We start from the raw sequence: 72,089 nt of genomic DNA, 5'->3' as shown, positions 1-72,089 counted from the left end.
TGCCCTAAAATCTGTCCCTTCTTTTTTAGGGGTAGTGATAGTGAGGGAGGGCTAGTGATAGAAAGTAGGGCTAGTGAAAGAAAGTAAGGGGTGTATTGGGATTGGGCCTTAAGGCTGAATTATACTTCTGCGTCAAAACGACGCCGTGTCTACGGCGTGTGGTTTTTGGACACGCAGAGGACACGCCGTCACATGCGCCGTCAGTGACGTGCACCTCCCGAAAATTGTAACTACGCGTCGAGGAGACGCCGTCCACACGCAGACCGAGAGGGCTGTGATTGGTTCGTTTGAAAGCGAAGCATTTCCGGTTTCCGGTTTGAATCAGTAGTGAACTTCCAGGGCTTTTTTCTTCGTTTATATGTGATTTTTTTTGTTTTTGTTTTTTGCACAATAGTTGTCCTTATTTCTTTGATTTACTGTGACCGGAAAAAGTCGGATAAACCATTCAGAAAAAGATCGCTAACTAGTGGCCGCGGGGGGTACTGCACCGCGACCAAACGGAGAGACGGAGAACTCTGAACGATTCGTGACGGCACCACGGGTGCGCCGTGTGCTCTGCGTGTGTGTGACGCAGAAGTATACTCAGCCCTTAAGTCTCTTGTATGTTTCCCCTGTCTGTCTGTTGGTGTGAAGGAGTATGTGTAGGCAGGACACCAGGCTGAGTGGCAGCACAAATGTTAAGGTTTCACAATCAGCTCTGCACATTCATGCCTCTCGATTCACCACTCCTTGCAAGTCCGTTGCTATTTCTTCTGTGTTGAAGAAACTCCCGGAGTGTTTTGACCAAGGAAACTGTTTTTTTTTTTTTTCAATTTACAGACATTACTAATCTCAAATCTTTCCCCCGTGTTTCCAGATCCTGCTGTTGGCCTGCTGTCCCTGTTTTATACTTCCCGTAGCTGAGGCTACAAAAAAGTTTTGGAACAATTACAGAGACCCCGCTCTTTTTCAAGCCACTCTTAGGTGGCCTCAACTTTACAGCTGGCTCAATTTAAAGCATTTTTGGGGTAAAGGACCAAACCCAATCAACTGGGTCAAGGCCATAAATCAACCTTGCTGTGTTGAAACATATTTGAGCCAGCATTTGAACCCTAATTGAGTTATTTTATGACCCGGCAGCTTTTAGAATGAACATGCCACTTTCCCAGTCATGTAATTCATCTTTCTTCTCCATTATGATGCTCGGCTTGAATTACAGCAGGTCATCCTTTCTTATAAACATAAATGTATTGAGCTTTGAGTCAATATATCTGTCAATAGGTAACTAAACAGATGTAACTAATGGTGGCCATCAAGCATATAATAAATATTCATGCATGTAAAACTGAAGACCTTGGTGTGAGTCAAAATGTACAGAATGTGTAAATAATTACCACTATTGTCCCGTTGCGCACCACTGTAGATTCAATAACTGGAAATGAATAATTCTGAATTACTACAATAATGATGCAGCATGCAAAGTTTGAGCCTAATTATTTTTCCCTGAATACCCACTGAGAACTACACTGGAATGAAAATGTAGCTGGTAAATAAATAAAAGACTTTCCTCCAGGACAGTCTTTCAACAATCCTCACTTGTACTTTTTCCCTCTTTCTCCGACGCCGTTTCCCCTCTGCTTCTCAAATGGCTGTTTGACTTGCAGGCTGTGGCTCCGGCTGTAGCAGAGCATGCACACCGCCACCAGAATGTTAATAAAGCATACTGAATAATATCATAAAATCATTTCTCATATTTTCATAACCACATTTCACTGTTGCAGCAGATATTAAGAAATCAGCCCCAAGGCAGGCATATTGCCTGAGCTGCAGAGGAGGGGCATGAGTCCTAATACAAATTTGCTCTCCTGGTATCACCTGCTGTTTGGACAAATAATCTGTTTCCTAAAGGATGCGTCCTCAGAGGAATCATCTCCGATGGCTTGAGATGTTGACAAAGGATGGAAAATGCCATGCATTACAAATATTGGCTCAGCAGACGTGTGATCAATAAGCCATGATTACAGAGGGAAAAAGGAAGGTGAAGCACATGAAGGCTTGTCCACTAGTTCAATGTGAATGTGAGTTAAGACATACTGAGCTCTTTTACCACTACATGCAAATAAGTTAGGAACGCTTAGACATAAACGTTGGCGTGCGTTGGTGGTGACCCTGAAAGATGTGACTACTGAGTTACAAAAACAGAGCTCTCCCGTGCACAGATGTAAAACCGAAGCCATGAAGTACACATCATTTTACACGCATACCACAGTCAGAGCCACGCGCGAGATAAGGATCGGCATATAAACACGGCAGTAGGCCTGCAGATCTGCTCTATCCTTCACAATGGCAAGGTGACCTTTTAAAACACATTCCACAAAGACAGTGGTAAATGATCAGGGGCTGTGCGGGATGAAGAGGGATTACACGCTCAGCCCTGCTAATCAAATGAAAAGGCAGAAAAATTGTATTAGGTGAGAAAATAATTGAGTTAGAGCTATTGAAGGACACTTGCAGCTCCAGCTGTTCCGGCACAATGTTGAATACAGTATCACGCAAACATCTTCCTCTTTATTTCAATACATAAATACTAAAAACAAAAACTCTCAAATGATTCACAAGCAGCCAAAAAGAGTTTTCACAGGCTTGTTTTGAGCATTTAAAGCAAGCTCTATTTTAGAAAGTATTATTCCCTGCTGAGAAATGTAAATATTGCTGGGTGCTTTTTTGTAGTGGTTGTTGTTTCACTTTAATGACATGAAACTGATATAATTCTTCAGAGTTTAATTAATCTTAAAATGTAAAAAAAAAATGTTGACCGAATGAGATGATGGATAAAATAGGTACTTTTCCACTAATGGAACCATTATGCCTCAAATGTGTTATATATATTCTGATGCTCCTTTTTGCATAATTTACCAGCTTCAGAAATATGCTAACCTCAGAAAAATGCTAACCAATCACTAGACAGCTTTGCAGAAACTTTTGGAAGATTTTTAAAAGCCAGTTTCACAATATTGAAATAACGTATGTGATGAAGTGTCATAGTAACAGTAAACTGAATGGTAAATGTAACCAGAGCTTTCACTGAGGACTAAAAGCTGTCAAACTAGGCTCGATGTAAGATACAAAGTTTCTTAAGCGTGCACTCTGCAAGAACCATTTGTGTAATGCTACCTAATTTGTTCTGTGAGAAACACATTTTTCTTTCTTTTTGGTTTCTAGCAGCTTGTTTTCGACGCATGTGGTGTCTAAAAACTATTATGGGACTATTATGGTTAATGTAGAAAAGTGAAAACATCCCTCCCACTTTTGCGCTGAGGAAAAGTTGGCCGCTGGTGAGGAAGTAGGAAAATCTATGCAACACATATTGGAAGGCACATATAAGGACTTCTGAAGAGTTCAGCACTCCAGTACGAAATGTCCTGACCAGAATGAGCTTTGTTCTTGTTCTTGTTCTCGTCTCGTCGGGAAAACAAACACATGTCTCTGTTCTTGCAGATTATGTACAGGCCTTAACTGCTATGCATGTTATCCATCTCATCATCGCTCCTCCGCTGGATTAAAGGTCTCCATGTGAAGCTAAATGCCGAATCATTCATTTATTTTGTCCACCAAAAATATAATATTATTAGACCATATGTAGTGGATATTAAATTTGTCAACATCAAGATGAAAAGACAGAGGTGTCAAAAGTATTCACATTCATTACTCAGGTAGAAGTATAGATACTAGAGTTTAAAAATACTCCTGTAGAAGAATCAACTCAAGTTTTTTACTCAAGTAAAAGTATAAAAGTACTGGTTTCAAAACTACTTAAAGTATAAAAGTAAAAGTAATGTAAGGGGGAAAAAAGCCATTAAGGACAAAAGCCATTGGAAATGAATGCATCTTAGTATAATGCAAATATATTAAAGAACCATATATGTGTACTATTGAGCATTTACATGTGTTTCAGAGAGCAGAAGATATGATGACTAGTTGCCTATTATATTATTATATATTATACTATTATATATTATTATAAGTATTGTAATGGTGCAAAAAGTCAAACGTCAGAGGCATGTTATCATTTATCCTAACCTTTATTGGAATGTACATCCAAGTTTAGTTGCAGTTTTTTTTTAAGGCCGAAATGAAATAGAGTAACGAGGCTGTTTTTAAAATGTAAGGAGTAAAAAGTACAGATAATTGCGTGAAAATGTAAGGAGTAAAAGTAAAAAGTCGTCTAAAAAATAATTACTCCAGTGAAGTATAGATAACCAAAATTTCTACTTAAGTAAGGTAACGAATTATTTGTACTTCGTTACTTGACACCTCCGAAAGACCGGTTGCTACTTTACACCGAACAACTGTGGACCACAACTCACACAAGACTCTTCATGACTTTCTTCCAACTGTGGATTTGTCTGCATCCCTGAAATATTGTAAACTTGATGAATGAAGACTTCCTCTGACAAAAAGATTCACATGGGCATGAGTTAGATTTACCAGCAGGCTCCTTTAGTAGTGCCTTGTGGATCTCATCCTGGATGATGTCAGTTCTCATGACGGTAGATGCTGACAGACGTACCCCATCTTAGCACCTGCCAAGTATTTTTGAAACGCCTGCCATCATCCAAACTTTGTCCACTAAAGTAACAATGCGTGCAAACTAGTTACAGCAGGCAGTTTACGCTCACTTGAACTCCTCCACATAGTTAATTACACACATTAAATTAAATGGTCTACATAAAAGAGCAGCTCTGTGGCCACCTCTTAACAACTGATGCCAAGCTTCCTGTTGCCGTGGAAACCCCTTCACCACTCCAGCCTCCACCGGTGTGGGGGCTCTGATTAAACAGTTGTCCATCACCATTACACGAGTTGACTGACAAGTAGTTTAAACCAAAAAAAAAACACCAAAACAATGGCTAGATAAAGAAAGAAATTTGTGAATAGGTTTTGATGGAATTTTAACATCTGGGAAAATAACATTCTAACATGTTAAACTGTGCACATACAGGACTGTCTAAGAAAATTTGAATATTGTTATAAAGTCCTTTATTTTCTGTAATGCAAAAATGTCATACATTCTGGATTCATTACAAATTGACTGAAATATTTCAAGCCTTTTATTATTTTAATATTGCTGATCATGGCTTACAGCTTAAGAAAACTCAAATATCCTATCTCAAAAAATTAGAATATTCTGGGAATCTTAATCTTAAACTGTAAACCATAATCAGCAATATTAAAATAATAAAAGGCTTGCAATTAGGGCTGTGCGATTAATCGATTTTAAATCTAAATCGGATTTATTAATCAAAATCGATGTTAAAAAAGGAAAATCAGAAAATCAATGTTCCTTTTTTGCAGCTGGCTGCATTAAAGACAGAGCTCGTCTAGTCATCTTTGTTTGGTCAAGAAAATTGTAAATGTTGTCACTTTACTAAACTCAAGGAGGATTTACAGTATCTTTCAATTGCACTTCATTCCCAATAGGGAAATTTGTTTGCTATTTTTCTTTAAAAATAAAGATAAAATATTTTAAACAATTTATTCCATTGTCTTTTGTAGTTTTACCAAAGAAATCGAAATCGAAATCGAAAATCGGGTTTTCAGAGAAAAAAAATCTGGATTTTATTTTTGTCCAAAATCGCCCAGCCCTACTTACAATATTTCAGTTGATTTGTAATGAATCCAGAATGTATGACATTTTTGTTTTTTTTAATTGCATTACAGAAAATAAAGAACTTTATCACAATATTCTAATTTTCTGAGACAGTCCTGTATGTGTAGCCACAGGAAAAAAAGTCTTCTTCTTTCACAATTGAGCAACTAAAATAGGTTTTATTATACAGATCTTTTTTTCTCTGTTTGCCTTCATTAGTTTATCCCTTTGTAGTCGTGGTAGCAGCATCCCTCCTTCCTGCTCCTGTCACCCCCTGTCCCTGCTCGTGCTCCTCCTCTCCGCCTGTCCTCTTCACTGTCCCGTCCCTTTAATCTCTCTCCTGGTCTCTGCGGTGCTTTCTTTCAGCTGTCCTCTCCGGGATTGTAATGGCTTCTGTCATCCAAGAGGACACGATGAGGGACCGGGGCAGGGAGGCGACATTCCCTGAGGCACCGAGTCCACCATGATCCTCATTTTTTAGTGTCAGACAGGATGAGTTGATGTCTTACAAGATCAATAAGTTCTTATTTTAAACTGTTGGCAAGAGCCCCGGGATAACAAACAAAGAAAATCATGAAAAGAATTATGAGGATACATTAAATACATAAAATGATCGAGAAACCGCACATATAAACCCACTTTATTGAATAAGTACACAGATTGGTTCATGTTTTAGGCTACAGATGTACGTGTAATTAAAGATTATTTCTTTATTGTTTGGATCATCAGTATTACTGAGCTGAGTCGCTTCATTTTGGTGGTGTATTACTTCAAGACATTTCCACTGAAGCTGAAAATACCTTTGGTGTCTTGAGGCCCTTTTAAAATGTCACTCTCTATTGAGGAAATATATATGATGTCCCTTAGTGTCACTTATGACAGTTGAAATTGCACCATTTTGCCATCCTCTAAAAGATGAGACTCCTGCTTTGTATCTACTTTTTCAAATGTTTCAAAAAGTTGAAGTATATAATTATCTTTCATTGTTCATAGACTCTATAGAGACGCGAGCATTCATCTCTACTGAAATCTAAAAGACACTATGACCTTTCGTCAAAACTTCAAACAATTCCTCGAGACATTAATGAAACATCTCTGACAAATTTTTTTCTTATTTTTTGTTTTAAATATGCCAGAGATAAGGTGAAAAAAAAGAAGCTCCCTTCTCAACCATGTCTGCACAGCTCTAGACATAGCAGCAAGGTTTTTAGGGTTTCCGCTACACTGTTGCAAATATTGTGCTTGATCTACTTAAAAAAATGAAGGCAGCTTTTTGCATGAGTTTATTATGTAGATCAAGAAAGACTAGTCTTTATATGAACTACTTAATTTTTTGTATGTAAATAATACATTTTGCAAGTACAGTCAACTTAATTGTGTTAAGTTTACTTTATTAATCAAAATTAAGTTGACTTTACTTGCAAATGAATTTTGTACATACTAAAAATAAAGTAGTTTATACAAAGACTAGTCGTTCTTGATCTACATAAAAATCTCATGCGAAAAAGTTGCCTTAATTTTTTTAAAGTAGATCAAGCAAGATATTTTTTACTGTGGTGTTCTACATAAACAAATAAAGCATGTTTCATCTAAACGTTGGTCAATCTGCCCAATAGATTAAAATTGTTAGAGGAAAAGTAAATACAACAAGATCATTGCTTGTTGTTTGTGTGTAAATGAAAAGATTTCCTGGGATTACAGAAATACTGCTTGTTAAGGAAAAAATGCACAATGTCTTGTTTTTTTTACAAATGCAGATTAAGTTCAAAACTAGATGGATTCACGTAAAGCAACAAACTTCATTTTTAATTGTTAATATCACAGATTTAAATATGTTATATATACATGCGCTTAGATTTATTTTTTTCAGTGTATCCACGTCAGACGTACAATAAATGCAGAATGATGAACACAAGATGGGGAGGGTGGATAACTCTATCCTGACCCAGATCTGTGATGTCACAGAACCCTGTAAGTGTTCAACTAAATTAGATATTATTTCAGACCTAGAAAAACCTAAAGGCCTAAACTGTGTGTTAGATTTTGAGGTGGTGGTGACTTCAAACACCCAAAGAATTGGTCCTAATGACAAGTTTCAAATAATGATGAAAGAATAAAAATAACTCCTTTTTGTCTTTGTGTTAGCTTCTCCAGAGACACAGCTCTTCATTTTATTTCTTGTGTAATAAACTGTCTTTGATGTTTTTTTTCTCACTTTCTGATTACTGCAGCTGACTCTCATTTTCACCCAAGATTAAGGCACCAGGGATGTTTGTCCAGATATCCAATATCCAAATATTGACTCTCTAATGTCCAAATATCCTAAACATGGCAGTGTCACAATGTAAATTGCATCATGGCAGTGTATTACTCAGCTGGGGAGCATCAATGGAAGCATAGATAACCTCATCAGGGGTCGGATCTGCCTCGTGCCTGATGATGACTATAGATCCTCATCGGCTTTGAACAGGATACATTAGGGATTTACACTGAACTGATTAGTGTATAAACAATGTGGAAGATTTGTCTTTCTGTTTTGAAGTCCCTACTGAAAAGAGAACAAAACTGTTTCAAAGATAAATTATTTTGCTAATGCATTGTAGTGTTATTGATGGTGATAAGTGAAATGTTTTGGTTTTGGACAATTGTTGATATCCTGGAATTGGAAACAGTGTTTTTAATTAAAGACACTGACTTGATAACATGGAAGGCATGTCCTCCTCCTTCCTTTTACCTTTTACATAAACATATATGACAAATTGAAGGCTATAAAACACTTGGGCAAGAAGACAGGTGAAGAGATTCCAAACGCTGAACAATTTATGATGTAAAATGAAAGTCTTTCAATGTAGTCAGTTCAAAAACCTCTGTAATGTGTGACGGATTACAGTGTTGCACATAAAATTAGTGGGTTTATATGGGTTTATTTTTATGTGAACCGTGAAACATTTCACTATTGATAAATGAAAAGAAATATGTTATTTACCACCATAAAACCCCTACTGTCCACTCCATTATTCATACATGTACAGTATATCAAATATAACTGACCTACTGCCAAGCTGTATGTGTATGTGTGTATATATATATACACACACACACACACACATACATACATATATATATATATATATATATATATATATATATATATATATATATATATATATATATATGTATGTTACTCTTTTATCTGTTCTTTTATAAAGAACATCTGGTCCTACTATGGTTTCATTTCAGCAATCACATAGTGGAGGTCAGAGGAGTAGAGAAGGTCGAGGTTGGAGGAGAGGGGATGCAACCGCAGCAGGAGGATAAAGAGACAGAAGTCAGAGAGGATGCTGACCCTGAGGACCAAAGGAGGCTGCAGAAACTGCAAAGAGAGATCTGCTGAAATCCAGGTTTGTTTATTTTTTGTAAATATCATATCAACACTTTCTTGAGCAAATAATGTGGCCTAAAAGTACATTTGACATTTTAAACAAACCCGAGAGCTCTTCAGAAGGATTGACTGCTGCAGCAGGTCCAGATAACACAACCAGGCCCGATGTTTCATGTTCTGACGTTGAACGTGGTCCTCCTGGACCAGACTGACACAAGTGGACTTATACTTCACACGCTTCACAAACAGAATTTTCAGTTTTACAAATAGCTTTTTGTTTTATAAATGTAACATACATGATACATTAACAAATACACATATATTTGCAAAACCCAACATACAGGGTACAATGAATTGTTTATGAATTGTTTATTTCGGTTACATTACATTATTTGCAATTCAAACTGTGTGTGTGTAAATGACAAAACACTTTCATACAAGTTTACACTCATCAGTTTCACACAAAAAATAATAATAAACTCTGTAACCGAAAAAGGAATAGGCTGAAGCCAAAGCTTATATTTGCCTACCCTGTACTTTCCAACAGAAAACCCAGATTATCTGCAATATGAAAAGAAACAAAAAGAGAAATTTCCCTTTAAATTGTTCTGCCTAACCAAATTATACTCCAATCATTTAGCATTGTAATCCTTAATTATTTTACTTTTCAATATTTTTCTAAAATTCAACAGAGATTTACACAGTTTCACTTCATCACTAAGTTGATTCCATAATTTGACTCCCAAAAATGAAACACATCTATACTTAACATTAGTCCTCACACGACATCTTTCAAAGACCCACAGCCTTCTTAAATTATAATTTGTTTCTCTCAATTTAAAGAAATGCTGAAAACAAGCAGGAAGGCTATTATTCTTAACTCGAAACAAAATTTCCAATGTTTTTAAATATACAATATCTATGAATTTCAATATGCATGACTCTACAAATAATTTATTAGTAGTGTCACGATAAGAAACTTTATTTATTATTCTTACAGCTCTTTTCTGGAGTTTAACTATAGGGTCTATATAAGTTCTATACGTATTCCCCCAAACCTCCACACAATATGACATGTATGGCATGATAAGAGAGAAATACAGTATGTGCAGACATTTTTTATCCAACAGATCCCTTGTTTTGTAAATTATACCAATAGATTTAGACAATTTCTGCTTAATATAATGTATATGTGGCTTCCAACAAAGTTTATGATCTATAATTACTCCCAAAAATTTAGTTTCATATACTCTTTCAATTTCAACTCCACTTAGATTCAATTTAATTTCACAATTAGTTCTAGCACCACCGAACACCATAAATTCCGTTTTACTTTCATTTAATGATAATTTATTGGTATCAAACCATTCTTTTAACATGATCAAATCCTTCTCTGCTGTTTTCAACAATTCTTTAATGTCTGGTCCTGAACAAAATAAGTTTGTATCGTCTGCATATGTAATAAATTTCAACTTATTCAATGCTGTATAAATATCATTTAAATACAATATAAATAGCTTTGGTCCCAAAACAGAACCTTGTGGAACACCACAGGATACTTTTCTGAAATGTGACAAAGTATTGTTTATTTTTACATACTGAAATCTATTATTTAAATAGCTTCTTATCCAGTTTAGTGTAACACCTCTTATGCCATAACGCTCCAATTTCTGCAGAAGTAAGGAATGGTTAATTGTGTCGAACGCTTTACTTAAATCAACAAAAACACCTACTGCATATTGTTTCTTATCTATAGCTGTTGCTATATTTTCTACAAATTCCATTACTGCTAAAGAAGTTGACCGATTACTCCGAAATCCATATTGATGGTCATTCAATAACTGATATTTCTCAATAAAATCATCAAGCCTATTTACAAACAGTTTTTCAAGTATTTTTGAAAACTGGGGTAGCAATGACACAGGTCTATAATTTGATATAATATGTTTGTCACCATTTTTATAGATTGGAACCACCTTAGCCATTTTCATTTTATCAGGAAAAATACCTGTTTGAAAGGATTTATTACATATATAAGTAAATGGTTTGAGAACACAGTCCATTACGTCTTTTATAAGTGTCATATCAATAGTATTATCATCGGTGGATTTCTTATTCTTAAATTTGCGGACCACTTCTAGTACATCACTCTCACATACACCACCGAGGAACATTGAATTGTTGCTGTTAAATGCAAAATCATAATCATTGTCAACATCTCTAACTTTCTTTGCTAAATTTGGGCCTACATTAATAAAAAAATCATTAAACTCATTAGCAATTTCCTCTGTATTTTCAATAATTGAATTGTCATTTTTTGCAAAATATGTTGGAAAATCATTTTTCTTACGGTTTTTAATGATATCATTAAGCACACTCCAGGTAGCTTTTATGTTATTTCTGTGTTTTTGCATCAATTGATCATAATAATCTTTTTTTGACAATCTCATAATGGATGTCAATCTGTTTTTATATTTTTTGTACTTTTTTTGTTTTTTTGTTTTTTCAAATAAAAGATATTTTTATTTGTGGATAGCACACGTGTGCAACTGATAACAACTGACAACCGGATATTTATTACAAGAGTAAAGGCAGATCCTCAGACTTTTTAAAAATATGGCAATCTCATATAGAATTTGACTTTAAGAATCTCGTACAGTAGGTCAGTGTAAGGCATAGTGACAATGATAAGACCTGAGTGCAATGGTTTGTTTTGTTTTGTTGTCTTGTTTGTTTTAAGTGGGGTTTTCCCACCGTTTATGTCTGTTTGTTTTTTTAGTTTTTTGGTTTGTTTCCGTTTTGTTTTGAGGGTATGTTTGGATATCGTTTTGGTTTTTTAACGGACCAGCCCCAACTTAGGATAGGAAAACAGTGTTTCCTACTTTTTTTTGATAAGTCCCCTTCATCATGAAGTATGGTAGGAAGACTATTTAACTATTTCATTATTATTTCAGAGTCATTGATATGGTAGTACTATCTGGTATTTTCAATTAGTGCAATGAGTAGAATTTTTGGTTAGAATATTTGGCGTGATTATAGCACTATGAAATATGTCTTGGTGTGTATGGACTTTGACTGACTTAATTTTTTATTGGAAGTTGAGATGTGGGGGTTTTTGCGTTCTATGTTTGTACAGTATACCCCTCTTGTTGTGATTGAAAATATAAAAATACAATAAAAAAACAAAAAAAAACACGTGTGCAACTCAATATATATTAGTAGATCACTCTCTGTGCATTTACAGTTTTTTAATGAGACAAATCTAATTCCATACCTTTGACACTACTAGTACAATCAAAGGTGCTGCTTGCCAATTGGCACAATAGTATACGGCTGCAGACCCGGAGGCAGCAGATCTGAGCAGCAGATCTGAACCGCAGTTCTAGACGTCACAGAGCCCCCTACTGGATGACTGTAGAACTGCAACTAGTAGAACTGCACTGCAACTAAATCAGCGTTCAACCTTAATAAATATATGAAGATTTAATTGATAATGAGGCATGGAGCTTAAATATGAAGATTTAATTGATAATGAGGCTCAATATGAAGATTTAATTGATAATGAGGATGGAGCTTATAATTAAAGAACTTACTTCCAGGGTAAACGGCAGGGATTCGTAGCTCATTCAGCACTATTTCAGATGTAATTTGTAGAGCATAGGTCTTTGCTGGTAGGCTCTTTTTTTTGTGGCAAGAGATTTAGATCATAGGCAGCACCAGTAGGTGCAGTTAAGACTGTTATCAAATTAAGGTGAAATTTTAAATTATTTCTTTAAATCATGAATGAGGCAATATAAAAAAAATTAGTCTTTACTTGTTTTTAGCCTAATGACAATAAATATATATTTAAACACTGAGCAACCATAAACATCATAGATAATGTCGTGATTGAGGCTTGGTATTTTACCATGTCTCTGCAGGACTGTTATATGCACAGAATTATAAAGGTGTTGCAATTGCGTGAATATGAAAAGAGACTGGGACAGAGAAGATGACAACTGTCTTGCCACTGACAGAGAGGACTAAGATGTGGCGTTTAGTGGGATATATTACCCCCAAAACTTGAACAGCATTGATCAAACCCACTACAACATAGTGTATTTGGGTGTCAAGTCCTCACTTTTGTTGTAGTAATTGTTAAAAAAAGAAATAAAGAAATAAAAACACTTTGATATACTGAAATGGTAAGTATGGTAGTATTAAGTCCAAAGTTCCCAAACAGAACAATATAACATTTATTTAACAATATAACTTGGGGTAAACAATTAGAAATAAAAACACTTTGATATACTGAAATGGTAAGTAGGAGTAATTCATGTTATATCAGCTATAGAGAACAAGGTAGTGCCGAAAAACAATATATATCCCCCCTCACAAAAATAAGAAAAATACAGAATCATATTCTCTCATTAACAAAGCATATTTTACATCTTTACACATTACATTACATTTTATGTTATTGTCATTTTATTGTCTGAAAAATGGTTCAAATATGTTATTTTGTTATTTGAATTTTTTTTTTATTCGTTTTGTTGATAAAAAAATATGTCTCTATTTTTGTGAGGGGGGATATATATATTTTTTCGGCACTACCTTGTTCTCTATAGCTGATATAACATGAATTACTCCTGTGTGGGATAAATAAAGTTCTTATTTTTGCCGTCTGAGAAAATTAAATATATTATATTTGGTGCCTAACTGTTCCCCAAGTATACTAGTGCGCGTGTGAATGAATAAATGAGACGTAAAACGTAAATTTATTTGTAGAAAGATGCTTTATGAAAATAAGTCCATTTACTTGTATTACTTTGCAGCCCAGTCTTGCCACATCCAATATTGCGGCGACGTCAGTAGGCGATGCAATGATCTGATTGGCTATCCAGAAACCCTTTGAAACCCGTGCCAAAGATCGCTGATTGGCTGTTAGTTTTGGCACGTTAAAACAGTGCCATAACTCGTAGTTGTAAAAAAAGTTTGTAGCTTTTGAAAAAAAGTTTGTAGCTTTCGTAAAAAAAGTTTGTAGCTTTGTAAAAAAAGTTTGTAGCTTTGTAAAAGGTTTGTAGCTTTGTAAAAGGTTTGTAGCTTTGTATCTAGAAGTACAAATATGTTTTGCAAGTACAAATACTTTTTGCATATGCACAAAATATTTTTACAAGTACAAATATTTTTTGCAAGTGCAAATACTTTTTGCACATGCACAAAATATTTTTACAAGTACAAATATGTTTTGCAAGTACAAATATTTTTTGCACACGCACAAAATATTTCTACAAGTACAAAGTTTATTTACAGATACAAAATACTTATGGCATTAATTTGAGCCCATAACGCTGCCGGAAAAAAACGAGAAGTCTCGATCTGAACTGTTGATTTAGTTGCAGTTATAAAGTAATCCAGTAGGGGGCTCTGTGACGTCTAGAACTGCGGTTCAGATCTGCTGCTCAGATCTGCTGCCTCCGGGTCTGCAGCCATACCCTTCTCAATTGGCATAGCAGGCAAATGTTTGGGGCACCGAGCCAGAGGGGGGCCCCCGAGGGCCAACCAACTTTGAATCGCAACAATTTGCCAATCGAAGGAGACTTTGCAACGACAGCGGTCGGCCGATGGAAAATCCCCAAAAGGGGGGGCAGCTCTACCTGTCGCTCTGGCTGCGTCTAACGTGAACAAACCTGATGAGAGGGTCTATCAAAATGAAGAGAAGCTATCCATCTGGTAGTAAGAAACGAAAGGCAAAAAGACTACAAAAAAACAACAACATGAAGAGCAAAAAAAGAAAGTGGTAAGTAGTGCAAAAAATACATGAGCCAATTGGGCGTAGAGCAGCTGAGTCTGTCCTGCTAGTGTTGAGTGTCACAGTAAAGACATGTGCAATAAACTTGTTTAATCAGCTAGAAAGCTGAAAATAAAATAGTTATCTTGGACAAAAACTAATTTTTCAGCTATCAAATTAAACCTGTGTCCAGTTAAAATTAACTGTAGAACTAAGAATGTTAAGTTTGAACTAATTTGGAAGAAATTTAGAAAATGTGCTACTAAAGGCTGATTTATGGTTATGCGTTACACCAACGCAGAGATCTGTGCGTTGCGGCGTACCCTACGGCGTAGGCTCTGCGTCGTTTTAACGCAGAACCATAATTCAGGCTTCAGGTGTAGGCTATGCATGGAAATAATTGTTTGTTGTGGCGTTTCTATTTTATTTTGAAACAATACAAATGTGTACTATTTTAAAATATGCATGTCTTCCCCTTTTTTTGTCAGTGTCAGATTATTTACTATATAAGTGTGACATTTTGCCGAGGGCCCCAAGAGACAATATAATCACCTCCGAGCATAATGGACAGGTCTTTGACGGGGCTTGTTTGCACAGTGAGGAAATTTTTGAAAGCTGTTTTTTTTTTTTACTTTTTATTTTTAGTTTTATAATACAGAATGTGTGTGCTGTAAAAGAAACATGACATAAATCAAACAGCAGCAGTGATCTGGGCCATGTCACATCAATCAGTATTCCTCAAGTTGTAAGTCAACATACAGGTCACCGAAGGGGTTATGTTAGGGTGTATTAAAAAACAAAACAAAAAACAGATATTACTCTCTAGGTAATAAAGGGTTACTATAGTTCCTGGGTGTGAGTCCCTCCAATGTAAGTCCATCCAATATGTAGAGGGAAGGTGTCTTGTCAGATAAATCCATAAGGTACAAACCAGTCAGGGGAACAAAGTTGTTAAAACATTTGTGAGTAATGACATCAACAAGGACATTTCCACTGCCAATGTGATTTTCAATCAGTCCAAGATATTAAGTGACAATAAACATCCATCATAGTATAGAAATTATCTCTCACTTATATACTTTAGCCATTTCCCCCAATATTTCTGAGCCTTATCACCACACGGAAGAAGGTCAGCAATTCCATTTCACATATTTATTTCACAGTAGCTTTCCACCCTCTCACCGTCGGTGGTTCCCTCTTAAGCCACGTCCTTGTTATTGACTTTTTGCTGGCTATAAGCAATATTTTCAAAAGGTATACATCCTGGGGATTGGGTTCAGTTGGTAGATTACACAAATATACAGATTTCAAGCTATACTCAATTTCAAAGCCAAGAATTGATTTTTATCTCTGTAGCAACGTCTAGCCAGTAAGGTTGGATCCCTGGGCAACACCAAAGGATATGACAGTGGTCAGCCATTGTATTATTACATTGTCTCCAACAGTATCCAGATTCAATTCGGCCACCTTGTAGATATGTCCTTCTCGGCATTATGAAATACCCAGTACTGGAGTTGAGGGGGGATGAGGGGGGATGGCATCCCCCCTGAAATAAAAACGGTCCAAATCATCCCCCCTGTAAAACTGCCATCCCCCCTTTCCATCCCTTATGCAATTTCATCAATGAATGTGGTTTTACTGCTATTTCAACATTTAGACTCATCACCAGAAAAATAACACCAGAAAAATAACTTATTTGACAATTTTCACCTGTTTCAAGTAAATTTTCACTTCAAATAAGTAGGAAAATCTGCCAGTGGATCAAGATTTATCTTCTCATTACAAGCAAAAAAATCTTGTTCCACTGGCTGATTTTTCTACTTATTTTAAGTGAAAATCTACTTGAAACAGATGAAAAATTGTTGTTTTTTCCAGTGATGAGTCTTGTTTTAAGTGTAATGAGATTTATTTTACTAAAATTAGACATTTTAACTAGAAATAAGACAAATATTCTTATTAAGATTTTGAGTTTTTGCAGTGATCCATGTTACTTATCCTGTGAAGGACAGAGTCATATTGATAAGTTCAGAAAAGTGTTTTTTATTGTTGTGTTTTGATGTATTTGATGTAAGCCCAGTGGATATTTAAAGCTTACAGAAGGCTGCATTTAACTGCTGCTATGTCATTCCTGCAGTATTTCTGCAGCTGTTTTGGTCAGTGCTATTATTTGTAATATATTATATTATTGTAATCAGCACAAATTATCTGTCCACATATGATAAAATCCACCATCCCCCCTGATTTTTTTTTTTTTACAACTCGAGTACTGGAAATACCTGATTATGTTCTTCCATGCAAATTCCCTCCACTGCCGTGAATTGAAAGATGTTTTGATAGTAATGTTGAATACTGTTACACATTAAGAAAAAAAAAAACCCAACAAAAAAACATGTTACACTGATAAATAAAAATAGTTACACACACACACACACACTCACAAACTGCTCATGAAGTGGAGATGTTAGCAGGTGACCAACTCCATGATGAAGCTGCCTAACTTTTACGTTTTCAACAACTTCATAGCAGTCAACAATTAAGTTTTTGAGGACGGAAAAGATCATTTTGGTCAAACTTACACTGAATCGACTGACTTGAAGAGACAATGAGCTTCGTTGAGCTGCAGGATGAACGCAGACTATTTAGTCTTACTTTCTACTTTCTCGAGCCTGGTTGATTTAAACTGTGTAACAGTAGTTAATTGATGACTGGTTTTCAGTTTCATGTTTGTGCTGGTTTCAGTAGTTGGCATGCTCGTTGCTAATTTTATCACAAGCTGCAGTGGTTTCACCTCCCACTTCTAAACTACGTCTGGCTGTCAATTACTTGGGATAAATTCAGATAATATGATGTCACTGTTTTTATATAATCTCTGAGTCAGTAGTTATGACACAGTTGACTGAGTTTCCTTCATACAGCTGTTACAGAAATGCAATTCTGTTGAAGTTTCTCATCTTATTATCAATATCCCACTTTGAGGCAGGAAACTATACACATTGAGTTTTTTTCTTCTTTTAACTCTAATCAGACTCAACCTTCATCTTCATCCTTATCCCCCTCTAGGTGTGTTTGAAGCCAGGTAAGCCAAGTGATACTGACTGATTTACTGAGGAGGAAGCCATTTTCTTCTGTTTCTCTCACTATTTCTTTTCTGCTGTGGTTGCAGCTAAACTCCCTGAGTATTTCTGAGGAAGAGTATCACTGCAGATGAAGTTATTATTTGAGGATTAGTACGTAAATCCTGATGATGTTTTTCCCCCTTTTCATTTTATTATTCATGTCTCTTTTCAACTTCTGTGACTCCGTGTTTATGTTCAGTGTCAGTATGGATGAGGTGGATGAAGCTGTGAAGATGAAGACTGGCTTTTCTTCAGCTATGGTAAGTTCCAGATATCAGCTGCATTTGAATTAGAAATGTATATGAAATATGTTGAATGGTAGATGGAGCAACAAATACAGAAATACAGGTGGTCAGTATTAGGGGTGTAACAATATATCGTGCCACGAAATTACGCGATACAAAAATGTCACGAAACGTGTCGTGGAGGTGACGAACTGTATTGCAATATTGGGTTATTAATATGAATCTATTGTGTTGACTAGTAACGCGCATCCGACCTCGCCTCGACCCGCGGACCAAAATCTTACTCCGCTCAGAAGAAACTAGTCCCGTTTTGAGCTCTGAACCTTTACTTATATAAGTCTGGTGTAGAGTTAAGCCTTAGCTTATTAAATTAAACCTTTTTCAGGTTGTGAGTAGGATAAACACTGGGACAACTTCTGCTGAGTTCCAGTGTACTTTAATGTCCCTCAACAGTGTAGGATTTCAGAACATTAACACAGCACCTAGTGCCGTACTGTGGCGTATCACTCCGCCCAATCTAAAACAGACTAATCACTACAGATAAACTGACTAATGTCATTATAGTCCCTGATTTACATCAGAATATAAAGAATATATTTATAAAATAATGAACCCTGAATTACCAAAATAACCTTAACAAAAATAAATCTCTTACACTTATAAGGTGAGCATGAATCAATCTGTTTTATGATGTAAAATTGTATGTATTTATTTACTTGTATTTATTTATTTAATTTTAGTTCTTAAATTCCTGGAAAAGAAAAAAGTTAAATCATACATGAGAGAAACTATTCAGTTTGTGGCAAAATATTTTTATTTGTATGAAACTGAAGATGCATAATGCAAACCTGACATTTACTTTTAGTTCAGTTTGTGGAAAATGGTTGGCCTGGCTTTCTCTTTAAAACTTAAACAGTTATAAAGCATTACAAACTGAAACAATAGGGCAAACGCACAGTATTGTTTTGTATTTTGTGTCTTTCAAATAAAAGACAATTTTATTCAAGGTTGTTAAAAAAAAATACTGCTATAATATCGTATCGTATCGTTATCGTGACCTCAATATTGTGTATCGTACCGTATCGTGAGATTAGTGTATCGTTACACCCCTAGTCAGTATACATTTTCACCTGTCAGCACAAGGAAAGCAAATATAACACCAATGTATTGATTGTTGTTTGGTTTGTAGTAATATTGTTGTATTTCTTCCACTACAGTCACATGCTCTTCTGCACCAGGAGTCCTACCAACACATCTGGACAACTGATGAACCACTGGCTGACAGCACAAAGCCGTATATAAACCAAGGTAATTGTGATCTAATCCATGGGTTGTCCGACTAAACATGGGCTGAATATAGACATGTTTTAGTTACAAGCCAGCTTTGGTTTGAACCTGACTAAAATCAGGTGTTTTAGCAGGCCCTTCTAGCTGTATGGAATTTATATATTTATATTAAAAAAAAGAAAGAAAGTACAAACATGAAAAAAATGCCACTTTAGTTGCCTCAAATGTATTAAATTACCTCTCCCGTGGAACAGGAGACCCTACAGTAAAGGTGTCTACACTGGTGATATAAATTATTATGGTGTTTGTTCTACCGTCATAACTTCAAATGAAGAAGAGATATTTAGCGGGCTGAGAGGGTTTAGTAATTAAATGTCAGTCATGTTGAGAGTACATAGCACAAACAACAGCAAAATGGTTTTCTTTCGTGACCCATTTTCAAACAACTTGCATTTCGTGTGTGGTTACATTTTCCGCATATGTTTTGTTGACAAAAAGAGTTTGGAAAGTTGGCTGACGGAGTTGCTGTCAGGACACAGAGTGGTCCCACTCAGGCTGTAAGTTGGATAAACCACAAGCAATGAGGGCAAACTTACTGCTTCGCCACCAGTACCCTCTCCCATCAAAGACAGATGTTTAAATCTAAAAGGAGGAGTAGGAAATTCAATTCAATTGTATTTATATAGCGTCTATTACAACAGAAGTTGTCTCTAGGCGCTTCCCAGAGACCCAGAACATAAACACTGGCAGGTAAAAACTCCCCTAGTGGGAGAAAAACCTTAAAGGGGACCTATTATGAAAAACAGTTTTTTTCTTGCTTTAACATATATAAAGTGGTCTCCCCTCAGCCTGCCAACTCAGAGAAGGAGGAAAGCAACCAAATTCTGCAGTGTCTGTACAGTCGCCCGGATGAGCCGTCCAGTGTGATGTGGCTTCTACGAGCTGTTAAGATTCTGCTCCTGTCGTTACGTAACGAAAATGCGATTTATATAGTTGGCCTCCTATGCGTGAAATCACGCCCACAACTAACTCCGCCGGCCGGAGCTTCCGCCATTTTTTCGTAACGGTGTATCGCGTCATTCAGGCAGCCAATCAGCACAGAGCCTCATTATCATAGCCCCGCCCACTCAGAATCCCACATAGATAATGAGGTTAGAAAATGAGATGATAAAGACATGGCTCAGAGGCTGAATTTCTCATTTATTTAGCAAAAAAAAAAATCAAAGCTTGTTTTTAAGACATTCAAGGCCTGTTTAAAATAAGTATTACATGCCATAATAGGTCCCCTTTAAGCCAAACAGTGGCAAGGAAAAAACTCCTCTTTTAGGGAAAAAAGGAAAGGAGGTTCAACACGAGTGTTTCTTATTCCTCATGGAGATAACGCTTAGAAAATAAAGGAATTAACTAAAATGCAGAACTGCCACGGTGTCTCCCAGATTGGTTAATAGACATGATTATTGTTGCTAATGTATATTAAATGTTAAAGTTGCAATGCAAGTTGTTGTGCAGCAACATCACTGTATTAGTTGCTGTTGTGAATATGGAGTATCACTGGTGGAGTGGCATGGTGGGATTTCCATACACTTGGTCGTCGTAGACAGGATCTGACCTTTGAACTTTCTTGTGATACGCTGCCCCCAATCGGCTTACAGTATAATTGGTACTTAGAATACCTTTAAAACACGCACACATACACATAAAGGTGAAGTTAAGAGTAGACAAGCTGTGTGCAACACGAGAAGCAAAGGAAACAAATATGAGCAGGTCAAATGTTACGTTCTCAACAAACTGAAATGCATGCTAGAAAAAGCCTCTTTTGTATGTCAACAAGGTTACACTTCCACTAGAGCTAAGTGGAGAGTATTAAATAGAAAAAAAAAACCTTTCATCGCCTGTTTTATTGTTGCCACTTTCAGGAGTTGATGTCAAGAGTTTTCTATTTTGGTGCCACTATTCACAACTAACAATGATAACTAGACACACAAATGGGAAGTTCATGTAGAGAGATTATCGGCATGCAGCTTAATTCTCTTTCAAAGTTTCATATCAGAATAGACGCTCTGAAGATTATGATGCTCCCATGAATTGTTCCTGTTTTAAACCCTTGAAGAAAAAGATCTTCAAGGGCTCTCGTCGCGTACAACAGTCAAAGGTCCTTATCTTCTTTGGAGTCTTTCATAGAAAGAATGCAAGAACTCTTATTTTGGTGATGTGTCTCAAAGACAGAGAAAAGAAACTTCAGGCTTAGAGTTTTAATACTGCAGTAGCCTTCCTTTATAGGAGATATTGAAATCTTTAAAAAAAATTAACACAATATTATTTGAGGGGATGAAAGTGGTTTCCTAAGAGACTCTTCCAGTGATCAAAGAGACCTGCAATAATGTTGAGCGTAATTCTGAGGGAAAGGTAATGTATTTTGGCACCGTGGCTTCTCTTTTGTGAAACAAATTGGGAGGGTGGGGTCAGTGGATAAGCAACGTAGTCTAAAAAGTGCCTGAGTGATGATGCAAACTAGCATGTTGTCACTAACATGGCTTTATGTTCATGTAAAGTGCCATTAATGCTCTCTCTGGAAAATGTATTAAAATTGCAAAAAAGTCAGAGATTATTTTCTGAAAAACATTTCATTTTCATTTACGGTATCACATCATCTTTCACCATCACATGATTTTGACGGTTGTTTAGTTTAGGCACTGCAGTCCACTTGTGTATGACGAGCAGTGATTGCTGTACTGTATAATGCCCCATATTTACCAGCTGCCAAATTTAAATGCAGTAATCCCTCGCTATAACGCGGTTCACCTTTCACGGTCTCGCTGCTTCACGGATGTGCATTGTGTTCTGCATTCTGATTGGCTAAACAGTCTCCCCGCCACAGTTCTCAAAATATAAGTGATGGTGACATGTCGGTTTAGAAGAATCTTTTTGCCCAGAGGAAAAAAGAGCGACAACAACGACCCATAACTATGTTCTTCTCTCGAAAAAACACACCTGCACCACAGTCTTTAGAAGAAAAAGACGCTACAGAGCGGAGTAAAGTCAGGATGCAGCGGCTCAGAAGAGCAGTGAAATATGCACAAGTCACAATTTGTCCTACTGTACTTTTTCATAATAATTTTTCATTTTCTCTCGTTCAAAATCCAATTACTCGGGTTGCGGTGTGCTGATCTCTGCAATTTGAAGCATTGTAAAAAAAAATAAAGGTTACTACACAGATTTCACCTATCAAGGGTTCTTTTGGGAACGTAACCCCCGCGAAAAACAAGGGATTACATATTCAAATGTAATCAATATATTGATTACATTTAATATTTTTAGGAGACTTGAAAAAGATGTTGCTCAAGACTCCAGGAGCAGCTAATTACTAGGATTTCACTTTTGAAATGTTGTCCATCAAATAAACCCAAGCAGTCCGTTGTTTGATAAAGCCAGAAAGCTCATTGACAAGGAGAGTAGCTTTATGCCTGTTTCCTGTGTGGAGCTGAAGCATGCCCACGCTATGGGTTTGGTACTCAGAACAGCCCTGACAAACTGCTGGCTGGGGTGGAGTGTTGACTTGGTGCTAATTGAATATGCTGTGGACAGGAGAAGCCAATGTCCTCTTGGAGTGGGAGCCCTTTGTTTTGATCAGGGCTGAGGAGGTTCAACTTGTAGTTGTCACAGTTCCAGCCTGTAATGCTTTATGGTGAACTCCATCTAATGGAAATGCTACACGGTCGTTAGTGAGGGTTGGTATGGTTGCTTCCCGGTCAGAAGGTCCCCAGTTTGATTTCTAGCTGTATGAGGCTGGATAAAATCTAAAGAAAAAACATAGAATCACCCACAGATAGGGCCGGGGATCGATTCAAATGACAAGAATCGATTCGATTCCGATTCTTAAGATTCAGAATCGATTATCAAGATTTGATTTTATCCGATTTGATTTGATTCCGATATTGATTTGGGTTAGTGTTATTAAAACTCTTTTTTGAGCTGTTGCATGAATTATATGACTGTAGTTATGCAAAATATTACTACTAGTATTATATTGAGATTAAACAGCAAGTATTGGCAGCTAATGATGCTGTAAGGACCAATCAGCTCCCAGAATGCTGATAGAACTGCTTTCAGAAACATCATGTGGGTCAGAATTATCAAACAGATCCAGGGAGGAAACAGAGACGGATGAAATCGGTTTAATTTTTTCCCACATTCCATTTTTATTTGTTCCATTTTCGGTCTATTTTGGTTTTTAATTTTTGAGCATTTGGTTTTTAGCCTTTTTTGCAAATGTAACCCCAAGACAGTATATAAAGTAATGAAATATAGACAATTTATGCAATTATAACCTAACACTTTAATGTTTTCATACCTTTAAACATATTTAAAGGCAAAAACATGGCACCAGTTATTCTCGTGTCCAACAAAACATTCCTTTTTTGGGGAAAAACAAAAAAATAACCAAAAGTTGTAATGTAATGATGAAAAAAAAAAATACATAAATAAAAAAAATAAATAAATTTAAAAAAAAATCGATCCTTAGACATATGAATCGATTTTTAGGAATTAATATAAGAATCGATTTAGAATTGGGAAATCGACTTTTTCAACACAGGCCTACCCACAGAGGCAAAAATTATTCTAAAAACCCAATTCAATCATAGCATGTGGTGCATTTTTCTACTGGATTGTCCGTCAGTGAACAGGCATGAGGTGTTTGTGTGCTTTGGGGGTGCGACATTGCAAGCAGCCCTGAAAGGAAGGGGGTTGTACTTTTTGACTGCACATATTCGAAATCTTGTTGACCCATACTGGCTTTTCCAGCATCTCCAACCTGATTTTTAATGGTGAAAGACTAATTAAACAGCAGCCCATCTAATGAACTTAACGGGCTGTGTTGAATTTTCTCCTTCACTTAGTCCGCTGTTCTGAGCATGCAGCCTGATTTAATAAGGTTGGAACTTACTGAGACAACAAATGTCTCTTGGAGGCTTGTGTGCCAATTTGTTGTTTATTAACTAAGTCACTTGCCTCTTCACAAGGTCCTGTTTGTTAATGAGAATTTGTTCGCAAACTTTTACCAGGTAAAATGTTATTGTAGACTGAAACATTCACCAAATGTATCAAATCCAGAGTGAAATCCACTCTGGAAAATCGTGTGAGCGACGACAGTCTTGACAGTCAGAGGCTTTGAGTAAAAATACTGTAGAGTTAACAGTTTCATGTTCACTTTTCCCGATTCGAAAGAACTTCTCATGATTTTCCACTACAGGCTTGTCAGTTCCAGTCAGGATTTATTTCAATCACAGAATCACAAAGCTCTTCAGTCTCACGGCTGTCAGCACATTGGACAAGCAAACCATAACTCAGTTTACACAACAGATTCTCTATCAGAGTGCCATTAATCTTCTAATTATTTGTTATTAAATACATGTACGTATAAACACACACACTTGTGCTAAGAGGTTGGATTAGTTTTCTGATTCATTACCTATCTCCAGTCAGACCTTGTTAAGTAACCTTTAATGTTGCACATGAGTTTATCCACCTCCATGTGGGGATCCAGCTGCAGGGTTACCGTGCAGTGGCCTCAGGTAATTATTATAATTTCAAGTGTGGCACTGATTTATTTCCATTAATTTTTATGTATTTCATTTGAACAGGTGTCAAATGCTCTTTAGCATTCAGATCCCTGTATTTACCAGACACTCAGTCAGACTAACACCTGTGGTGTCAGGTGAATGCAATTAAAGATGAAATAACTGCCTGACAGAAATCCACACAAGGTTATTGCATCATATATCAGATAACCTGTCGGTTTGTATAAAACAGAAACAATTTTTTTATCTTAATCTCTGCAATTGACTGTCCAGCAAATATAAAGCTTGTCCTGCGTTTGCTTGTTTTTGCATCTAGATGTTGGGAGCACCTTGTTTGGCCTCTGTGGGCTGATGATCAGTGCCACTGTAGTTTGGGTTTGTAAGGTAATAGGCATCCTCAGTACTCGAGTTGTGAAAAAAAAATCAGGGGGGATGGTGGATTTTATCATATGGGGACAGATAATTTGTGCTGATTACAAATAATATAATATATTACAAATAATAGCACTGACCAAAACACCTGCAGAAATACTGCAGGAATGACATAGCAGCAGTTAAATGCAGCCTTCTGTAAGCTTTAAATATCCACTGGGCTTACATCAAATACATCAAAACACAAAAATAAAAAACAGTTTTCTGAACTTATCAATATGACTCTGTCCTTCACAGGATAAGTAAAATGGATCACTGCAAAAACTCAAAATCTTAACAAGAATATTTGTCTTATTTCTAGTTAAAATGTCTCATTTTAGTAAATAAATCTCATTACACTTAAAACAAGACTCGTCACTTGAAAAAACAACAATTTTCACCTTTTTCAAGTAGATTTTCACTTAATAAGTAGAAAAATCTGCCAGTGGAACAAGATTTTTTTGCTTGTAATGAGAAGATAAATCTTGTCCCACTGGCAGATTTTTCTACTTATTTCAAGTGAAAATTTACTTGAAACAGGTGAAAATTGTCAAATAAGTTATTTTTCTGGTGATGACTTTAAATGTTGAAATAGCAGTAAAACCACATTCATTGATGAAATGACATAAGGGATGGAAAGGGGGGATGGCAGTTTTACAGGGGGGATGATTTTGACCGTTTTTACTTCGGGGGGGATGCCATCCCCCCTCAACTCCAGTACTGGGCATCCTTCATTTTCCAACTTTAACCAGAATATGAGGAGTTTGAAGTCTGGGTAAAAGCCATTTGGTCCTCGAGCCATAAAACTGAACATTTAGTCCTGCTGGGGGAAGCTGCTGCCATACAGGACTGTTGTCATGACTTGGTCATGAACAATGTTTAGAGGGCTGGAAAAACCAGGATCCTGGGTTTCCCAACATAACATGACATTGTAATTAGATGATACCAATCAAACTTTACCATTGTCACTAAATCATAAAGGAAACCACATTAAAAACCTCAAAATGTTGGCTGAAGTGGAGCTTAGTTTTATTCTTGCCTGATTTTAAATATCAAAAAGTACTCTGTGATTTTGGTCCTTTTAGAACAACCAGCATTTGTTTTCCATCAAGATGCCAAGCAGCGATTTCCTTCACAACACTGGGAATGGTGTAATTATGTTAATCACCACATGTACTTAGTTGTTTCCATGAACATTATCACATGTAATGCTAACTTTGCCAAACTAAATTCAGCCATAACTTGTTTCTTAGGGTTAGATTTAGCTTTGTCTGGCCTCAGGAAACCCAGCTTTTCAACACCTCTGTACAGTAGCTCACTGTATTACTCTGTACTCTGATGTCTCACTGAACTTCTGTGAACTGAGGTGAGGGATGTCACTCTTCTAAGTAAAATGGGTAAACTGCTTTCTCACTTGCTTAGCTGAGGTTTGGATTTTAAGCCTGTGTTTAACCCGTACATGACATGAGGGAGTAATGTGGTGTCTTCAGCCTCATACCGCTGTTGTTTTTGTGTGTGGTTTAACCTTAAGCTGGGGTTCAGTTTGATCTCAACTTCCTCGAAAAAAAGGCACAACAGCGCTATTCATCTAATTTTAAAGAGCTATTTACTTCTAAGTTTGCTTGAATCTGATCCAGGATCATTTTAGCATAGGCAGACATGATGAACAGTCTTGTGCATTTCTATTCAACGCAACAATAACACAGGCTGACTCTCCCTTCACAAATTATTCTGTTAATACTGTATTTATCCTCATTCAGGCCCATGCAGGGTGATGCCTCTAAATTAAAGACCAACAGAATAAAAGAAATAGCTATTTATTCAGCACAATCATCAGTCTCTGGAAACACACACAGGCGCTGTAACCCTGGAATCACACAGAAAGCATCACGAGTGTCATAAGCAGCCGGCCGCCATTCATTTTCAATGATTGCCTGCTAGAAAGTGCTTCACAAAGCAAGAAGCCTTGCCCAATGCACGTTGTACTTTTGTGTCCACACAAACATGCAATCATTCACATGCATACATGAGCATAGCTGTGCACACACAAACTTATTTTATCAGGAATTAATCTGTTTCATCTAGCAAACTGACACTTTTGCATATTTGACTGCCGTTTTTGACTAAACTCTGCTCATGGGAAACACGTAACTGATGGTTGAGGAGCTGTATGGTCCGAATGATTTTATTTGCTACATCGATCCAACGCAAAATAATTAAAAACCGTGCCTATTAATCACAAAACACAGTTTAAAATAATATGACCAAATTCGCTACTACCCGGTGTAGTATGTCAGTGGTGATCACGGCAGACAGACTGCCAATCGTTCACCAGGACCAATGGCTCGCCGATAGTTTGTATCCATCATGTTGATCCGGGGAACAACCTTGTTAAGGAGAGCATCAAACTGACTCTTATCTACGCGGAAATAACGCTAAAACCAAGCATCGTCATATCGGAGCTCCAATATCATGACCTGACCATCACAGGCGATTTTGAAGCTTGGGGTGTGAATCCACTGTAAGACACAACGTTGATCACTGATCTGCAGAGGAAAGACTGTTGTGGCAGGGTGGAGGAGCAGCCACTCAGTTGATTGGGCACACCTGTGCCCAATCAGCCTCTGCACCCTGCCTGCCTTCATAAAGAGCAGCTGTACACCAGCGAGAGGTCTGCTGGAGGAAGCTGCTGAAGGTGACGGCACGTGTGTCTTGGGTGAAAGAAGAGAATAAAGAGTTCCTGCACTAAACCCCTGTGTCCTCTGGCCTGTCAGGCTATTTTAACGGATAGGTTTTTTTTTCACCATGGTACAAAACCCCATCCGAATGAATGGGGCCATTTGGCCTGGATTTTGACATAAAATTTCCTTAAATCCCAGCTTCATGAAATTTGAGTATGTTGAAGTCCACAGCGTGCCGAGTCGGGAAACATTTGTACGATGTCTCTATGATAACCTGTTGCCTAGCAACAAGCGTCCAAAGTCAAACGGAGAAAAAATAAAAAATTAAAGGTCAATATCGCAAAAACTGTAATAATTGGCATAATGAGGTTGTACGGTCTGTTTGTGCCAATCGGGCCGAGTGTTTGAAAGTTTGAACGATGTCTCTACGATAAAGCTCGGCCGAGCAATAAGCGTTCGAATTTTCGCCTTTTTTTTTGCTTTTTGGCACCTAGCGTTGCCACGGTAACCCCTATTACTGAGAAAAGTAATGCCCATCGAGGCACGATGGAGACGCATCCAACGATGTATGGCATGCATGGGTGCACGTTGCGGTTCGGGCCGTATTAACAGACGAAAAAATGTGCTGAATAATAATAACTAGAAAATTTCTGGAAATTTTGATATGGGCATGCCCTACCGCCCATTCGTCCCCTCTTGCTGCTTTGGTTTGGGGCTGTAGTGGTTGTGTTTAGGGTGGTTCTATGTCAGTTTGAGGTGTTTTTACGCTTGTATTTCATTCATTTTTGTGCTCCCAATAGTTATTAATGGGGCGCGCTTTTTGGCATCTAGCGTTGCCACGGTAACGCTTTTGACTGAGAATAGTAATGCCCATCGAGGCAAGATGGAGACGCATCTAACGATGTATGCCGTGCATGGGTGCACGTTCCGGTTCGGGCTACGTTAACGGATAGGTTTTTTTTTTCACCATGGTACAAAACCCCATCCGAATGAATGGGGCCATTTGGCATGGATTTTGACATAAAATTTCCTTAAATCCCAGCTTCATGAAATTTGAGTATGTTGAAGTCCACAGCGTGCCGAGTCAGGGGACATTTGTACGATGTCTCTACGATAACCTGTTGCCTAGCAACAAGCGTCCAAATTCAAACAGAAAAAAAAAAAACCTTATTATGGGCATGCCACTACTTGGCATGCCCATAATAAGGAAGAAAAGGGAAACCTTTTCTGTATACCATTATATCGCCTTCATTTTCATGTTTTTCCTCATTTTTTGGGCGTGTTTAATTTTTTGGGGATTTCTTTTCCCACATCAGAGCGGGGTCATGCTGTACACCCGCTGGTGTGACGTGAGACTTTTGCGACTTTAGCTTGTTAGCAAAATGCTAGCAACATTGCCCTTTGGGCCATTCTGGACGATTGTAATATGGTCATGCCACTACTTGGCATGCCCATAATAAGACAAGTGAATACTTACATAGATTGTGCATTTAGTTGTTGACCACTTTTGATGCATCAATCTTCATGCGTTTTCATAAGGCCTTTGATTTTGCTGCTGGGTCTGTTTAGGGAAACTGCTGAAAAACTGAACATCAGATGTTGCGATAGTTGCACTTCAGCATGGTAATGCTGTCTTTTTGTGTACTTTTACAGCTCTAGTAATCTTCAGAAATATATAGAATGAGCCCAGTCTCTTTCCAAGCTCATGATATAAATGTGTCAGTCAGGTAAATTGCACCTGCACCTCCCAGAATGATTCCAGGTGGTAAATTGTCTGATGTTTGGGTAACTGCTTTAATTTATAGTTCTCCTCATGAATATCAGGAACGTATATACTACACTTTTCCAAACACATATTCAACTGATGCTCTTTATTTCTTACAGTGAATAAATGTGATGTTTTGTTGGATGTGAAATCAATTTACTCAAACCAACTGATTTAATGCAACATGTGCTGATTCTGCAGGGTTAATGTTTACATTATTGTCTGCCTGTGGATCATTTAAACCTGCTCTTCTTGCCACACTGCAGTCAGCTTCAACTCAGAGTTTAGTTGTGAGTTCAGCCTGATATGGTGTCGTTTAGGTTGAACGGTGTTAAACTGTTAGCCACATGCTAACGTGCCACGATTCAGGTGGCCCATTAATTTGAAGAGGCTCAGAGAGGTGTTGCAACAGTCAAAGCCAATTTTCAGTGAGTCGCAGTTCCCCTCCTCCTATACGACCTTGAAACGGTGGATAGAGTTCATCCTCCAACTAGCAAATTGGCAGTTCAATCCCCAGCTCCTTCACATTACAAAGTGCACCTGGGCAGGACACCAAACCCCACTTGTCCTGTGTGCTCACTGCAGTAGGACTGTAAAGTGTTGCATACTGTTTATAGCATGCATGTGTATATCTAATTTAAAGTGATGTAGAGAATGTGTGTGAATAGGTGAATGTGGAGGACGTTGTAAAGTGCTTTGTTGATTCGAGATAGATTTTAAAAGGAGTCACGTGTGGATCATTTACAAAGAAAAGAAAAAGACTAATACATAAAATCATGTCTAACCATTCAGACACTGGTCTGCTGAACTCACAGCTGGCTATAACCGAACGTCTCGGACCATATGGACGGTTTTACAAGCCTTCTTGGGTTCAAAAAAGACTTTTTCAAGCTGTGATGTTCCACTACAATTGAGTTCAGATGACTATCCACAGAGATGTATTTTCATCGTGTCAAAAAGTCAGTCAAGCAGAAAGAACAGACAAATTCAACAGATGTTTAACTGTAAAATCCAGCCCCAGACAATTCTTCTTCTTATTAATGTCCCGTGTTTTCAAATTGGACCATCCTGAGTCCGCGGACAGTCCTCTTTCTTCTTCTTATTGTTTTATGTTCAGCCTGTGGATTTTTCTCAAAAAGGAAAAAAGAAAAAGGCAGACGAGCAGCAGAATCTTCATTGTTCACACACACACACACACACACACACACACACACACACACACACACACACACACACACACACACACACACACACACACACACACACACACACACACACACACACACACACCACAAGCCCAAATAGCAAAACAATGGCACAGAGACAAACTTCAGTTGTTCTACCTTTTACTCTCATTTATTATTGCTTCTCCCAAGAAGCTGCAGAAGGAAAAAAAAAAAAAAGAAAAAGTCAAGCGAACCCTGAGCTTTGATTCTGATGCGTGCACAAAATTGCCTTATCATGTATGCATTAGAAAAAGCCTTAGGTGCAATAGTGGCAGTAAAACAGACCACAGTGAAAAGGTACAGGTCTATGATAAGTCTTATTAAATTGTCAGAAAAGCGAGAGACGAGACTGTATTTTCCCATTGACCTTGGTTAGACAGCTCAGAATGATAACTCCTGAAAATATGAAATAAACCTGCCCATCCATTACACAACACGAGTAAGAGGAGGGCTGTTATGTGTGCAATGGAGACCGGCGCTCAAGATAATTTTTCTTTTTTAAAGATTTTTATTAGACTGAAACACAACTTTACTGCAGAAAGAGACACATTTACAGCAACAAACAAAGAAAGAAAAACAAGAATATAACTTTTACAGATTTGGGGGCAGAAGTCAGAATTGGAGGTAAACTTTTATTGATGGGACTGATATTGTTAGAGCATTCTAGAAATAAATGTAAATCAAATTTTACAGTGATTGGAGATTTGAATTAATTCAGAAATTGATGGAGGAAGGTCGTAAATTTAATTTAAGGTTTGCTAAAACTGATCAGTGCCATCCTTCTGTACAAGGTGGGAGAATGGATCCAGAGTATTGTTTTCATAGATATGTTTAAGGTGTGTGATGCCCTTGATGATCCATGATAACAAATGTTCTGGTTGTCGTTAGACTTGTAGTCAAGACTAAGGCCTAAACTGAGACCAAGACACAACCAAGACCAGAGATTGTCAAGACCAAGACAAGATCAAGACATGACTAGTTCAGCTCAAGATGGAGACGGAAACCATAAAAACCCCAGTTATTTTGTCATCTTGCGTGAGTTGTAGAACATCAGCACCATCCTAGTTCAGCTGCTTAGTTTACATGAGGTTGTATTCAACTGCAGCGCAATAAAACAGAGACAGTGGATGTCTTATGTGTGAAATCACTATAAATGTTTTCATCAATTCGCTGCGATCAAATAATGTTGCATTACCGCTATTTATACACTATTTGAGGATTGACTCAAGTGCTTTTAAGGATTGACATGACTACTAACTAGTCCCAAAGTCATTTGGCAAAATAACCAGCCTCCAACACCCCCCGCCACCTCAGAAAAGTCTAATCAATTTATCTGATTTAAATTGTACTTAATTTGTAGATGAAACATGAATTTTTAATATTAAAGATACGCACAATTATCGACTTGAACTTGCACTATTTACCATTATAGTGGCCAAATTAAACTGTATATCAGCGTCACTGAAATGGCATAGACCTAATCCTTAATCACAACGATATGCAAATATCATCCAAAGGCCAATGATGCTAGGGCTGGGCGATATGGCAAAAAAAGTGATCACGTGATCAGAAGATCCCCCCTCCCTTCTGGAATAAAATAGAAAGAAACCAGAGATTAGTTTTTTTTCTATTAACAAATAAAGCAAATAGCGTGTTTTAACAAGAGCCATATAGAAAATGGCACAACAAACAGGTAGTTTTAAGCAGTTTAAAAAGGTTTCAAGTAGTTTTAGCAGACAAAAAAATGTTCATGATCATTTAAAATGTAAACCAACCAAAAATGCGGTTGTTCACAGTTTTTCATTTATTTTGCCTTTTTTTTTCACAATTGCATAGATAAAATTGCAATGACATTATTAACAACAAAAACAGTAGACTCATGAGTTGAGCCACTGTCAATCAGCAGGCGATGCTGTTGCTTAAATTGACCAAAAGGTTGCTCTTTAACATCACAGTTTGTGTACTGTGCGTGACTCTGACGCTGGTTAGTAATTAAGGAGTTAAAACTCACTTAGCCAGCAGAAACGGCAGTATGAGCATTTATTAAATTTATTAACTGTAGTACCGCTATTATGAGAGGTTATTTCTCACAGTATTAACCTAAAGGGACTTAAGGCTGATTTATGGTCCCGCGTACCAACGCAGAGCCTACGGCGTAGGGTACGCGGCGACGCGCACCGTACGGCGCGCGTCGCAACGCGGTTAGGCTTTTTTTTTTAATACAAACTGATTAAACTGATTACATTCTGTAGTGGATAGCCTGAGTAATAAGGACGTACCGTTTAATGGTGACAAAAGAATCATCTGCTGAGCTCTGCTTGTTGCCTCCGACACATTCACTCCGCTGAGCGCGCACACACACACACACACACATGCACGCACACACACACCCATGTCGGGGCCGCGGAGTTTCTGTAGTCGGCGGTGATCAGATCAGTAATTTGTGTACAAGCAGAGCGAATCACAACTTTAATGAGTGCGGTTCAGCTTGACATTATTGTCAGTCTATGAGAAAAACATTTCATTTTATTAAAATCGAAAAATAATATTTATAGGCTAAAAAAATAAGCGTCATTAAAGTAGCTGGCTGGACCTAATCCAGTAGTCGGCTATATGGCCGGCAGCCGGCGTTTGTGGAAAGCCCTGCTTTAAGGAACGGACCAGAATTATGCATGGAATGGTGAATAAACGTAAAACACAGAGCTACGTACGTCTCCCGTCTGGATCCTTACCGACTGCCGCGGCATGTCATGCGCATGATCAATTAATGCAGACAGCGCAGTGCCAGGAAAGCGGGTTGTGATTGGTTGTCGTGCACTTTGCTGCAGCATGTTTCGAGAAAGTAGACCCACAGCTGATCACCGTGATCGAACTTAATTTGATCGCGATCACAAATCGAGATCGTATAATCGCCCAGCCCTAAATGATGCCATATATTTATTCAAACAAGGCCATTATAAACACAATACTGTAATTAAATACAGACACATGCAGATGCACCAAAGCATGCATTAAGTCAAAGGCAAAATACAAATAGTTTACAAAACTATAGATTACCAAGAGGAAGAACTGGTGATCACAAGATTCTGTCACCTTGTTGTGTGTAATGGTATCTCAATTATCCGAGTCCGAGAAATGGCGAGACTGAGACAAGACCAAGACCACAAAAAAGTGGTCTTGAGACTGGTTTTGAGAACAAGACCGATCTTGAGAACTACAAGTCTAGTTGTCGCTCTGGCCACGTCACATGCTTTGTTTCTCTGACTGGTTGTACATAGGGCTGGGCGATATATCGAGATTTTAATATATATCGATATATTTTCAAACGCTTAATGGTACGAGACAATACCGTTTATATCGATTTTTTAAAAAATATATTTTTTTTTATGATTTTGATATAGCTTATTTTGTGACAAATTGACTTGAATGTTTTATTTGAGATTTGCACAAATGTTTTGTTATTTGCACAACTGTCAACCTCAGTGGAAAAGTCTGCCTGTCACTGTCTACATTGTATTAATTGCACAGTGTATTTTAATTTAATTGTTATGCAGGAAAGGGATATTTATTTTATTTTATTCAAGAAGCATTTTTATTCTATATATGCAGGCAGTTTATTTTTATTTCATTTGTTTTATACATTTTGATATTGTGCAGACCTCTGTTAATAAAGGAACCTGTGTGACATTTGGCACGAGGCTTTGTATTAAAACTGACAGTTTTTTTAAGGGTTTGCCTCAGAAAAACATAAAGCTAACAGAGATGCTATGCTATAATGCTTTGGGGGAAACCCCAATTATGGCACAGAAAAAATATCGATATATATCGAGTATCGCCATTCAGCTAGAAAATATCGAGATATGACTTTTGGTCCATATCGCCCAGCCCTAGTTGTACACCCGTCCAATGGCGTCAAGAGGCAGTTTCTCCTGCAATAGATGGGACTGCCCCCCAAAATCAAAGTTCCCCAGAGGAACCAGACAATGTTTTTGTGTTAAAGAGGGACATAATTGGCCTGACTGGCCAGCAAAGGATTCTCATCTTCTAATGATGTTTTCACTTAGACACTTGGTGTTAGAATTGTGTTTTGTTTTTTTTTAAGGATAAAATGGTCTTTATACCATTAAAGTTGAGCTTTTATCTGCTCATTCCCTGAGCTTCTTGTGTATACTGTACCATCTTTTGTGTGATTTTTAATAAAAGCCTGTAATAATCTCTGTGTTATCTGTCCCCCAATATCTGGGCCACTTATTAGCAAGAAGTTGGCTTATTGATGTTGCATACTGGCCAACTAAAAAGGCTGTATGAATTAAAGTTACTGCTGTTTTCCAGGGATCTTTATTTGACTTGCTCTTGACAGTGTAATAGTCTACAAGTTCAAACTGCAGCCCACATGTGTGTGCACGATGGTCACAAATAGATTTGTATCTGGCAGTGTTTCGAGGCTTTCTCTCGGGGCTGGATTCTGCAATAGGTTTTGTTTACTGTCAGCCTCTAATGAGTCCAGAGCTCTGTTTTCTCTTTTGTCTTTGATGTGTGATTGCTGTGTGCGGAGAAATTACGATGACGAAAGCTATAGTTTTGTGGTATGCTAATTGTTTCAAGATTTGGGTCTTTTCTGCATCAGGTTTAAGCTCCTACACTCCACAACACCACTGTAATTCTGCAACTGTACCCAACTTCCAAGCCAACACAATTAGTTGTTTAGCATTTTTATCAGCGACTGCATCTCATCATGCATTGTTTACAAACACAGGGTGGCTTGATCTATTTACCTAGGATTTCTTCCCCTGCGCAGAGCCATCATATCAACATCTATCTTGTCAAAATGGTGCCTGGGAGGACTCACCTCTCCTTTTCCAATTAAGCAATGAGACCATTATTTCCAACAGGAGGCTCATTTAGGTTCCCTCTTGGCATGTCAGCACATAAGAGGCAATTTTGTGTCGGCGAAAACTTCTCACCGATTTCACTCCCACGCTGCTCATCTAATTTAAACATTCATCCCTGCGGAGCTCTGCCCCTTCCCAAATGCAAACTCGTGGACTTTCTTGAGATCAACCGCTAAGCAAGCACCAACTCTAGCTTCACACACGTACACACTCTTCACTCTTACTGAACCACATGTTCTTCATTATATCGAGCCACTCGCTGAGGAGCCTGCGGCTATCCAGTTACCTCCCGCCCCCCCCACCCCCCAACTCCCTGCTCTTTTTTTAATGGGGCCCTGTGTCTGTGTGAGTGCATGAGTGCGGGGTTGAGCTGAGGAGGGTATTGGTAGATTAACTTGCACTAGGGGGCTTACTGAGGATGTGCTGAGGAGCAGCCTGTACCGACAAATTGAAAACAGTTTTTTTCTTTTTTAAAACGAAAAGAAAAGAATTGGACATGTTATGAGAAGTGAAGTGTGTGTGTGTGTGTGTGTGTGTATGTGTATGTGTGAAAAAACTGAGGTTTCTTGTCTTGAATGAAAATATTACTGGCAAATGATGACATTTCTGCAGGTCGTCGCTTACATGGACTTTGCTTGGGTTGCTTTGAAGATTAAGTTTGTAAGTGTATTTTTGTCATATCTGCTAAGATTTCCACTATTTTCAGATAATATTACATAAAGTTGGTAATTTGAGGAATAAATCTGCTCCTTTGGCACCAACTATTTCCACCGGTCTCGCCGCAGCTCCTCCATCAGAGCCAGGGGGCGTGTTTACAAATGTCAATCACAGTCCCATTCATTCACCAGACAACCCAAAAGATGAGCACTCACATTACTGTGACTAAATGAACTTTTCCCCATCACAGAACGTATTTAAAATTTATAAATAAAAATGTAAAAATAGTTAAAATAGTATCAGTAATAAGTTTCTTCCTGCTAAACTCCATCTCCAGCCTCCTTCAGTGTATTCACCATGTTTCCTCTTCATGTGCACCCCAACCTGGGACTTGCTGATTGGGCCGGAGCTTCGGGAGCTGCGTGCTGGCCTGCGGTCCCCACCCCTGGTCATCCCGTTGCTGGCCCCCCCTTCTCCTCCCTTTTCTCTCTTTTGTCCTGCAGGTGGCCGTGGGTGGCTTGTAGCTTGCATTACGGAGCACAAGTCTTTTCCTGACCCTGCACCCCAACCTGGGACTTGCTGATTGGGCCGGAGCTTCGGGAGCTGTGTGCTGGCCTGCGGTCCCCACCCCCGGTCACCCCGTTGCTGCTTCCACCTGCCTGCTGTGCTGTTGCCGTCCCTGACCCACCAGTCTGGCCCTCGGCAGGAGGGTCCCCCCTGATGAGCCTGGTCCTGCTCAAGGTTTCTTCCCTCCTAAAGGGGAGTTTTTCCTTGCCACTGTTTGGCTTAAGGTTTTTCTCCCACTAGGGGAGTTTTTACCTGCCATTGTTTATGTAATAACTGCTCGGGGGTCATGTTCTGGGTATGGGTCTCTGTAAAGCGTCTAGAGACAACTCTGTTGTATTAGACGCTATATAAATAAAATTGAATTGAATTGAATTGAATGTGCCTGAACATCTCCTTTCATCTCTAAAACATCTATCCTTGGCTGAACCTCTGAAGTTATAATGTTTCCATCCAAAGAAATCTTATCATCCTCAACTCTGTTACGTTCAGTTCTATTTTCTGGTCGTTCGTATTAATATCTTGCAAACCTCGCTGCTACTCTTCTTCACAGATAAGATCAGGCACTCTTCTCTACAGACTCCACCCAGCCTGCACTACCACTCCACATTTTCTTCCACCTGCTCCTTCCTCCTATTACAGACTACAGTGACTATGTTTACATGCAGTCAAAATTCGGGTTATTGCTAATATTCCGGTTACTGAAACATTCGGAATATTCTGTTTACATGAGTGAGCAAACAGGTTTATCCCTGTATACATGGTGATTGTAATCATTTGGGATATCTGGATCAAACCAGCGACGCACGGAGAACGTCATGATGCAATTCCCGTCATTTCCGCTTCTTCTTCCTGTATCCAAATCCAAAACAACAACACTAACAGCAGCACGGCGGATGATGAAGTAGAAGTAGAAGTCGCTGGTACCGTTTTGTTTCTTGGCCCTATAGTTCACTTTTTTCAGCGCCTTCCAGCGGCGCTTGATCTGGTCTGGCGTTGGTACAAATCCTGCTTCACGCAACTTTTCGCTCACCTTCTTGTAAATCTCGCTATCCCGGTACTTTCTACCATCTACAAATGCCAAAATGTTCATATCTTTCATTACATTTATGAAGTGATTAGTCTCCTCCTCACTCCAAAAGTGTGGCCTGGTCTTGCGTTTTTCGCCATGTTTATAGGAACTTCCTGGACCAAGATTCCTTGCAAAAAGAACATGCGCAGAAAACAAATTCATGTTCCTTTTGATGGGGATATCCCGTTAGGCTATACATGACCAAATATTCGGGTTAGAAAAGGAGTAACCCAGGGTTATTTTTGGGTTTTTAAAAACCGGAATATGAGCAAATTCCGGTTATTCAAAGGGGTCATTGGTTTTTACATGGCCGTGCGCAACCGAGTTATTCCTAATATTCCGGTTAGAAAAGAGTTATTGACTGCATGTAAACGTAGTCAGTGTAATCAACAAACCAACAACAACAAATATAGACCTTTCCATCACCACAGCAAAGAAGAAAGAGCTCAGAGAACTGATCCTTGATGCACCACCAGAAACTCACCCGATACTCTTACCACTGTCACGTTGGCTTCATACCTGTCTTCTATACCAAACTATTAAAACATCCTCGTGCAAAACCACGATTTTTTTTCCCTGGCATACTTTTCCTAACCGAGTGTCCACTTCTCTTTCGTAGACCTTCATCATGTACCACATGAGCTTAATAACTATAGTTGCGTCAGCTCTGGACATTACTTTGGTTCTTGAAAATTGGCACTAGTTCACTTTTCTTCCATTCTTCTGGTGCTCCTCACTCTGCAAGATGTTGTTGAACAATGTAGTTAAACGCTTTACTTCTGTCTCCCCTGCACTCTCCCATAGCCCTGCCGTTATGTTGAGGATTTAAGAGGGTAAATTGCAGCCAGGTGCTGCTAATCCTCAGTCCTTGATGAATTGATCATCAGCAGGTGTGCAGGCCTGTGTAAAAGCAGAAATGTTGGCAGTTTGCTGGCCCGGAGCATTCCATTGTGAGTTAACACAGTGAAAAGAGGGAAAGACATAAGAAGTGGTATTAACAGAGAGCTTGCTGCAGTTCTTCAATCTGGAAAGGGTTATAAAGCTGTTTCCATAATAAAAATTGCAGTTCACATTTCTGCAGTGGGACAGATTATTCACAGGTGTAAAGCATACAAGATAACTGCCACTCTTCCCAAGAGTTGTCATGGCAATAAATGTAAGCCAAGGTCAGAACATGATATACAGAAACATCCATGTGCTATTTCAGACCCTGCAGGCCTCACTGATATTTATAGGTCTATGACATCACAATAAAAAAAGACTGCTGTTTTGTTGTCGGGGTTGCTAGGAGAAAACCTTGTGTTTAAAAAGTTCACAAAACTGTCTGTGAACAAACCGCAGGACTTCTGGAACAACATGCTGTAGATAGATAAGACCAAAGGGTAACTGTTTGGCCTCAACGGTCAGCATCATATTTGTTTAAAACGTAGCGTTTCTGCAGAAATGCGTCATACCTACTGTCAAACACAGCAGTGGAGATGTGATGATTGATGGTTGTTTTGCAGCCGCAGGATCTTGTACCCACTGACCTCTTTCATGAGGGAGATGTGAGGCCATCTGCCTAACTGCTAAAACTTGGGTGAAACTGATTCATAGAGCAGGACAATGATCTGAAGAACACCAGCAGATCTGAAAGTAACAATTACATTTTTATTTTAAATGTTGTACACCACAGATTGATTCAAAATTCCATCTTCAACAATTTTGCTGTGTTTTTAATAGGATTTTAATGAACGGAAGAAGGCATAGTATATTTGTCTTTTGTCTTTTTTTTTAATATTGAAGTCTGTCTCCGTGACCCGGTAACAAATGAGGGAAAGAAAATGGATGGATGGAAGTTTCAGTGTTGATTGACCTTGAGTCCACATATTAAAGCACCACAAAAAACTCATGAAAAAGCATAATTTTCAGTTTCATTTGAATGAATATTTGGTTACTTGTAGGGGTGTAACGATACACTTATCTCACGATACGGTACGATACACGATATTGAGGTCACGATAACGATACCATATGATATTATAGCAGTATTTTTTTAACAACCTTACATGAGGAACATATGACTAGAAAAATGTGTCTTTTATTTGAAAGACACAAAATACAAAACAATGCTGTGCATTTGCCCTATTGTTTCAGTTTGTAATGCTTTATAAATGTTTAAGTTTTAAAGAGAAAGCCAGGCCAACCATTTTCCACAAACTGAACTAAAAGTAAATGTCAGGTTTACATTATGCATCTTCAGTTTCATACAAGTACAAATATTTTGCTACAAACTGAATAGTTTCTCTCATGTATGATTTGACTTTTTTCTTTTCCAGAAATGTAACAACTAAAATTAAATAAATAAATAAAAGTAAATAAGTACATACAATTTTACATGATAAAACAGATTGATTCATGCTCACCTTATAAGTGTAAGAGGAGATTTATTTTTGTTAAGAAGGTTATTTTGGTAATTCAGGGTTCATTATTTTATAAATATATTCTTTATATTCTGAAGTAAATCAGGGACTATAATGACACTAGTCAGTTTATCTGTAGTGCTTAGTCTGTTTTAGATTGGGCGGAGTGATACGCCACAGTACGGCACTAGGTGCTGTGTTGATGTTCTAAAATCCTACACTGTTGAGGGACATTAAAGTACACTGGAACTCAGCAGAAGTTGTCCCCGTGTTTATCCTACTCACGACCCGAAAAAGGTTTAATTTAACAAGGTACGGCTTAACTCTACACCAGCCTTAAAAGTTCAGAGCTCAAAACCCTGCAAGAGTCCTGTGATCGGGACCGCAAAACGGTACTAGTTTCTTCTGAGCGGAGGAAGATTTTGGTCTGCGGGTCAAGGCGCGGTCGGCACACGCGGTCGGATGCGGGTTACTAGTCAACACAATAGATTAATATTAATAACCCAATATCGCAATACGCTTTGCCACCTACACGACACGTTTTGTGACGTTTTTGTATCGCAAAATTTCGTGGCACGATATATTGTTACACCCCTAGTTACTTGTAGGAAGTGTAATCTATCTTTCCCTGTCTTTTATCTCTCCCTATTACAGTATGTCAGAGTCCAACTATTATGACATAGGTCAGGGGTTCTTAACCTTTCTGACCTTGGGGCCCAATTTTTTCAGTACAGAGTGGCCCGGGGCCCATTAAATATAAACACTCTATAGCAGGGGTATTCAACTAAAACTTTAAGAGGTCCATTTAGAGAAAATTTACTCAAGCGAAGGTCCAGAACATCATAATATATATATATATATATATATATATATATATATGTGTGTGTGTGTGTGTGTGTGTGTGTGTGTGTGTGTGTGTGTGTGTGTGTGTGTGTGTGTGTGTGTGTGTGTGTGTGTGTGTGTGTGTGTGTGTGTGTGTGTGTGTGTGTGTGTGTGTGTGTGTGTGTGTGTGTGTGTGTGTGTGTGTGTGTGTGTGTGTGTGTGTGTATATATTCAAGTAGCCTCATAGTTGTATCAACATCTGCATCTGACTGTTATATTAAAAAAGTACATATTTGCCAATTAACATGTTTAACTTGAATTAAACATATTTTTTTCTCTTAAAAATAAAGTAGATTTTATTTTATTTTTCAAATGCTATCTTATTTTATTTCTCTACCAGCAGTTTGAATTTCCCCTTTTCTTTGTTAATTGTCTCAACACATTTTTATACTAAATTAATATAAACACATCTTAACAATTTAACAGTTTTGCAGTTTTTCTTTCTTCCCCTCTTATAATCTTATGCCCTCACTTTCTGTTGTTCAGTGAGAGAACTGAGCTCTAATTTCTCCTGTCAGGACTTTAAATCTGGGCTGGATGGTGTCAGGTTCTCATATGCATGTGGAGGTGCTCATTGATGAGCCTGAAACGATATTTAGTTTTAATTATGTTCACTGTGGAGAAAGCTGCTTCACAGCTGTATCTGGACCCAAACATGTTTTAAGATGGTCAGCTTATTTTCTGTGACTTCAGTTCAGACTTGAGTGAATATGTTTGATGAAAAACTTTGTGTTTTGTTTCAGTGGCGTTTCACTTTCGCACTTTGAACGCTACGGTCTCTGAACGTATGAGACACTGGTTTTGTCCCAGTGGGAAGACTGAACAGGATGAATTTGTCCATTCCGGGTTGCATATTTAAAAATACAGCGAGGACAAAACTTAGTTTGATTTTACTTTAAGTTTTTTACATTAATAAGTTGTCAGGACTCAGTGTGTCGGGTTCATCCGAGCCTGATCAGCTGCGACGGGCACAGCCCGCACCGCCGCTCTCTGGTCGCGCTGCAGCAGTTACTTTCCGATGCTTTTTCGAAGGCCCGAACAGTCCAGTCCAGCAGACACGACAGCCCACGCATCTACATCTACCATCCTTTACAGCAGCAGTAACGACGGAGCCCACCGCCCGAGCGGCAGCCTCAGCCGACCTCCCCGGCCGCGGGGACGCACCGGGATAAATGAGCACGCCGCGCTCGCTCGCTCTGGGCGCAGACCCAATTAATCGATCCCTAATCCTGGCGGATCTAAACCTACTCTGTGCAAAATGAAGGATTTTCTCTGTAAATACACACCATTTCTCTTACTATTACACGTACAGCTAGCTGAGTGTCTTCTTCTCCTCATTTGGTTGGGAGTTGCTATGCAGTCCCGCGGCCCTCGCAGCCCACACGTACAAAACTGAATTTTTTTTCGCGGCCCACTAGATGGCGCTCGCGGCCCAAGTGTGGGCCGCGGCCCTATGGTTAAGAATCACTGACATAGGTGACTATGTCTGCATTAACACTCCAGGTCGTAGATAATTTATTTTGATTTCCTGCCCATATCTGACTGTTTTTTAATGAGTTGTTTACATAATCTATGAAATGAAGACTTTATCTGATATCTGCATTTTCACTGATCATCAGTTATAAAAATGGAGCTGGAAAAAGTTTGGCAGCGATGGAGGAAGACTTTTCAGTGAAGGCAGGTGAAATACAAGACGTATTATAGCTACCTATAAGTCTTCAGTGTTCCACAGGAAGTGTGCATTAATACTGGTATTTTGTCAGTTGGTTCTGTAAAGGTCAGTGGCTACAATGCAAGTTATGCCTTGTTATTTCTAAAAGTGTGAAAGGCAACAGGAGCCATTGCTTTAAACAGCATTCCCTGAGGTCCGAAAATGATTAGGGATATTTTAAAGTGTGTGTCCAGTTGTGTTTATGCCACTTTCCACTGTCGCATTTTCAAAAATGTGATCCGATCTGTCTTCTTAGACAGCAAGCGCAAATGTGCTTATCCACCTTGTATTATTTTCACATATGTTTAAGACCATGAACTGATCTGAAAATATCCAAATCACTGCCTACATATCCACTGATCACATTTAATCTGTACCAAACAGGAGGAGGAAAACATATTGGAACTGGGTGACAAAGAGAGTAATAACTGATGAGCAAAACCAGAGAGTAACCAAGGAGGAAACCTATGACGACGTAAAAGCACCTTAATCTCCATGCCTATAGGGGGCCCTACTGAGCTAAGAATGAGAGGTTTTGATGCTTTAATGAGCCTCTTGTTTATTGGCTGTTTTCAGAGCGACACCAAGTGCCAACCATCCAACTTCCTGGTTGAGCCTCATCTCCATTGACTCCTATGTCCAACTGTAGCGCAGAAACATATTTACAGTCTGGTTTTATAAAAACATTTTAGACTCAATCATTTTATTTCACACCTAGGACAACTTTGAGTGGATCACATGTTCTTGTATCACGCCAGGAGTGTTGTTGTTTCTTTATAATATGATTAATTGACATTAACCATCATCACTTCCGCATCCATAACTATCTTGTTCCCACGCTTAGTGAAGCAACCAGCCTTTTGTAGTAAGCCAGCCTCAGACAACAGTCATTTTTCATTTTGCCGTTGAGTCAACATATTAAAACATCTGACGATTTTTCACTGCCAAAAACGAAGACAAACTATAGTAAGAGAACGGTGATGTACGTATGAATGGAACTTACTTCCCAAACACTTTGAGCGAACTACTAGCATTAAAGAATTCAAATTATTAGTAAAGAAACATCTCTTAAATAAATAAAACTTATTTAATTATTATTAAATGGCTATTGGTTTACTAAAAATGGTCATGGGTTCAAGTTATGATAAGTGATTATAACTTTAACGCATTGTCGATGACTATACATTGTTTGAATTGGTTGATGCTATTTAAAGAAGGTATGATTTTTATATTGTAATGCATTACATCTAAATGTTTCGGAAGGACTGTAACCTTAATGTGAGTGTCAAAAGGAGCACTGGTTTTATTTGAAAGGAAATCTAGAATATATTTTGTTGTAGAATTTCCTTTATTTTTACTTTTTTCTTTTCTATGTTTCTTTTCTTTTTCTTTACTACCTCTTTAGGTTTCTTTTAATTTTTGTCATGTATTGTATATTATGTGTCGGACCCCAGGAAGAATAGCTACTGTTTTGCTGCAGCTAATGGGGATCCACATAAAACTATAAACTATAATCTGACGGCAGCTCTGCAGATATTTCGGCGGGGTTCAGCTGAAGGAGTGGGGGGGGCGTTTGGCATGTGGCGTGTCCTCATCAGCTATCTGGGCAACATGGCTGCGTCTTGCATGAAGAAAAACGGGCATCACAACCCGACTTCAGAAACCAGTGTGTCACATGATTCAACGCTTCATCCATTGTTTTATACCGTCTGAGAGCCAAGAGAGCTGCTGGTAACAGATGCAGCCTGGGTAATCCAGTAGTAAAAAAAGGTACAATTGTGAAAAACAATAGATAAGACAAGAGGTACTTTTTTATACATACAAATTATACTTTATCAGTCTATAATGGATCCATTTATCTGTACATCACATAAATCCACCAACTTGGGCTACTTCAGATTTTTTATTATTTGTTTTTAATACAGCTAAGTAGCTTCTATATGGAATAATCTCTTGATCAGAAAGTGGTTTTATATTAAAGAAAATAGCTAAACAGACAATTTTTCTTTCATCCAATGATCTCTACTATCTTTGAAAGCTTGCGCAATCATTGTGTTCATCATTCATCAAAGATTTCCTGTGTTATAGTTTGGGATCTTAATAATAGAAGGACACTTTGAAGTTGTGCTGAAGTGTTGTCTTCTCCTCCGAAACTGCCTTTAGTTCTGTGCTGTTTTGGACAGTTTTTTGTTCCTTTGCTTATTAGTTGACCCGGGAGTTACCGGCTGTTTTAGATTCATTAGTTGAGTTTATTGTCCTTATTTTAGGGGAGTGCTCGAGGCTCCACAGCATAGCTGTTTCCTTTGGTCACTGCTCTCATCTCCCATGCTTCTGTTTGCTTCTATAATTAGGCTTTGTTTAATTAAACTTTCTCTGAACTGCAGCAACTTTCTGACATCTCATGGGTTATGAAGCCGTAATTAGATTTGGGCACCGTAACAAGTACCCGCAGTTGCACAGGCGGCTCATGCACGTGCAGCTCCTCCCAAATTCAGCTTGACTCCATGACTGCGTTTACATGCAGTCAATAACCCTTTTAAAACCCAAATATTGGCAATAACCCGAATTTGCACGGCCATGTAAACACCAATAACCCCTTTGAATAACCGGAATTTGCTCATATTCGGGTTTTTAAAAACCTGAATATGAGCCCTGGGTTACTCCTTTTAAAACCCGAATATTCGGTCATATAAACGCCAAACGGAATATCCCCATCAAACGGAATGGGAATTTGTTTTCTGCGCATGCTCTGTTCACAAGGAATTGGTCTTTTGAGTCCACGTACTTCTAAATATGGCGAAACGCAAGACCACGCCACACTTTTGGAGTGAGGAGACTAATCATTTTATAAATGTAATGAAGGATATGAACATTTTGGCATTTGTAGACGGTAGAAAGTACCGGGATAACAAGATTTACAAGAAGGTGAGCAAAAAGTTGCGCGAAGCAGATTTGTTTGTATACTGTATGTGCTATACAAATAAAATTGGACTTGACTCGACTTGACTTGTTTTGAATTTGGATACAGGAAGAAGAAGCGTAAATGACGGTAATTGCGTCATGATGTTCTCCGCGCGTCGCTGGTTTGATCCAGATATCCCAAATGATTGATCACCATGTAAACGGAATATTCCGAATGTTTCAGTAACCGGAATATTAGCAATAACCCGAATTTTGACTGCATGTAAACGGAGACAATGATGTTCAGGGAAAATCTGGAACGACCGGAGAGAGAAAACTACAAACACAAACATCTGTTGACATCACAGGTCTTCTTGTGTGTATCTTTACTCAGCGTAACTTCTTCAGATGATTCTGGTTGTTGTTGTTTGCTCTTCTGGAAAATATGATAAACTTGATCAAAGTTTTTTTTTTTTTTTTTTTTAAACAAGAATTCTTTGAAGGTTTAGGAAAACTTTGTGGCTATAGAAAGCGTCGGGGCCCTCTAGCATAGCAGATGAAAAGCATGTTTGTGTGCGTCTGCATATCCATTTATTTTATGCTCACATTTTGTGTGGAAGTCATGCACACACTAAGTAAGTTCATGCAACACATTTACAGAATCAGACAGGGTGCTTTAGGCTTCTTTCTGTGCAACTTTCTTTCAGCTTGCAAAAAGCACTTCTCATACCAAGAGCTGCTTGTTGCATTCATTAAGTCTTTACAATTCTTTTTATTTAAACCAGGAAATTTCCACTGGGATTTAATGGTTGTTACTTCCAATCGGCCAGTGGGAAAGAGGTCGAACTGAAGCGTTGCTAGACTCTCAGTTTTTCATGTAATTACCCCTCTGCCCTACACAAGTTATCCATAGGTTTCCAGCCTGGTTCCCGGTCATGATTAAAGACGTGTCAGGCCCAACGCGTCACCTCCCGTTGATAAAGATCACCTTCAGGAGCTGTGAGGACAATTGATGGGGTTTGTATTAATTATGTTTGCCTTCTCTGATGTGGTCTGATAATGAATGTGATCAAGATAAGGACGACGCTTAACAGCTTCAACATGGTCTCGAACCGTAAACCCAGATAAATCACTTAATACGGAGAAGCATGAATGTTTTACTGAGTTTTCGAAGAATCAAACAATGTTTCGTTTCCAAATCAAAATATTGAATTGATGATTAATGAGCATAAGAAGGTATCATGGCATGATTTCTTTTGAAGATACTGAAGTCATGTTGAATCAAGTTTAAATGGGACCATACATGAATAAATAAATAGATACATTTTTCAGTAACTTTGCTCAGTGAAAACACTTTAAAGGGGAGTACGAGACCATGAAAACACTAAAGGTTTTGCTACTCTGTTCATGGTCTGGGTTAATGATGTTTTCTGAGAAAACTCCACATTTGACATTTTTCCTAAAAGCATTATTGAATAGTTGCTTCAAAGTGGAGCATCAAGGCAGCAATAATATTCAGCAAACATTTCTGAATTAATGTCAACTAAGAAACAACCATGGTTTCAGAACCATGATTCATGTTGTTTGTTCGTTTTTTTTCTGTCTAATTTATCTTGAAGTTGGTTTGTTTCAGCATCGAACGTCCATCTGTATGGAGGAGAAAACTAAAATTACCTTGATAAAACTTTTTTTAATGTACAGGACTGTCTCAGAAAATTAGAATATTGTGATAAAGTCCTTTATTTTCTTTAATGCAAAAATGTCATACATTCTGGATTCATTACAAATCAACTGAAACATTGCAAGCCTTTTATTATTTTAATATTGCTGATCATGGCTTACAGCTTAAGAAAACTCAAATATCCTATCTCAAAAAATAGAATATTCTGGGAATCTTAATCTTAAACTGTAAACCATAATCAGCAATATTAAAATAATAAAAGGCTTGCAATATTTCAGTTGATTTGTGATGAATCCAGAATGTATGACATTTTTGTTTTTTTAATTGCATTACAGAAAATAAAGAACTTTATCACAATATTCTAATTTTCTGAGACAGTCCTGTATATCTGTGTTGTTAAAGCAGACCAACAGGAACTAGAGCAGGGGTCGGCAACCAAAATGTTGAAAGAGCCATATTGGACCAAAAACACAAAAAACAAATATGTCTGAAGCCGCAAAAAATGAAAAGTCTTGTATTAGAATGAAGGCAAATGGCGAAAGGCGAAATGTCGAGAAAAAAGTCGAAATGTTGAGAAAAAAGTCGAAATGTTGAGAAAAAAGTCGAAATGTTGAGAAAAAAGTGGAAATATCGATGAAATAGTCAGAATTTCGAGAAAAAAGTGTAAATGTCGAGAAAAAGTCGAAATGTCGAGATTAAAAAGGAAAGGAAAAAGGAAGAAAAATACAAAAAAGGAAAAAAAGAAGAAAAAAAAAGAGAAAGGAGAAAAAAAGAAGAAAAAAAGGAAAAAAAAAGGTCAAACATTTTTGAAAAAGCTCCAGGGAGCCACTAGGGCGGCGCTAAAGAGCTTCATGCGGCTCTAGAGCCGCGGGTTGACGACCCCTGAACTAGAGTAACCTTTTATCCATTTCCACACAGACAGAGAAAACTATGAATGGTTAATACAAGATAAACTTGAATTTAATGGGTTATAATTAAGCTCATATAAATAGAGTCATCCAGACTATAATATATTGTAACAGGTTAAGTATATGGTGTGTAATAAGAGTAATGTCTTTTCCTTCTTCTGCTCTTGGCTCTTGAGTTTCCGGATCACCCCAGTGGAACCCTCGTTTCCATCTTATGACTCCTCCATATTCTTGTGTCACAGCAACTGACTGCATATCCTCTTTCACCACATCACAAAATCCCCCTTTCTGGTTTTCTCCTTTATCTCCTTCCTGGCAATTCCATCTCCAGCATCCTTCTACCAGCGTATCCACTATCTCTCCTCCTTTATTAGTCCAAGCCATCTCAATCTCGCCTATCTTACTTTGTCTGTCAGACACCAACCCTGATCGTTCCTCTGATGTGCTCCTTCTCTATCCTATCAATCCTCATCACTCCCAAAGAATATCTTAACGTCTTCCTGTCTCTTGGACAGTGCTGCTGCCTCCGGTCTGACTGTCTGAAATGCTGATACTAATCAACCAATAATGGGTCCACAGCAACCCTGCCATCTCTGATCGTTTGTCCTAATGCCAAATATACAGTAAATACTTCAGCTTCATCAGCTACATCTACTCCTGTGACCTAATTTTACAACTGCAGCCATAAAAGTTTCATGAAATCTTACAGGATTTTCTAGCTACTACTGCACATTCATTAATTCACTCCAAGTGTCCCTCCTCCATCTCCCCCCAGCTCTCACTCTCTCAGACCGGGTGGCTCAGTCATGTCGTGTATTACAGCACTTTAAGAAATCTTAATTCATGCCATATTCCCCTCTCGCTGACATGGGACAGCACAGGCAATGACAGCGGAGCCTGAAGCAGTGATGTGCAGCTTAAAGTGGCTGTCACGCTGATTTGCCGGTCTGGAATCAAGCCTGCGCGCCGCGTCACCACTGCTGTTATTAGAGAGCAGATCCAGTGGCTGCTTCCCCTGCAGGGGAATAAGCTCCTTCAGTGCAATGAGCCGCAGAATTTTTTTAGCAGAACTGATCAGGCTGACTAGTACTCGCACAAAGAGCCAAAGGGCAGCGACATCGTCGATGTAGTGAAAGAGAGAAAAACAACTTCAGTCAGTTTCTTGTGACAAAAAAGCTGTTGACTCAGACTTCAGTACGTCTAATGTTATTAGCTGGTTGGGTTTTTGCTGCATTTGAAAATAAGGTTTGGATCAAACTTTATGGTTTAACCCAGGGGTCGGCAACTCAAAATGTTGAAAGAGCCATATTGGACCAAAAACACAAAAAACAAATATGTCTGGAGCTGCAAAAAATGAAAAGTCTTGTGTAAGCCTTAGAATGAAGGCAACACATGCTGCATGTATCTATATTAGTTATAACTGGGGGAAGATTTTTTTTTCATTATGCACTTCGAGAAAAAAGTCGAAATTTCGAGATAAAAGTCGAAATGTCAAGATTGATGTTGAAGTACAATCTTGAGAAAAAAGTCGAAATGTCGAGAAAAAAATCGAAATTTCAAGAAAAAAGTCGAAATGTCAAGATTGATGTTGAAGTACAATCTTGAGAAAAAAGTCGAAATGTCGAGAAAAAAGTCGAAATGTTGAGGAAATAGTCAAAATGTTGAGATTAAAAAGGAAAGGAAAAAGGAAGAAAAAAAGAGAAAAAGGAAAAAAGATGAAATAAAGGGAAAAAAGAAAAAAAAGAAGAAAAAAGAGAAAAAAAGGAAAAAAAAAGAAAAAAAGAAAAATAAAGGTCAAACATTTTTGAAAAAGCTCCAGGGAGCCACTATGGCGGCGCCAAAGAGCCGGATGCGGCTCTAGAGCCGCCGGTTGCCGACCCCTGGTCTAATGTTATTAGCTGGTTGGATTTTTGCTGCATTTGAAAATAAGGTTTGGATCAAACTTTATGGTTTAACCAATCTAGTTAGTATGTAGACAAACAGGCTAACCGGATCGTTTTCCTATTACATCCAACTGAGAAGGCATCAAATCACCTGAACCATGAAATTTGGCCACCAGTTTCTTCTGTTTCCTCAGTTGTCACCATTGAGGAATTGGATCACCAATATTCACTCTCGTTTTACTTGTAGAAGCAGCCAGTCTTAGTTTGATTTTAACGGTTTCAAATACAGACTCTTTTCTTTTTTTCCTTTTTTGTTTTGGTCCACATTGCTTTTCTGGTGTTTTCAGCCACTGACCTCATTTCCTATTCCAATGCAACTTGCCGGCATTGCCGCTGACAACTAATGGCAGCTCCACTTCTACCTGCTTGACACAACACTGCTCACACACACTGAATATGCATGAGATGAGTGCGTGTAACTAACATGGAAACAAGCAGAAAGTCGGTTTGATTGGCAGAAATGGCAACAGATCATTTCCCTTGCCCCAAGTAAATTGCATTAATAGGGCAAGTGTTTTTTTTTGTGTTTTTTTCACAGTGCCCAATAACAAATGTTTTTTTCACATTAATTCAAGAACACTTTTTTAATTATTCATTATTAGAATGTGAAATCTAATGAAATAAAATAAAAACTAATTTGAACCAATGATACTTCTGGAAAAAAAAAAAAACATTTAACCTTTTAGATTGATAAATGTAAAGGTTAGATATAGAGGTAAAATTTTAATGGAAAATGGAAATCATTTCCTTAATAATGTGGATACTGTAATCTTTAACAAACATTATGAAAGGAGGAGTAAATGGTATTTTATTCTTTTTAACTTTTTGTACACATTTGGAGGAAATGTACAGGTTTTGGATGCTCATAATGAATCGTAGCTGTCCAGCCCCATTCGGTGGGTTAGTAGAACATGACTTGCCGGCACCAGCTAAGGCCACAGATCCAGGGTGTTGCTAGGTAACACACCTGATGGCATCAAGGTTAAAAGAGCAGTTACCTTTCCTTTCTCCCAATTACTTCCTATCAGTTACAGTATCAGTCCTATAATTGGAGAGAATATCACCTCTGCCGACCTCTGTATTCTTCATTTTTTTATCTTTTACTGTACCGGATTAATTCCAGGTTTGACTACAACCACGCTAGGAGGACAGGTTTAAGTTTATTTATTCCCCTTAAAAGATTCACGTATTGATAGAATATGTCATGGTCAAGATCTCAATAAACGGTCAGGCAAGTTTTTATAAGTGGTCATATTAACACTGTTCATTTACATCAGTGATTCTTAACCATAGGGCCGCGGCCCAATGTTGGGCCGCGAGCGCCATCTAGTGGGCCGCAAAAAAAAATTCAGTTTTGTAAGTGTGGGCCGCGGGGGCCGCGGGACTGCATAGCAACTCCCGACCAAATGAGGAGAAGACACTCAGCTAGCTGTACGTGTAATAGTAAGAGAAATGGTGTGTTTTTACAGAAAAAAATCCTTTATTTTGCACAGAGTAGGTTTAGATCCGCCAGGATCAGGGATCCTACGGCGTAGGGTCTGCGTCGATTTACGCGGAACCATAATTCAGGCTTAAGGCGGACGTAATTGAAGCCACCATGAGAAGGGGAAAGGGGGGCGTGATTTGCCAGTGATTGCCCGGCGGCGGCTCCGTGGGGCTCGCTGCCGAGAAGGAGACGAGACTCCCGGGGGAGCTGCCCCGCAGAGGCGGGCCGGAGAGCCGGAGGAGCCGCCCGACTGAGCGGGAGCCGACGCGTCCCCGCGGCCGCGGAGCCCGCTGCCGCTCGGGCGGCGGCGGGTTCCGTCGTTACTGCTGAAGGATGGTAGATGCGTGGGCTGAAGTGTCTGCTGGACTGGACTGTTGTTGCAAAAGCATCGGAAAGTGACTGGGCTGCAGCGCGGAGAGCTGCGGGCTCGGATGAAGCCCGACACGCTGAGTCCTGACAACTGATTAATTTAATATCTTAAATAAAATAAATCTTAAAACACCCATGTTTGAGTCCAGATACAGCTGTGAGGCAGCTTTCTCCACAATGAACATAATTAAAACTAAATATCGTTCCAGGTTCACCAGCAGCACCTTCACATGAGAACCTGACACCATCCAGCCCAGATTTAAAGTCCTGACAGGAGAAAGCTCAGTTCTCTCACTGAACAACAGAAAGTGGGGGCATAAGATTATAAGAGGGGAAGAAAGAGAAACTGCAAAACTGTTAAATTGTTAAGATGTGTTTATATTCATTTAGTATAAAAATGTGTTGAGACAATTAAAAAAGAAAAGGGGAAATACAAACTGCTGGCAGAGAAATAAAATAAGATAGCATTTGAAAAATAAAATAAAATCAATTTTATTTTTAAGAGAAAAAAATATGTGTAATTCAAGTTACACGTGTTAAGTGGCAAATATTTTTGAAATGTACTTTTTTAATATAACAGTCAGATGCAGATGTTGATACAACTATGAGGCTACTTGAATATATACACACACATAATATATATATATATATATATATATATATATATATATATATATATATATATATATAATGATGTTCTGGACCTTCGCTTGAGTAATTCTTCTCTAAATGGACCTCTTAAAGTTTTAGTTGAATACCCCTGCTATACAATTTTAATATTTAATGGGCCCCGGGCCACTCTGTACTGAAAAAATTGGGCCCCAAGGTCAGAAAGGTTAAGAACCCCTGATTTACATGACATAAGACAAAAAAAATCAAATTTTTTGCATAAGCTCAACTAAAGTAGTGATTTGGAAGTGCATGCAGACATATTTGTCCAACTGGAATTTAATTCAGACAAACTTCTCAAGGTGGATTTCTGCTGTGAAACTAGTGAACAGAAGAAAAAGGCAGCGGATGATCTTTCAAATGATCATTCAGAGGGAAAGTCATTATGTAGTGCAGTAATGCACAATGATTAAGTAGTACATTGTATAAATTAGGCTAAAAAGAGCTGGAAACTATATTTTAATGACTTTAGATCAAGATTCAAGATTCAAAATTCTTTATTGTCATTGTACACACTAGCTGTAGGTACAATGAAATTACAGGTGCTTCATCGAAGGTGCTGGTCCTTATATACAGTAGATAAAGTGCAAAGAAAATACAAGTAAGTAAAATATGTATATATAAATATGTAAGAATGAAAAAGATTTAAAAAAATAAATAAAGATTTATAAAACAAAAAGGGATCCTGAAGGAAACAATGCTACATAAATTTTTCCAATACAGTTATTCCACAAGACTCGACATGCTTGATATATGAAGACGGAGGTTTTAGAGGTAGTTATTTGTGTATTGAGTTTTTTAATGCACAAAAGATTTCCGTGTGATGGTGGTCAGATGCGTGTGTGTGTTCAGGAACGTGAAGGTTTTGGGGAAGAAACAGTTTTGCGTCTGTTTGTTTTAGTTCGACCGGCTATGTCACATTGAGTGCTGCCAGAGACGCGCAATAGCGCAAAAAGTGTTTCCATTAAACAGGATTATCAACGTGTGTGAAAAACCACTTTGCGAAAGTGTAAAAAGTTTTTTGCGAAAGATTGCAGATGCAGATTTTTCAAATTACAGGTTTTTCTTTGTGATATAGGTTTTGTGCAAATGTAGGGGTTATAGTACAGAACGCAATTGCATTAAAAATCAAATACATGAACACTTAAATCATTTAATATTAAATTATAAAATATGTGACGACTTATTAAATATTCAATTAAATAAATGTGATAATGAAATAATGAAAATTTAATTAATACAATTTATTTACTTTTAACTTATTTATTTCATGACAGATTATTTCATAATGGTATAATCATTTATTTTATAACATTTCATATCTGTATATTTATTTATTAATTTCATAAACCCTTTTGGTATATTTGTATGGTATATTTTTTATTAGTGGGACTTTTATTTTGTAATACAACATTTATGTATTTCGTGATACTTTTTATTTCATTTCAATATATTTAAATGAAGGTGTGTGGTTTATGTGGGTTTGGCCAGTCATGAACTCAGCGGATCCTCATCGGGGACAGGAAAGCCGGAAGAAAACGAAACCGATTAAAAACAACAAGAGGAAACTTGGACTTTCACTCAATGTTTCAGAATGTAATACTGTAAAATATCTGAGGCTAAAAGTATCTCAGACGTATCGTGAGAGAGAGGTTTAAATCACCTAACACTAACAACCGCCTTGATGGAATGGCAGCGCGTCCCCCACCTACACCAGCCTCACCGATCCCTTTCCACGACCACTGTAACCAACTCTGTTTATCCTGACTGCAGCCCAATGCAGCGCCATTGAATCAAATTTATAATTATCACATTAATTATTGAACATTATTATTATTTGGCGCCGGGCCAATGCAGGATCAACCAGCAGCTTTGCGGATGTTCATTTGCGTTCTAGATGCGGAGCGGTGGTCAAAATCCACTGCTCTGGCTGGAGCTGTGCCAGAGGTTTTACATTCATTACATTCATGTGCAACTAATTGCTGTCTGGGTTTGTGCTCAGTAATACGCTTTTTAAAGGAGATGCTGCATGCTGCATGAAAAGTGCCCTGGGATTGGGAGGGCGCCACAGCAGGACCTGCTGCTGCTCGCTGTGAAGGATGGTGCATGCTTTCACATTTGAGTCTCCTAAAGTTTTCAATAATACCTCAAAAAAGCTGCTAAATTAGCTGCTAATCACCTTTTGGAATTGGTTGAGAGGACTGAAAACTCACTAAATATAGCCACAACACGGTCCATGACGTCGATGTTAGTTTCCGCTTCGTCAGGCCAAAGAATCTATCTACTGCATTTTAGATCATTCACTCATTCATTTGTTAATTATAAAACCCCTCAGGCAATTTCTTTTTGTCAAATTTTTCTTCTACTTTCATTCTCCTCCATTTAAATGTTAAATATTTCCTGTTTACAATTCAGGTTGTATTTCAGGTTTAGCAGGTATCCTCCCCAGTAGTTTACATCACTGAAAGTTGCAAAAGGTAGTTTGCAAGGAGACAGCACTAGCCTAAGTAAGAACATTTTAAATACAATTATTGAGTTAGGTATATATCATGTCTGGTCAGTCCTTTTATAATTGCAGGTCCACTTATTGTGTCATATTAATAATTGCAAATACATGCAGATACAGGCTTCCCTGAAACAGCCACATCTCCCAGATGCTCTGTTTACTTATTGCTAATTAATAAAATGTAACCAACACTCCAAGAACATCACACCTCCTTTAAAAAGAGTATTGCTGAGCATAACCCAGACAGCAATTAGTCGCACATGAATGTAATTTCACGTAAACGTTTATGCCTGGAAGGGCTTTCTAATGTGCTTGCCTTGAGATAGACCATAAAGAATTTGATGTCTACTAAGCCATGTAGAATTGCACACGCTATTGAAGTTATTTTTGTCATGTAATTTGACTACCATTGAGTCTGGTGGCACAGTCAATGGTAGAAAAAACATTTTCCCAAAATGTGTTGGTCTCTTTTTGTGACCCAGACAAATGTTTTGAGTGATGTACCTCTATCAAAAATGAGACTAAATCCAATACGTCAACAATAATTGCACGCCAATTTCCATTCTGCTGTCGAAATTAGAAGCCAGAAGTATCCCAAAAACTACTGAAAGTACAAAGCAAAGAATATTAATCGTGTGTGTCCAAAACTTATTTAATTAATAAAAACTTCTTGAATCCAAATTGTTCGCATAACATCAGCTCCTGAGAAAATCAGGTCACTGGTGCTGTCCCAGTTTTTATAGAATAATTACAGCCAATCATTTCCAATATCAGCTCTGCAGTCAGCTGTTGCATCATTCAAATGTTCTCAGAAGTGACTCACAGCACCATGGTGCACATGGTGTTCCCAGAATGAGTCAGTTAAGACCCCAATCCGGATATTTTCAATATTATTCTCTTTGTATCAGGCGTTACGTAAACCTAATTGAGAATCAGCAACTCAGTCCTGAGCAGCCGTCTTTAGGGTGAAATGTGAACGGAATGGCTGTTGATCAGGTTATTACAGGAACAGATCAAAAGAGACTCAAAACTTTAAAACGACTTATTTTGTCATGATCTTTGGTTTTAGTTGCATCATTTTTGGATTTTTGTTTTTTTAATTTTCATGCTCTGTATCTTTGTTTGTACTTATTTCCTTAGAATAAAATATTCCTCTCCACCTGTTGAATAACTACTACTTTCGTCCTGTTAAGCATTAACCAATCACCTGTTTAGCCCAGTGTGTCCCAATACTGGTCCTCGAGACCCAGTTTCCTGCATGGTTTAGATGTTTCCCAGCCCCAACACATTTATTTCAAATGAATGGGTCATTAAGAGACTTGCAGAGCTTGATAACAAGCTGATGTAGTCCTTCAATCATCTGAATCAGCTCTGATGAAGCAGGAAAACATCACAAACATACAGTGCAGTGGGTGCGGAGACACTGGTATAACCTCTTGTTCTCACATACCCCCTTTCCACCAAACCGGTTAGAGGGCTGGTTCTGGTTCCGGTTCTGGGCCAGTGCCGAGTTTGGAGCTGGGCTTTCTGTTCCCACTGACAAAGAACTGGCTCCTGGCCAGAAAAAGTGGTTACAAGGTAGAAACAACTCTGCTGGGCTGGAGGAAAGAACCGCTTACGTAAGCGGAGGGAGCGGAGTTGTTAAGACCAACGGCAATAGCAAGACAGTGAGATGGCGTCATTTTCAAATAACCAACGAATTAATATGGAGTGGTCTGTGGAGGAGGCGATCTGTCTTTTAGAGATATGATCCACGGTGGGTGCTACAATCAACTCCAAATTAGAGCAAATACGTCATTGCTTCGCTTTTCGCGCCAGTGCAAACTCTGCAACGTAACTGACGTTTAAAGCGACGTAATGACGTGGCTCCCGTTAGCACCTGAGCTATGAAAAAGCAAACTGGTTCTCAGCTGGTTCCCAAGTTGAACGAGTTGTGAACCAGAACCAGCCCTGGAACCGGTTTGGTGGAAAAGGGTTAACAGAGACTATTAATCCGTCGTTAGCACAGTTTGAGCGTTGGGGTTTATTATTCCGGTTTTTACTGCCATTTACGACTGTTTTTGAGCCTGTGGTGAACCCAGAAACTGTATTGAACCTTTTGACAGCCACCCTCATACAGAAACCAGTAGTTCAGAGCTAGGAAAACTGGAGCTATGCTAGGGCCAAAACTTAACTCGGTTTAATGGAGGAACCAGTCACGTCGGGGATTGTTATTGTTACCAACCAAATCAATGTGACTGTAATTGTTAAATCGTGTCTGTGATGACTTAGTATAGAAAAAGCAATAGAAATAAAATTTATAAAGATTGGAGACCAAAATTAAGCTGCATTGGTATGTAGAAGAGACACTGAGGTGCTGGTTGAGCGGGGAGAAGATGGGGGGGGAGAAGAACCAAGAGAGCCAGGGATGAAAAGAGAAACACTGGTGAGCTTGGAGAGACAACACCAGCAAGTTTGAGTTTTTGAAAATGGACATGGGCCTATCTCCCAAAAGTGGTTACAACCTGGCAGCAATCTCACCGAGGTCCATGGTTTATGCCCCTCTAGACATGATCAGGAACAGATGTGCAACAGCCAGTTGCTGAGCTGAGATACACACCACATAGTCAGTGAATGCTGCCCAGTTTATTGTCAAAATCAGCATTCATATCAGCATTTAAATTTTAAGTACATTTAAAAACAGTGATTGCATTTTCATTAACAAACATTGATGAATTTTTCAGCGTCACCTACTTGTGTTCATGACTCCCACGCAAACATCTGGCATGTTGCCTGTTTGAAGCAGGAATTTTCCCCAGTAAATATCAATAATCATATAGAAACGCATGTGTTAGTAGATGCAACAATCTTTTATAACGGCAGACTGGCGGCTTTGGTCTCAAGGGAAAACATTGGCATCTATTTCTTTTATGAACCGTGACCCTCTGCAGTAGAGCTTTACACATATGAAGAGATGGAATCAGTTGGTTTTGTTGTGGCTCCATGTGAATGGAAAAGCAAACCGTATTTAAAACGTTGCAGAGATGAGCCAGCTGCAAATTTTTGATGTAGTCTAGCAGATTGTAAAGCCACTAACCCCTGACCTCAACAACCCATTTATATAAACTACCAACATATTCTTTTCCCATCTGTTTTCATAAACCCAATACAGGTGAACGTTCAAGTTTAATTCATTTCCTTCACAAAATGAGAGCTGTATCTCACCGTACACACTAATTTCATAATTTGCCTTCCTGCAGTTGTATAACCTGTGAAATATAAAATGAGCCCATTTTATGTTATATTCTGAGATATGCATGTTCCAGTAATAGTTTGTGTATCGGTTTCTGCCTCCAAAATTAAAGATTAATAGAAAGATTTATGGACCATTTATAGTTCACCAGAATCCTTACACAGTATGGGAAACACACGAGCTAGAAATGATTGGCAATAATGTCTTGACAAATCCCACTGCCAATTACATCAGCTTCATTTGTTCTGGTGGTGATGTTAAGCTACTCAACAGGACCTCATGGTTGAGGGGAAAAGGGCACATGGAGGCTGTTGGGTTGCCCTTTTGTGTCTTGTAAAACCAATTATAGTATGTAATCTGGGATCCAGTGCGTGTGGACGCACCGTGGAGCAGCTGTACCACGCCATCTACTGTGAACTGCAGCCGTTGAGTCGACGAGAGTGGTCCTACCAGAAGTGGCATCCCTAGTTTCAGAAGCAACCATCCACTTTGCTGCACTAAATATATGTGCCAAGTCTATTTGGCACTTACCTCTGCAAATCTGCATCAGTTTATACACTAGATGGGGCTGGCAGGAAGTCAGTAACAGGAATGAAATAGAGAATCTTGTTGATTTTCAAAATAAAGCTTATGCAAATTTTGCAAGACATTAAAGACAGTTTTGCTGGTTTTACCCTGGAGAACTTGGCTTTGCTTCTTAAAGGTAAGCACATATTCCTTCAAATAAAAACTGGAACTGATATTTTGATGTGAAAAAAACTATTTTGTGCTACTTTAAAGAAGCAGTGAAAGAGGACAATCTACAAAATCAACAGTGACGGATAAACTTATCCATCACTGTTGATTCAGTTCCGTGGTGTCAGGTTTTGGAGAGAAGCCACTGGAGATGAACACACAATTGGCAATCATTTAACAACATAGTGGGGATCACAGCTGAGCAGACAAACTCCAAAAAGTCCAAGTCACTAGTGTTCCCATCACATTTTCTGTGCTATTGCTTTATTGTGCTGATTCTGTAAGTTTTCACAGGCTTCAAGCAAACAAAGAAAATTGAGCCGCTCGGTGGTACAGTGCGTTAAGAAAGCGGCTCGTATACTGAGGCTACAGTCCTCCTGCAGCGGTCGCAGGTTTGAATCCCGGCCTGCACACCTTTGCTGCGTGTCATCCCCATTCTCTCTCTCTCTACCCCCTTCCTGTCTGCAACTTGAATAAAGGGCCACTAGAGCCACAAAAAAACCTTTAAAACTAAGAAAATTCACTGCATTTGAATTAACTGATTGTAATGATGAGTGTAATGTAATGTTGGGTTATGTAATTATTTCTTTAAAATGCCTTTTCAAAATGTTTTAGCAGCATACGTTCTCCAAAGCAGAGACTTTACAAGGTAAAGGGGTTTTAAAAACAGCACATTTACGAATTTTCCTGGAATTACCTCAGTCCATCACGACATTAAATCATGCAAAGATCAAGAGGAATAGATCGAATAGAGAGAATACATTTAACATTACTTTCCAAAATCCAGCATGCACACTGACTGATCTCTTCAAATCTTTTGTACTTGTATGTACTCTTTGAAAATAATTGCTTCATTAGGTATATAATTCTTGCCTGTGATACTGTGGTACACATCACAGTAGGGGAAGCTTGTCATTGCTTTAGTGCAGCGAGGGGTAAGACTTTTAAGTAGATGCAATGGGGGATTCTTAGCAGTTCTTCTAATCCCAGCAGTGTCTTACATGCATAACGTTGTGCTCAGAATGACGGAGTATTTTTAGACTTTCCATCTGGAGGAGCAACTGTGCTGCCATACATTGAAAAAAATGTGCCTGCAAGTGAACTTCTGAGCTGGTGAGCAAGTGATTTCTCCTGCACACCCAAATGCCCCAAACAATGTACATAAAAATAAATACATTTGTTTCACAGTTCAGTTCTTGTTTGGCAGTCCATTCATCACTGAGTTTCCTCACCTCATGTTGGAGACAGATGGTTAAAACCAGGACAGAAGCTGACAACAGTCATTTAGCAGAAACTGACGTCCCAATTTAGCAATGTATAAGTGTACATTTTTTCAAACATTCAGTGTGTTGAAACCATTTAGGTTTCAATGATTCCATAATTTGAGCTTCTTGTATGTGTGTACATGAAGTAGCTCCAACTGTTTGCATTCTCCTTCCCTTTGGTGCTTTATTTTTAAGCTGAAGTTTATTTATGCTCCTTCCTTTTGAGCACACTGCAAAGCACTAATTAGTCCATCTTAAGGGCCGTTTAATGAGCTATAAATAGAATAAAGTCCATCTTTTCTGGCTTTGCTGCGATGTGTTAATTGTCCTCATGTGTCTGACACCGGCTCAGACTGGCTTAGTTCAGGGTCGTGGTTTGTAGAATTACACCGCTCCTACAATAATCTCTTGCTTTAAGCCCACACGGTTTATTTAAATTTCCTAGGGAATATATCCACTTTTCATTCAAGCTGGCGATACTTGTGGAAAGGTCAAAGTATGAGATTCTGGCATTTGGCTTTACTCATTCACTAGTCTCTTGGTTCATTTGAATCATTACCAAAACCCAAGGCTACTTCTGGACACTGGTCTTTGACCTACATGTTGCTTTGCATCTTCCCGCCCACATATTGCTGAAATTTACTGTAGAATCATTATACTTCTTTGATGAATGTTTTGCCTTCTGGTTCATCGTTACTGTATTTTGTTGGGTTTTTCATGTATTTCAATGGTTTGAAGATACCCGGGCCTTGTGGCTTCCCTATACAAAGCCTACCATAACTTACCAGTTGTAACTGCTGAAATACTTCATTTTTATTCTTTGTTTTTTGGAAAATAAGATACTAAATCAGACTAAAAATGTCATAGTAGAGTGGTGAGAGAGCAGGACTGAGAGTTAATTTATTATAACAGTTTTTGATCCCAGTCAAACAACTCTTTCAAATACTTAGTTCTAAAAAAGCATCACAGCAATCGTTAGATGTGTCTTTCTGTTGTTTGTTTTAACCTGACACAGGTACATTTTAACAAGAGTTTAGCTGGTTTCCATCACAAAATAAAACATGTATCTCACCCAAGGGGCAACATCTGCTTTTCTGGGTTATGTTCAACGCGGTAGTGATAAAATCTTCAGTTCCTCAACCACCACTTGGGGCTGACTTCAAACGTCTCCACTGACACCCAAATATTTAAATGTCCGACTTTGCAGTAGAAAAACAAATGACACTTTTTTAAACACATTTTCAGCCTGGTTCTAAAAACGGTTTGGGTCTTTATTACACATCCATGATATCTGTATGGGGGAGTGAATTTCTTTTGTTCCACATCAAACCAAGCTGAGACCTAACAGAGAATTATCATTTATATTGTAAAGAATAAGATGGCCTGGTGGGACAGTCGGGTAACTTTCACCTCAGATCATATGAGGACCCTTCCGCATTGGCTAACCCGTCCACTGGACGATGACATCTGAAACGACTGCTGCCAGAGCTCAAAGGAGAAGTAGAGGACGTCCGTCAGAAACCAGTCACCCAACTTGTGAGTCTGTGCTTCTGTCCAAGCTTTACCCACAGCAGGCCGAGGAACTGTCTGGACTCCTCGATTGTTTGGAGAGTTTTCATCAGAATTAATGTAAAGTAATATTGTTCAGCATTATAGCTTAGCATAATACAAAAGTATCTCTCAACAAACCTATGGGTGATATAACAGGGCGTTCGTCCAGCTTTTCTTATACAGTCTATGATCTCTCCCTGCACACTCATTTTGTTCAAATCAACTGAAATCTAAAGAATTTGTGAAATAAAAAAAAATGTAAATTAAAGCTGCAAGCAGCGATGAACGGGCTCTCGCGCGTGCAACTTTCAGCAATAAAAGTCAAGGACTCAAAACTAAGTCCGATGACACCACCCACGAGTCCTTATGTCAAACCATTCAAAAGTTACTGCAGAAAATAGGAACTATCACATATCGACCAATCAGAAGAAGGGGCGGGGCTAATTTGCACCAATTATGGTCAAATACTGAAAACCATGTCCGATGACACCACCGACGACTCTTATGTCAAACCATTCAAAAGTTATGGCAGAAAGTAGGAACTATCAAATATGGACCAATCAGATGAAGGGGGGGGCGCGCTTTTTGGCGTCTATCGTCACCACGGCAACGCTTTTGACTGAGAAAAGTAATGCGTGTGGTCGCAGGATGGAGACATTTAACATTTTGATGTATAACACACCTGGATGCACGTTACAGTTGGGGCCGCATTAACGGCCGAAGAAATGGCATAAATTGCGCCAAAATTACACGATTAATTAACAATGGCCGACTTCCTGTTCAGTTTGGGCCATGGCGCCAAAAGACTTTTCTTGAAGTTGCGACATGATAAAGGTGTGTACTGATTTTCGTGCATGTACGTCAAACCTTATTGTGGGGCTTGAGGCACAAATTTTTCTAGGGGGAACTGTTGAGCCATTAGGCCACGCCCATTAATGCAAACCATTAAATATCTAATTTTTCGCCAGGCCTGGCTTGCGTGCAAAATTTGGTGACTTTTGGGGCACGTTTAGGGGGAAAAAAGGCCCTCATTTCGTCAGAAGAAAAACAAGGATAAAAACAAAAACTCCTACAGTTACAATAGGGCCTTCGTACTGTAAGTGCTCGAGCCCAAATAATAAACTGAATGTAGGCTGCACCTTTTCTAAAGGTCTAATTTCCGAAACCATCGTATTCTTCACGACTTGATGCTAGCCTTTTATTTGTCTCCTCCACCAGATCTAAAAACTGAAAACAAAGTTCAGCTTTGTGCTTATTTCCACTTTCCACACATTTTAACTATGACCAGCTCAATATGTGCTTGTTATGACACTTGTAACAATGGTTAGCATCAAGCACAGCTGTGGATTAAATTCAAAATTATGCCATTAAGGAAGTTTTGAGTATAAATAGAGCTCATTTAGCCACGTGCTAATCAACAGTGACAATGGCACTCTAGATGGAGTTTGTATGTTTGTGGAAATACAACATAACCATAATGTCTCCAAACTGTATGTAATTTTGCAACTGAGCCTAGATGTACAAACCTTAATTGCACAGCACTGGAAGAAGAGTTCCCACAAGAGCATATCCATTCCAGTTCAGAGACATTGGCATTGATTAGTCTGAGTTGCTACAGTCACAGGAGACATAGAATTAGTCTATTTTAAAATGATAATATTTTATCATGGTAAAATAATACCAGCTATTCTCAAGGTAGCTTCTGACTATTAAGAAAAATAAATTCATAAAAGTTAGCAGTTAGTTTATGACAAGGAAACAATGCCTTTTGATTGTTTAGCTCTCCCTTGTTGCTGTGCATCCCTTCCTGCCTCTCACTCATGAAATTCAATTTACGCCCCCAACACCCATTACCCACCCCAACACTCTTAACTCTGCAGCTGTCTCGTGTGCTTTTCTTCTTACTTTCATTGTCACAATTGTCTGCAACTCTATCCTCTACATCGTCAAAACTAGTGAGGAATAGACATAAAAGACTTGATGCTTTTGCAAAACAGGCTGCTGGTTGTTTTTCTGCCCATAAAACAATACCCTTCAGTCTAGCAGAACCTGCAGATTTGCAGCAAAAAACAGCACAGCGGTATGAGGATATTGTTTTGTGAGAACGCAGTCAGAGTGTGGGTGGGAAAGGCATCCGCATATGCACAACATAAACACACAGGACCTTTAATGTATCTCAGTATTTCAGTGCTCCAGTGAATCAGTGATATTTTTACCAAATGGATGTTTTTTTGTTTTTCATGACAGAGATGGAGAAATTTATATGATAATGTCAAACCACCAGCATATTCATCAAGCAAATGGTCTCAGTATGACCTTCAGTTATAGCGGTTAATGTGTTTTGTTACCAAAGGCACCTACTTATTCTAGAGTAAAAACATCATTATTGGTGGCATGAAAAATATAACATTTTTCTCTTTGTGTCCCTACGATAAAAAAATAACTTTTTTGTTGTTTTAACTCTGACATGTACATAGTTTTAAATCTTTTACTGATAGACAAGCAACCATAAATGATACGTTGCGAAAGAAGAACTAGGACACCCTCATGAACCTGAGGCAAAAGTGAAAGTAAAAAGTTTTTACCCAGAGTTGTTAACCAGCAGCTGAAGTTTGCCAACTTGTAATGTGTGTTCATATTACAATTTTAAAACAGAAAGTTCCCCAAGAAAAAAGTACGAGGACCTGGAGTGAATATTGTTTTTCCAATGCTAAGCCCAAAAATGAATGTCAAGTTCCATTAAACCCTCCCTGTTATATGCAATGTTTACATGGTTTCATCAGTAAAATTCGCTGTCACTTATCCGTATGTGTATATAGTTCTGCAGCTGACTGGATGAAACGCACCACAGAATCTGGTTGTAAAAGGCTCAACTGACCCTACAGGGTCTTTATAGTTGTAAAGTTATTTTGTTCAAGGGCCTTCTTTCTTTTTAGCATTGCTCTCACAATTCACACAACTCACTTGACATGAAAGGAAAGCAGAGGACTGCTTATTTGTAGCAATCTAAAAATTCTAAGTGGAAACAAGGGCTCTAAAAATCCTTGACAACTTGTAGCCGTAGGACTCTTCAAATCTCATCTGCTTCACATTACTATGCGTCTTTGTTTTCCAGTGAATTGTTTTTTATTTTTCTGTACTAATACTTGAGAAAATATTTGTTGTCATGGTTTCTGATAATAGGTCCTTCAGACTACATTTTACAAAATTATAACTGAATCCAATATTCAAAACATTTAGTTATGTGGAAAGAGACCATTGAATGTATAAAAAGAAGCGGGTAAAACCTTCTGTGATGTCACTGGTAAATATCTGCAGAATGTTTTGAAGCCCATTTGTTGGACCTTCGGGGCATGTCATTGTTACAGGAACTATATTTCACCCAACTCTGGTGATCCTTAAATGAGCGGAGCAAACACACCTGGCAGTCATTTGAAACAGCCCTACCTTACCTCCATCAACATAAATCTGCCATTTTAGCTTTGTTTGTCCCATGCTAATCTGTGACAGTATCTTAATATTGTTCTGATCAATATTGTCCATCTTCACTTCAGATCTCTCATGACATTCGTTTTGGGCGAAACGCATGCTTCAAAGCCTTCATAATAAGTTCTGAGCACCTTCCAGTCGTCGTCTGCGAGCTTATTAAAGATGTCTCTTCCTTTATCGCCAACCCAAAGGAGTAGGTAACTGCATTTTTCGTCCTCTCATTTGTTTTTAAATGGCCTAGATAGGGCTGGGCGATATGGACCAAAAGTCATATCTCGATATTTTCTAGCTAAATGGCGATACTCGATATATATCGATATTTTTTCTGTGCCATAATTGGGGTTTCCCCCAAAGCATTATAGCATAGCATCTCTTTTAGCTTCATTTTTTTTCTGAGGCAAACCCTTAAAAAAACAGTCAGTTTTAATACAAAGCCTCGTGCCCAATGTCACACAGGTCCCTTTATTAACAGAGGTCTGCACAATATCAAAATGTATAAAACAAATGAAATAGAAATAAACTGCCTGCATATATAGAATAAAAATGCTTCTTGAATAAAATAAAACAAATATCTCTTTCCTGCATGACAATTAAATTAAAATACACAGTGCAATTAATACAATGTAGACAGTAACAGGCAGACTTTTCCACTGAGGTTGAGAGTTGTGCAAATAACAAAACATTTGTGCAAATCAAAATAAGCTATATCAAAATCATAAAAAAAATAAATATTATTATTATTTTTTTTTAAATCGATATAAACGATATTGTCTCGTACCATATCACTTTTGAAAATATATCGATATATATTAAAATCTCGATATATCGCCCAGCCCTAGGCCTAGAGAACATTGACTCAACATTTAGCTTTAACGTGCGCCACCCCTCGGGCAGATCACTCACGTCCCATTTCATAACTGGGTAAGGCACTCCCGCGGTGTCCATTTCCGCGACTTTTCAGGCTATTTTTCACTTAAAACACCATGTCGTACTCCTACATATAGGAGGGGAAGGATGAAGTCAAGAGGGTCCGCTTCCAATATGACTCACTTTATTAAAGGTCCAGATTGACATACAACAGCAGCAGTATGAAAGTCCATCTAAACAGAAGTACAGTACCATGACATCAAGTATTTATAACCTTTGACAACCGACAGGGATGACTGTTACCTAGATGTGACGAACCGTTGTTGCTAAGCAACACTGGACTCAAATAAACCACAACTTGTTCATATTATACAGCAAATGAAAGCATAGTAATAATGGATTTGATTTATATTGCGCCTTTCTTGGACAGTCAAAGTGCTCATAAAACTCCAAGAGGTTCATATGCCTTTTTCTTGTAACTGTGAGTAGAAAATCAAGTAGAAAATCCTTTCCATCCTTTCATGTAACAGCTGAATCACTCCAGAGTTAATTTGAACCGAGATATCATGAAAAAGAAGGTCCACTTGTCTGCTTGTTAGGGGCGCACCAGGGTTCCGCTGAAAGCATTTGCCCCAGTGGGGAGCTGACAGGCAGCTGCAAAGAAACATGATGACGGTGAAACTTACAAACCGGAGGAAATCTCAGACTAAAGGAGGCAGGTGAAAATACTCCAAGCAGTCTTGGACAGTGAAATAAAAGAAAGTGGATAGTAAACTTAATGCACTAGATGACTGAGTGCCCTTTTGTTTGCCTTGTTGATTAATGTTTAACCTGGAAAAATTATATTGTCATACTTTTCAGCAGACAAAATTTTAGATACTGATTTTTTTTTTTTTTTCTGTTTTTGTTTTCATACTTAAAGAATGAAATAATGTGCTTTATAGCGTTCATTTAGATTTTTTGATTACCAAATAATTACCTCCAACATAAGACAACCCTGTGACTTTGCAGCCATCTAGGCCTGTGGTCAGTGAGCAGTTCAGATTTGTGGGATTCTACGTTACATGCAGTCAAAATTCGGGTTATTGCTAATATTCCGGTTACTGAGACATTCGGAATATTCCGTTTACATGGTAATTAATCATTTGGGATATCTCGATCAAACCAGCGATGCACGGAGAACATCATGACGCAATTACCGTCATTTCCGCTTCTTCCTGTACCCAAATTCAAAACAAATGCTGCTTCCCGCAACTTTTCGCTCATCTTCTTTTAAATCTGGATATCCCCGTACTTTCTACCGTCTACAAATGCCAAAATGTTCATATCCTTCATTACATTTATGAAGTGATTAGTCTCCTCCTGGTCTTGGTTTCTCCGTGTTTATAAGAACTTCCTGGACTCAAAAGACCAGGATTCCTTGTGAACAGAGCATGTGCAGAAAACAAATTCATGTTCTTTTTGATGGGGATATCCCGTTAGGCGTTTACATGACCCAATATTCGGGTTTTAAAAGGAGTAACCCAGGGGTCATATTCAGGTTTTTAAAAACCAGAATATATTAGCAAATTCGGGTTATTCAAAGGGGTTATTGGTGTTTACATGGCTGTGCAAATTCGGGTTATTGCCAATATTCGGGTTTTAAAAGGGTTATTGACTGCATGTAAACGCAGTCACAGACTCACATCAGTCAAAGCTGTATGACACATCTCTAATAAAGCACACTTAGCAGCGAGGGTGAAGCATGTCTCCCTCCAACTCTGAAACTAGCTGCTATTAACAGAGATGTAAAGCGATTACTGAATTAGGAACCTTTCTTTGTTGGATCTCTGTTATTTTTAATAAAACATCTCCCAAACCTCTCTGCAAGACCTCAAGCATTACTGTCAACTTGAGAAAAAATGTGTCTCCTTTAAGTGCAAGATGATCAAATGCTGAGTCACTGCACTACTCATGTAAGAAAACACCACATAACTCAAGCGTTTGTGTCAAAACAGATGGTGTTTCCCATGATTCCCCTCGTCCATTACAGCAGAAATAGTTTCCCACAGTGCAGTAATCATCTAAATACATGGCCAAGAAACCAAATCCAGAACTCTGCAGGAGCCTTTTAAACTCAAACACAACCATAATCAATAATCAGATATGTTCCTCAGGGCTTTACAGCAGAGCATCTCTGACAACAACAACTTCTGAATGTGACACTTCCTCCTCCTGTTTGAAATTTACATGACTAAACCATTAAAAAGTAGATGGTAAAGCAATATTCTGTGGTCTCCCTGAACCCAAGTGCAGAGTAACTTTGAGGTTCCTTAAAATCCCTGAGCTTATCACTAAAACAAAGTCAAAATTCTTGAAAAGCATTCACCCATAGATGATTTCTCTCCTGAATGAGCCTTGATCTTGTCACATCTTTGAAGGCAGTAATGTTTGATGAGGATGAGGGTTCGTGTAAGGTTTTTTCATTTTTGAAAGTCTCTACACGCAAGTGCTTAAACTTGTCCCTTGGGACTTAACAGGAGGTTAATCTTATTAAGGCTTCTGCGCGAGACTTTCCTTGAGGCCAGCACAACTTCGTCTGGGGGAAGTTGGTTCATGTTGATCAACTGCTATTTAACTTCTCAGCAACTGTCCAGCAATAAAGATATACCGTTTTCAGCAGTCGGTTTAGGAAATTAATCAAAAAAGCTGAGTCATAAGAAAAAAGAATTGCTTCTTTTAGGGATGTTTTTCCCTCTGGTGGTTTTCATTTTCTCTCTCAGCAGTCTCCACACTTACTGTGATTACTTATTAGACTTATATCGCCGAGAAGTATAATTATTTTAGAGTTTGACTCCAGAGCTACTGGGGTTAGTCAGTTTAGCTCATTTGAAATAAATCTAATATGTAAGGACATTAACTTAAACAAATTGTACTTTTCAACCACCTTTCTGTCTCAGCATTGGGGAAGTAAGGTGTTGCAATTAAGATAACTGTAGTGTTGAGATGTAATTATTCTAAGCTGCTGTACTGCTTTTATGCACGTAATTAATGTCCAAAATTCTACATACATTTTTTTTAAAGAAATGCTAAATATTGTTGTGACTGGTATAATAAAAGCTTATTACCAGATTTGCTTGGAAGAAAATGTCTCAGTCTCTTAGGTTATGTTTTGTGTTGTATACATGGACTACTTTTATAAACAAGAAAATTCTATACGTAAGTTTTTCTGACCAACTATAATAATATTGTATAATACAATTTCTCTTTGTAGATAAGTAATATTGAACTGAATTGAATGTTCCATAAAGTGGGACAATAGAAAACAGACTTGTTCATACAGTAGATGTGATTATTGACGACAGGATCTTCTTAGCTGCTGGATTATTGTTGTACCTCAGTGAATTCTTGTTGCATGGTCGTAGGGCTGGGTGATATATCGAGATTTTAATATATATATCGATATATTTTCAAACGCGAAATGGTACGAGACAATATCGTTTATATCGATTTAAAAAAAAATATATATATTTTTTTTATGATTTTGATATAGCTTATTTTGTGACGAATTGACTTGAATGTTTTATTTGAGATTTGCACAAATGTTTTGTTATTTGCACAACTGTCAACCTCAGTGGAAAAGTCTGCCTGTTACTGTCTACATTGTATTAATTGCACAGTGTATTTGAATTTAATTGTTATGCAGGAAAGGGATATTTGTTTTATTTTATTCAAGAAGCATTTTTATTCTATATATGCAGGCAGTTTATTTTTATTTCATTTGTTTTATACATTTTGATATTGTGCAGACCTCTGTTAATAAAGGTACCTGTGTGACATTTGGCACGTGGCTTTGTATTAAAACTGACTGTTTTTTTAAGGGTTTGCCTCAGAAAAAATGAAACTAACAGAGATGCTATGCTATAATGCTTTGGGGGAAACCCCAATTAAGGCACAGAAAAAATATCGATATATATCGAGTATCGCCATTCAGCTAGAAAATATCGAGATATGACTTTTGGTCCATATCGCCCAGCCCTACATGGTCGGATGCTTGCGCTCACTAAAGCTGTATCATTTGCAAGGGTCAACATCTGGTTTTCAGAGCCAATGCAGAAGCACAAAAAAGTTGGAGTTTGTTGACTCCCATGTTTTCATCTCCAAATATGCAGCAGAAAAAAAAACAACCTCAAAAAACCATTGTTTTAAACATGCTTTTTGCATATTTTGTAACATCATTATTAGTAAAAAGCAACAAATACGCCAACACTCCAAACGATGCTGGTGGCTGAAACAGTCGGGGAAGGTGGCAACAATAACCAGTAAAATCGTGGTCTGACCTCAGAAAAACAAATAAACACAAACATTTATTTGTGCACTCAGATGTGGAAAATGTTTTACATCAATAAACAGCAAGAAAAAAACCCAACACACAACAAAAATAATAAAAAAAAGAATTAAAAGATAAATAATAAAATGAAATGAATGTACTAGCATGATTATCCCCTTACTTTGTGGCTTTACCTTAAAACATCTCAAGTATGTTGGTAGTAATTTGTTATATTTGCTAAGTTTTACAGTCTCAGCCAGATGATTTGGGGCCAGGCCACTGACGGCCGGTCTTTTGCCTGAAGAGGGCTGGGATTGGCTCCAGCAGACCCATGACCCTGAACAGGAATGAGCGGAGATGGATGGATGGATGGATGGATGGATGGATGGATGGATGGATGTTCAAAAATGAGCCAGCAGCCAGGAGAGTGAAGAATACAAGTAACAAAGACATGCCTTGGGGTATTTTTTGAAAAGTGGAAAATGAAATTGGTCTATTAACTAAATAGAAGCCAAGTTCTTCTCATTTGGAAAAAAAAAAGTCTTTCCAACCCTGTTAAACAGCTTATTAAAACGTAGGATACTGTCAACAGTTACTCCTAAATTTCTCAAAGCATAGCAGTTGGGGCACCTCAACTTGAGGGATTTTCATTTGGGATAGAAAACTTTATTCCTTTATTTATATAGCACATTTAAAACGACAAAAGTTGACCAAAGTGCTGTACAAATTGTACAAATAAAGAAAGAAATATTGATGAAGGTACCAAGCTAAGAACGCTAAAGCTTCATGCAATAAAAGAGTCTAAGTACGGTAATAAAGAAAAATTAGAACACATACATTCAGTAAGTACTAAAAGATAAAGGCAAATGTATGTTTTCAAGAGAGTTTGAAAATGATCGAGGATGTT

This window comes from Cololabis saira, chromosome 3 (assembly GCF_033807715.1).
Source record: "Cololabis saira isolate AMF1-May2022 chromosome 3, fColSai1.1, whole genome shotgun sequence".
Taxonomy (NCBI): domain Eukaryota; kingdom Metazoa; phylum Chordata; class Actinopteri; order Beloniformes; family Belonidae; genus Cololabis; species Cololabis saira.
This window is presented reverse-complemented; position numbering follows the sequence as displayed.